General features: G+C 48.8%; 2 protein-coding genes and 3 pseudogenes across 2 annotated transcripts; 4 read left to right on the top strand and 1 right to left on the bottom strand.

Moving 5' to 3' along the window:
- Window positions 1-19,012: 19,012 nt before the first annotated feature.
- Window positions 19,013-22,449, top strand: LOC136517691 (acetylornithine aminotransferase, mitochondrial-like). The gene is made up of 3 exons (XM_066511322.1): window positions 19,013-19,552; window positions 20,691-21,125; window positions 21,503-22,449. The coding sequence occupies exons 1-3, from the start codon at window positions 19,034-19,036 to the stop codon at window positions 22,037-22,039; spliced, it is 1,491 nt and encodes a 496-aa protein (XP_066367419.1). The 5' UTR covers window positions 19,013-19,033; the 3' UTR covers window positions 22,040-22,449.
- Window positions 22,450-25,073: 2,624 nt separating this feature from the next.
- On the bottom strand, window positions 25,074-26,585 carry LOC136515307 (endoglucanase 14-like; annotated as a pseudogene).
- Window positions 26,586-27,973: 1,388 nt separating this feature from the next.
- On the top strand, window positions 27,974-28,722 carry LOC136515306 (uncharacterized; annotated as a pseudogene).
- A 37-nt stretch (window positions 28,723-28,759) lies between these two features.
- LOC136515305 (DELLA protein DWARF8-like) lies at window positions 28,760-29,295 on the top strand (annotated as a pseudogene).
- A 2,977-nt stretch (window positions 29,296-32,272) lies between these two features.
- On the top strand, window positions 32,273-34,079 carry LOC136515304 (S-type anion channel SLAH2-like). Its single transcript, XM_066508938.1, has 3 exons — window positions 32,273-32,285; window positions 32,434-32,651; window positions 32,748-34,079. Exons 1-3 carry the CDS (start codon window positions 32,273-32,275, stop codon window positions 34,077-34,079), a joined length of 1,563 nt encoding a protein of 520 aa, XP_066365035.1.
- Window positions 34,080-71,267: the final 37,188 nt, after the last annotated feature.

The following is a 71,267-nucleotide window of genomic DNA, read 5'->3' as shown; positions in this document are numbered from 1 at the left end:
GAGGAGGACAAGGTTGAAGAGATTGAACGTGAGGAATCTCAACCCCAAGCTGTCCAAATCCTCCACAAACACGGCGACGAGGTGGTGGTTGTTGAGGAGGAGGACACCACCAGGGAGCTAAGGAGACTGGAGTCCGCCCTTGCCAGAGTGATGAAACAAATCAAGGCTAGTACTACATCTAGAGTGCTCATTTTTAACGTTGGAGATCGGAGTTCGTCATTATCCTTGTGCGTAGGGGATAACTTGGACTGTCGAGCAGCGCCACCAGCTGATCAAGATGATGGAGCCCCTCACCGAGGAGAATGAAAAGCTCAAGGAGGCGATGAACCTTATGGAGAAGAACATCCAGCGAGCTCAGCTTGAGCGAGACCTTGCTGAGTCCAACGCGCGAGACCTGGAATACCAGAAGGGCATCCTGTCCGAGCAGCTGGCGACCGAGTCCGAGCAGCGGCGGGGCAAGTCCGAGCAGCTGGCCACTGTCTTCGAGCAGCTGATGGGTGCTTCCGAGCAGTTGAAGACCAAGTCCGAGCAGCTGTGGAAAGTCTCTGAGCAGAAGGAAGGTATGGCGAATTGGCAAAATTGCTTGGTGTTGTTGAAGTATTATTGTTCCTGACGACCGTTGTGCTTGTAGAGCAAGATGCAGAGCTCGGCCAGCTGCACCAAAACATCGAGCAACTCCGAGAGGAGAAGACAAAGGAGTCAGGGCGAGTGAAGAAATTGGTCGAGGAGCTGAAGGGTGAGTACTTCCTGGTCAGAGTTACTGTTGAAGTAGTTTCCTTGCTTGATGGAACCTTGTAATGCTTGCAGACTACTGTCGGAGGGTCAAGGCACAGTTTGATGTGCTGGAGCAGGAGGTTAGGACCCAAAGGAACAAATTCGACACCGTAGTCACCGGAGTAAAACCGGTGCTCGACTGCGTCGACCTGGTGGTGGCTCCTCAGCCCAACGGCAGGCCGCCGTGTTTGGACACCATCATCGAGAGGTGCAAGGCGGCGTGGGAGCACTTCAAGAGATTCAACCACAACGCCATTGTTACCGTCGTTACTCACGCCCTTGCGGTGGTCCGGTCCCACTGCCTAGCCGTTGACCTTCAGGCGATAGGGGCCAGATTCGCTAGAGGGATGGGCGAGGCAGAGCACTAGCAGCTGGAGGATGAGGTGGAAGACGCGGCGAAGAAGCTGGTCAGCGACATTGACCTGTTCAGCGAGACGGACGATGATGGTGAAGCCCGATAATCTGCTCGGAGAACATGCTGTAATAACTAAATAGAGTAGTTAAAATGTGCAAGGGCGTAGACAGACATTTATGTATATGTATAAATGTTGACATGTGCATGTGTATGCAGTTTGCTAGTATTGCGGTGAAAAAAATCATTGTAGTATTAACCCTAACGCAATTATACGTAGTATAAGTAGCGTCCGAGCAGTTAGTTTGTTACTAAAATCTTTGGCCTTGGCTAGCCCATAGTCCATAACGTCGAGCGTGGAGCCCGTGCACGTGTAGGAGGAACAGGCGTGACCAAGGAATCATAGCCGACCACCTATAACGCAGAGCGCGGAGCCCATAGCACGTGTAGAGAGAGATCGGAGACTGGGTCTTCTCCATAGAGCACAGAACAGAACATGTGCTGCTCGGTGGTCGGCGAAATATTTTGAAGATACGGAGAAACGCGCGCGGAGTGTTTATGGCGATCACATGTTGGAGATATGGAGAAACGTGGCGGATTGTTTATGGCGATCACATGTTGGAGATATGGAGAAACGTGGCGGAGTGTTTATGGCAATCACATATTGGAGTTCGTTAAGGAGCAGCTTAGAGCTCGGTGACCGTAAGTGGAGATTAGATCGTAATGGAGAAATAATGGAGACAAATTATGGTGACCGAAACTTTATTCATCATGGAGTGGAGAATACATATCTGGAGCGTTTCAAGGATAGAAACGTATAAGGTGCTCGATGTGCCATGAGTTGGGGATATTGATTCCGTCCAAGTCACATAGCCGATAAGACCCTGGTCGGGTAACCTCTTTGACGACGTAAGGCCCTTCCTAGGGGGAGGAGAGCTTGTGCATCTCTTCGGTTTTTTGCTTTCTACGGAGAACGAGGTTGCCGACAGCAAATGAACGACCTTTGATGTTGCGGTTGTAGTATCTCCGCAAGCCTTCTATGTATTTGGCTGTGCGGACATAGGTGATTAGGCGTTCTTCCTTGGCCCTGTCGACGTCCTCTGTCCGAACAGCTATGACTTGCTCTTCATCATAATTTTCCACCCTAGGTGCTCGGAAGGCAACGTTCGCTGGTAGTACAGCTTCTGAGCCGTAGACCAAGAAATATGGAGACACACCGGTGCTGTGACTAGCTTGAGTGCACAGTCCCTAGACCACAGCTAGTAGCTCTTTGAGCCATCTGCCTGGATGCTTTTCTTCTTTCTAATATAGCCTCCTTTTCATGCCGTTCGCCCGTTCGACCTGGTCGTTGGCTCTGGGATGGGCAACAGAGACGTATTTAACGGAGATGCATCAGTCTTCGCCAAAATCCCAAAAATGATTACTAGTGAATGTGGTTCTGAGGTCGGTGGTGATGCTGTTCGGGAGACCGAATCTGTGGATGCTATCTTTGAAGAGCTCGACTGCTTTCTTTGTAGTGGCCAAGACAAACGGTTTATACTCGATCCACTTGGAGAACTTGTCGATGGCGACGTACATATACCAAAAACCACCTGGCGCTGGCTTGAAAGGCCCGATCATGTCCAGTCCCCAGCATGCAAAAGGCCAGGAAGCTAGGATGGTCTGCAGTTCTTGTGCCGGCACATGTATTTGCTTGGTGAAAAATTGGCACCCTTCACAACGTCGGACGAGGTCTTCTGCGTCGGAGATGGCCGTGGGCCACTAAAAACCAGCTTGGAAAGCTTTACCGACCAGGTTTCTCGAGGCCACGTGGTTGCCGCAGGAACTAGAGTGAATTTCGAGAAGTAGCTTCACTCCCTCTTCTTGGGTGATGCATTTCTACAGTATCCCTTCCTTGGTACTTTTCCTCATCAAGTTGCCGTCCACCAGCATGTAATGCTTGCTTCAACGGATTAGGCATTTAGTTTTAGTCTTGTCGGCGGGTACTTCGACGCTGGTGAGGTACTTGATGAATAGTTCCCTCCAATCGGTGGCCAACGAAGGTACCGTAAGTACCAGCTACTCGGCGGGGGGAATTTCCTCAACTTCCTTATCTTCCTTAATGGATGGTGCCAAAAGATCTTGAATGAAGACCCCCAGTGGAATCATGGTGTGAGAGGAGCCTAACTTGGATAGGTGGTCGGCGAGCTGATTTTGATGTCGTACCACGTGGTGGTACACGATACCGTAGAATTTTCCCTCAAGCTTCCTGATTTTGGCGCAATATGCATCCATCTTTTCACTGGAGCAGGACCAGTCTTTATTGAGCTGGTTGATAACCAGCGCGGAGTCCCCGTATACCATGAGGCATTTGACGCCGAGCTCAATGGCTATACGGAGTCCGTGGAGACACGCTTTGTATTCGGCGGCGTTGTTGGAGGCCGAAAAATGTATTTGGAGAACATATCGGAGCTTATCCTTGGTCGTCGTAATGAACAGAATGCCCACACCAGCACCGTTGATGTTGAGGGGGCTATCAAAGTACATCACCCAGTGCTCGGGGCAAGTAGTGGCGATGGGCTCTTGGATCTCAGTCCACTCAGCGACGAAATCAGCGAGCGCCTGAGACTTGATGGTAGGCCTGCTTCTAAATTCGATGGAGTAAGTGTCAAGCTCGACAACCCACTTGATGATATGGCCGTTGGCCTCTTTGTTGCGGAGAATGTACCCCAGAGGGAACTCAGTGACCACGGCAATCTTGTAATACTCGAAGTAGTGGCGGAGCTTGCGCGACGTAATCAGAATAGCGTATAGCAGCTTTTGGACCTGAGGATAATGAGTTTTGGGCTCATTAAGGACCTCGCTGATGAAGTAGACTAGACATTGCACCTTATAGGCATGTCGGGCCTCCTCGCGTTCGACGACGATAGCTGTGCTGACGACGCAAGAAGTGGCGGCGATGTAGATTAGTAGAGTATCGTCTGGTCGAGGCGCCGTCATGATCGGAGGCTTTATTAAAAACAACTTGAGCTGCTCGAAAGCTGTATCTGCCTCCTCTGACTAGGAAAAGCGCTTAGAGGCCTTGAGGACTTTGAAGAACGGTAGTCCCTTTTCACCGAGGCGCGATATAAAGCGGCTGAGAGTAGCCATGCAACCTGTAAGCTTCTGAATGTCCTTGACGCATGTTGGCCGTTTCATGTTGGTGATGGCAGAGACCTTGTCGGGGTTGGGTTAGGTGCCACGTGTGCTGACGATGTAGCCCAGGAGTATACCGGACGGAACTCCAAAGATGCACTTTGAACGGTTCAGCTTCCATCGGTACCTTTTTAGGTTGGTGAACGTTTCTTCAAGGTCGGCGATGAGATTATCAGCGGTCTTGGACTTGACGACCACATCATCGATGTAAGCTTCGACGTTGCGGCCGATCTGTTGATCGAGGCACAACTAGATTGCCCTTTGATAGGTCGCCCTGGCGTTCTTGAGCCCGAAGGACATGGTGGTATAGCAGTATGCACCGAAAGACATGATGAACGACGTCTTGATCTGGTCTTCTTCCTTGAGGGAAATCTGGTGATAGCCGGAGTAACAGTCGAGGAAGGAGAGCAGGTCGTAGCCGGCGGTGGAGTCTACAACCTTGTCTATCCAAAGCAGACCGAAGGGGTCTTTAGGGCAGTGTTTGTTAAGATTAGTGTAATCAACGCACATTCTCCATTCTTTATTCTTTTTTTTTGAACGAGAACAAGGTTTGCTAACCACTTCTTTTATGAATCCGGCAGCTAGGAGCTGTTTTATTTCTACCCTAATAGCCTCCTTCTTGTCTCGTGCGAATCATCAGAGTTTCTGCTTGATTGGTTTGGCAGTCGGCGAGACATTCAAGGAGTGCTCGATCTTCTCCCGTGGTACCCCCAGCATGTCTGTAGGTTTCCAAGGAAACACGTCGGCATTGGCATGTAGGAAGGAGATGAGCGCGTTTTCCTATTTGGGGTCGAGGTGAGCCCCAATCTTCACGATCTTGGAGGGGTCGTTGAGGCCGAGGCCGACCTCCTTGGTTTCCTTGAACTTGGTGGAGGCGCGAGGAGGCTCCAGCGATGGGATCTCTAGGTCGTTGGTGGGCACCATCTTGGCGTCAGTGACCACACTGGCCATCTAGATGGACATGTCGGTGGCTTCGGCGAGGGCGAGACTCTCGATCTCGCAGGCGTAGGCGATGGAGAGGTTGGCCCACAAGGCCAGGACTCCTAGAGGCGAAGGCATCTTTAGCACTAGATAAGCGTAGTGTGGTACAGCCATGAACTTGGCCAGAGCTGGCCGACCAAGTATGGCGTGATAGGCGGTGTTGAAGTCAGCAACGTAGAAGTTGATGTGCTCAACGTGGTAGTTGCTTGCCGTGCCGAACTATACTGGTAGGGTGATCTCTCCAAGCGGTTTGGATGCCTTGCCAGGTACCACACCCTAGAAGGAGGAGTCTGAGGGTGTGAGATCTGTTATCTCGAGGCCCAGCTCCTTTAGGGCTCCGGCGAAGAGGAGGTTCAGAGAGCTCCCACCGTCGACGAGCACTTTTCTTAAAAGCACCTTCTGGATGGTTGTGTTAAGGATGAGGGGAAAACGCCCTGTATAAGGGATATTCGCCCACTGGTTGGCCCTGCTAAAGGTGATGGGGACCTTGGACCAAGGGCGATAGCTGGGGTTGGTGGCGGCGTCTTCTACGTTGACGGCGAGCACCCAGCGGGCGGCGAGCTTCCATTCTCTTCTGCTCTCGGTGGAGGCGAGGCCCCCAAAGATGGTGGCGACCACCTTATCGTGATCCTAGAAGGCGTTGTTATTGCCCCCAGGTGGTCGGCGGCCTCCAACGCCGTCGTTGTTGTCATCGTCTGGCTTTTTGGCCTAGAATTCCTTAGCCAAGCCGAGGCAATCCTTAATCTTATGCTTGGCGTTCTTCTAGAGAGGGCACAGGCCATCGAGGATCTTCTTGTACTACTCATCATAGTTGCGCTTGGCTCAAGGCTCGTCAACAACGGCGATAATATGGTCTGGTCAGCGGCGACGATATTGACTAGACTTGGAGCCTTCCAGCCGATCATGGCCACTGTCCCGATGGTGACTGTGGTCGTCGTAGTGGCGGTCGTTGTGGCGTCGGTTGTCGGGGCGATTGTCGCTGCGGCGAGTTGGGCGATGAATGCCCGCATCCTCATTGAAGTGCACTTCAGCTTCTTCGATGTCGGCATACTGGTTGGTGGTCGTAATCATCTCGCCAATCCCTGTGGGTGGCTTGCGGTTGAACTTGGAATGGATATCGAGGTGATGGAGTCCTCGGACGAAGGCGATGATGACCTCGGCTTCTATGATGTTAGGAATAGAATTCCTCATCTCGAAAAAGCATCTGATGTAGCTACGGAGGAGCTCGGATGGCTTCTGGTAGATGCGGTTCAGATCATGCTTGGTGCCCGGCCGAGTGCACGTAGCCATGTAGTTGTCGGTGAAGACCTTTTTTAGCTCTTCCCAGGATCCGATGGAGTCCGGGGCAAGGCTTGTGAACCAGTTCATGGCGGTTGGCATAAGCATGACGGGAAGATAATTCGCCACACACTGGTATCTCCTCTGGCGGTGTGGACAGCAGTGGCATAAGCCTGTAGCCACTGTGTGGGGTTCATCCTCCCCTCATAGGGTTCGACCCCAGTGATTTTGAACCCACGGTGCCACTAGAGTGTTCAGAGCGCCCTTGTGAACGCTGGGGGCCCTTTGGGGTTGTCGGCGCTGTAAGGAAAATGGACCCTTGGCCCATTTACTTTGGATTTTGGTGTTTGATGACCAACACAACCAAATTGGACTAATGAATTTGCAAGTGATTGTTTTGTAGTTCAATAGGATGCTAGACATGACTTGAACGAAGGCGACGTGATGATCCAACGATCAACACCATAAGCAAGACCCTAGGAGTACAAGAGAAGACCCAGGATATCAAGCAAAGTCCAAGCACGAAGATAGGAACCAAGCCGTACGCAAGATCATGAAGAAACGAGCTCACAGAGGTGACCAGACGCTAGAGGAAAGTGACCGGACGCTCTGATCAAGAAGCTCGGCAACAGGCGCGCCTGGACGCTGGACCGGACGCTGGAGGCAAAATTGACCGGACGCAGGACAGCAGCATCCGATCGAGTACAGAAAGGTTCCAGAGCGACGATACTGCGACCGGACGCGTCCGATGGAAAATGACAGGACGTTGGCCGCGTCCGATCAGTTGATCGCGGCACCAACGGTCGGGACGACCGGACACGTCCGGTCAGGACGTGATCAACGTCTGGTCAATAGCAGAAAAGCGGGATTTCGTCCCCAACGGCTACTTTCTCAGTGGGGCTTATAAATACAACCCCCAACCGGCTAGATGACTAGTGTGGAGCAGAGGAAACATATCTAGGGTGTGGATACACCATTTTAGTGATCTCCACTTGCATAGTGCTTAGTGTTTCATTAGGTGATTATCGTAGGTGCTTTGTGAAGTGCTTAGATTGATTAGACCACCACTTATGCGCTTGCTCTAGGTTTAGGCCTAGTGTTTAGTGAGGTTTTCATATCTCTTATCACTCGGTGCTTGTGCACACCATTGTTGTACATCGGAGGGGCTTGTAGTCTTGCAAGATCACACCAACCATGTTTGTGGTGTGGCCGCCACCGTGTACCGGAGGGAACAAGGCCCGCGGCGTTTTGGCCAGAAGCTTGATAGTGAAGACGGCGGGGAGCATCCAGGAGAGGCTTACCAGAAAGCATGTCAGAGACCCACTTGCGTGTGGGGAAGGCCCGAGGCTATCCATGGAGTTACCCGACCGGGAGCTTAGCCCTTGCGAGGGATTCCTTGCGAGGGGCTCCAACGAGGACTCGGGGGAAGCTTGCGCGCTTCTCGATACTTCGGTAAAAATACCGGAGTCGTCGATGGGAGTTTGCATATCTCTACCTTGCTCTTTAGCTTCCGCATTTTCATTGATTGTATTACTCCTTTTGCGGTAGAGATAGCAACACACTAGCAAAACCGTAGTTGGACAATTAGATAGTTTATCTATTGCATAGGTTTTGCTAGGGTTAGAAAAAGAGGCCATAGTTTAGAGTAAGAATTTTAAGTTGCCTAATTCACCCCCCCTCTTAGGCATCATGGTCCCTTACAATTGGTATTAGGATAGGTTGGCTCAATTTGGACCTTTGGCTTAACCGCCGTTGAGCCGACGCTATTGAGAGTGGTTGGGATGAATACATCTAGGCCTCCGCACTTTGACGGCACTAACTTCCCCTATTATAAAGCTAGAATGGCTTGCTATCTTGAGGCGGTTGATTTGTGAGTTTGGAGAGTCACTCGTGATGGGATGAAACCCATTAAAATCCTGATAAACCCACGAAGAGTGAAGAAAAGGAAATTTATTTCAATGCTAGAGCTAAAATTGCTTGTTTGAGTCATTTAGTATGGATGTGTTTAACCAAGTATTCACTTTAAATACGGCACATGAAATTTGGTTAAAACTTTAAGAGCTCCATGACAGCACATCAAATGTCCGTGAGCAAAAACATTGTCTAGCTAAACAAAATTATGATTCCTTTACAATGAATAATGATGAGCTTGTTCGTGATATGTATTCTCGTTTGAATCTAATTATCAATGAGCTCCATTCAATAGGACTAACAAAGCTAGATGATGCAGACATCGTGAGGAAGATCATCTCTGTGCTACCATAAAAGAAATATGCAAGCATCATCACCATCCTTCACAACATGGAGGACTTGAGCACCATGACCCCGGGCATAGTCATTGGCAAGATAGTGGCATTTGAAATGTCATGTAAGATGGGTCAAGAAGAAGCCTCTTCATCAAGCAAAGGCAAAGCTCTCGCATGTAGCGAGAAAAAGAAGATGAAGGGCAAGCAAGTTGAGACAAGCTCAAGCTCCTCAAGTGAAGATGAAGAAGAAGATGAGGATGATGATGATGATGAATCAAGTGATGATGATCAATCTTCCTCCTCCACCTCCGACCTTGATGAAGAATCAATCAAACTTATCAACAAGGTGGAGAAGATGATCCAAAGGCTAAATGTCAAGGGTGTGCCCATCCAAATCCAAGATCTCATTTTCACCAATCAAAGAAATGAGCAAAGAAAGAGAGGATGCCATGGATGTGGCGAGTTGGGGCACTTTGTGGAAGTTTGTCCAAACAAGCCCACACCCAAGACAAAGAAGAAGGCATGCAAGAACCAAGCCCTCACATCAATAAGGTCATGGGATGATTCTTCAAGTGAAGAAGAACACCATCACAAGAGTCGAGAGCGCAAGCACTCATCATCAAGCTCTTCTCGTATGTGCCTTATGGCATGAGGTAACGAAAGCTCATCCTCTAGTGAGAGTGATAGTGATGATGAAATGCCTTCTTATGATGAAATTGTGCAACAAAATCTTAATTATGCTAAAGTTTGCACTAGTCAACAAAAGAAGGTCGAAAAATTAAAAGAAAAGCTAGATAGTTCACAAGAAGCATACAAAACTTTGCTTGAACAATATGAGAACTTTGCTAATCTCAATATTGAACTATCTACTAAAATTGAGCAACTTGAAGCTAGTGCAACAACAAATGCATGCACAATCAATGATAAGCAACTTGTAAAGAAAAATAAAAAATTAAAAGAAAAGTTAGCTAGCTCACAAGATGCTTATAAAAGTTTGCTTGCTAAAATGGAAACCATGTGCAAACATTGTGATGAGCTAAGCAATAAAGTTGCTAATCTTGAAGCCGTTAGTACAACCCCCACCAAGGCATCTAAAAAGAAAAGTTCTATCTTTAACATGTCTAAAAAGGATGCCTCTACTTCTTGTAATGATTTATTTTTAGACTCATCTTTATGCAACCAAGTTTGTGTTGAGAAAGTTGTTGTAGATACATGCACACAAGAGGTTGCAAAGGAGAATGAGCAACTCAAGCAAGAAGTAGCTCGTCTCACCAAGGACTTAACTCAAGTGAAAGGCAAGGCGAAGCAAGCCCAACTTCATCAAGATAACACCGTCAAGGGAGTGAAGAAGCTTGATGAAGGACAAACCGTGGTTTGCTACGTGTGCCACAAGGAAGGGCACAAGTCCTATGAGTGCAAGGTGAAGAATGGGGGAGGAGCGAAGAAGAAAGAGAAAAAGGAAACAAGCAAGCTCTCCAACACCTACACCAACAAGGTGGACAAGAAGGCCTCCACACCTTATCTCTTGAAGAAGAAGAAAAATGACAAGGTGGTGGCCATCAAGGTGAACAAGCAAGCCATAAATGGGGTCAAACGCTTTTGGGTGCCAAAGGAAATCATTTTCAACATGAAGAGCACCAAGAAGGTTTGGATCCCGAAAGGGAAGTGAGAAGTCCGATGGACATCAAGGAATTTGGAGGCTTGGCAAAGTATGGATGCATTTCATGGGGTGCATCATGATGGTCAAAATCATTGCCAAGTGGGTTAGTGAATACTATGGACCCAAATTCCTCTTCCCGTGTTAGGTAACTAGATTCAATTTCTTTCAAGTAGTATCAATTTGTATTTCCTATAAGTGGTATTTCTTACAAATTGGTATCTTTAAGCATCTAGTTACTTTTCATGCCTATGTTTGTATTTGCATGCTTGTATCTTTTGTCATGCATACACTAGGTATATCTTATGGTAGGCTTGCTCGGTTTCATTCTTAACCCTTGGAGCAAACCTACATGGTTTAAAATTGTTTAGGAGCACGGCACATAGCTTGACTTACAATTGTTCATCTAATATGTGCCAAAGTTCAAATTGTAGATAATTTCTCCCAAATATCATCTTCGAAAATGATTCTCACATTAATGTGATGTCATCTTTCAAGTGGTATTATTGATTCTAAAATCAATGTGCATGTCTTCTACAAGTATTCCACACTTGTGTGCACAAATTTAGAGGGAGGTTACTCTACAAGTTGGATGCTTTGAGACTAACACCTTTTTCAAGCCTATCATGTGTGTAGTAGTCTCATTGCAAGGAAAATAGAGTCACTGGAGTTAAGCATCTTACTTCAAATATCCACCACCTATTGCAAGTGGTGGAAATCAAATTGGTTTCCATATGTGGTATTTCTAAACCGATATCATCATGTTGATTTCATTTTGATATTTATATGCTTTCTCCATGCATTATATAGATTAAATTCCCTTGAGCAATAATTTACCAAATATGCAGATGCCTTGCTTTCTACCATATGTATGCATATATTTAGGGGGAGCTTAATCTATATAATGTGAGAGTCAAATTTTGTGACCTATTCCACTCTATACACAAAGGATCACAAAGTTTGACCCCCTTGTGCTACTAATGTCTTCCTTTTTGGTGTTTAATTCCAAAGGGGGAGAATTTAGAGGACCAAAAGCAAGCGTTAATTTGTAGGGCCATAAGCTAGATAATTTACAAGTGGTAATGGTCCGAGAAAGGGAGGATAGTGGATTATGGATTAGTCTATGTAATGAGGAGAATTTGTAGGAAGCAAGGCTTAAACCCATAATGCCACATGGGGACATTTTGCAAGGGCAAGATAAGTTTTCAAGTGGTATCTTTTAGTCTTACAAGTAGTATCCTTTAGCATAATATGATCTTGCCCCTTGCATTGCATCCTAGCAAGTAGATAGTTTTTAAATTCCAAATTTTTATTATTTGCTTGTTTTGGTCGTGTTGTCATCAATCACCAAAAAGGGGGAGATTGTAAGAAAAATGGACCCTTGGCCCATTTACTTTGGATTTTGGTGTTTGATGACCAACACAACCAAATTAGACTAATGAATTTGTAAGTGATTGTTTTGTAGTTCAATAGGATGCTAGACGTGACTTGAACGAAGACGACGTGATGATCCAACGATCAACACCATAAGCAAGATCCTAGGAGCACAAGAGAAGACCCAAGATATCAAGCAAAGTCCAAGCATGAAGATAGGAACCAAGCCGTACGCAAGATCGCGAAGAAACGAGCTCACAGAGCCGCAACCCCTGGAGTTTTCCGAGCAGCCTCTGATAGATCTGGATCAGAGGGTGGTCGGCGCTAAACCAGAGTGTCCAGAGCCGATTCAACGATGGAGAGACAATCGGCGAGCTTCTGACCAACCTAATCGATAGATGCGATCAGATCGTCATTGTTGATCTACCTTCTCTGGTAGCGAGAAAGCGGGCGGCGAGTTGTCAATGAAGGTGACCTCGGAGGTGGTTCTGAGATCGGATCTGCAGTCGCAGGTGTAGGGGTGATCGGCGCAGAATCGATCTGTACCGGCTCGATGAGCTCTCTGACTCCGTCAGCAACAACAGGAAGAGTGGAACAAACGGATGGCCACATGTGGGAAGTTTATTTATTTTTTTTGAGTGAGTGTGTCCGAACGGATGGGCATCCTCGTCCTATCATTATCGATAGTATATAGTTTCTTAATAATTTCACTAAATAAGGATTATGGCCATTAAATAAAAACATAATGAAATCCGAGTGCTGGTACGTGCCCTCGCTTGCTCCGTAGGTCCGACCAGTGGTACAGCTAAAAAAATAAATAATCTCTAACAATTCTCATTATACAAAATATTTCTCTAAAAAAGGTCTTTTATTCAAAATTTTCCTTTATACCTCACGGACAAGCTTAGGTGGCCTCTCAGAGTGACCGAGCGGTGGCTCTGCCACTCGATGCGTCCCATTTTTTTCCTTTTTATTATTAGGTAAATTTACAATCCTGTTGCTTCTTTGACGCCCATTGGAAGTCGGTGATAATAAAGACGTGTAGCTTAACTTGCGACGCACGCGCACGAATCTTGCATTGCAAAACTTAAGAATGCAGAATATCTTCAATTCTCATCAACCCAACATGAATGCACATGACAATTTAAGCTAAAGTATACAAGCAACTCTGCAAAGTCCTAATCAAGAAAATGACCATTCGATTTTCCGCAAAGTGGGGACAAAAGCAGCTGATCAGAGGTAGCCTCTCGTGCTCGCCAAGCATTATTCCACAATTTCTTATTCTGCGCGCGCAGTTAGGCCATGGCTTTCATCAGCGATGATGTAACGCTCCTCCTAGCAATTGTAAATAAATGAATATATATATATAATAGAGTAGAATTGTTAGTTGTTTATGCCGCTGTTTGTTTGCCTTGGAAGGACTCCCATGCCCATGGTGGTGTTGAGAGGCGAGCTGTTTTCTAGCTAGCTGGTTTGAAATACGTAGTTGATGATGAAACTAGACATTGCAATTTGCCCTATTCGCTTGGCTTATAAGCCATACTTTTTAGCCAATGAACAGTATTTTTCTTTCACAACAAATCAGCCATCAGTACTTGCAGCCATGGCTTATCAGCCAAGCGAACAGGGCATGTGTGGGCTTCTGGCATTTGCATTGCTAGGTCAGGTTGTGCTTGGGTTAGGTTAGTGGGATTAACATTGGGAAAATTAAAAGGTATCCATCAGTTGTGAACTTGGCGCTTTCATAGCAAACTATACTTACCAAGAAATTCGCTATGTGCACCCCAAAACCGTATTATAAAGTACACAAGCACGAGTTTGATAGAGCCAAGGATCCCAATCGTCAACTAAAGAAATCCGGTGGCTGAAAAAATGTACAGTTGTTTCTTTCATCAAGAGTCCAAACAGTTATTCTGAAGTTGGTACATGCAAATCAGTATGGGTTTATCAGAGGGAGGACCATACAAGATTGCCTAGCTTGGGCATTTTAATTTCTACACATTTGCTATCACTCAAAAAAGGAAATTGTTATTCTTAAACTAGATTTTGAAAAGGCCTTTGATAAGGTGGAACATGAAGTCATCTTGCAGGTGCTAAAATATAAAGGCTTCTCTGATAAATGGGTAAATTGGGTTAGAAGCATTTTATGCTCAGGAGATTCTTCAGTTCTGCTGAATGGAACACCAGGCAAACCTTTCACATGCAGAAGAGGGGTGAGACAGGGGGATCCCTTATCCCCTTTGCTTTTTGTCCTAGCAGTTGATCTGCTACAATCCATACTGAACAAAGCTTGGAATATTGGTGTGTTGAAAATCCTATCAGTGATGCTTTTGGGGGTGACTTCCCAATAGTCCAGTATGCAGATGATACACTGCTTATCCTCCCTGCTGATGGTAGAATTCTTTTCAATCTAAAGGGACTGCTTAGATCCTTCTCTGACTCCACAGGATTACATGTCAATTTCAATAAATCATTCCTGGTGCCAATTAATATCTCAGAAAATAAAACAGTTCATCTAGCAAATACCTTTGGTTGTGCAGTTGGATCAATGCCATTTACTTATCTGGGCTTACCTTTGGGCACCACAAAGCCAACACTGCAAGATTTCTCACCAATGATGACAAGAATTGAAAATAGGCTATTTGTTGTTAGCAATTTTTTATCTTACCATGGTAGATTGATTTTGGTCAACTCAGTAACGACAGCATTGCCAACTTTCTACATGTGCACTTTGTAGCTCCCCCCTCAGATCATCAAGCAAATTGACAGCTACAGAAAGAAATGCCTATGGAGTGGAGGTGAGAAAATAGAAAAGGTAACCGTCTTGCTGCTTGGGAGACAGCTTGTAGACCAAAGAAAGAAGGTGGACTTGGCATAATTGATCTAAAAACCCAGAACACTGCTCTATTCTTAAAATATCTGGATAAGTTCTACAATTCAGCTGATCTCCCCTAGGTCACCCTAACTTGGACCAAACTTTATGGCAATTCTCAAACTCCACCTCAAGCAAGGAGCCCAACTGGATCCTTTTGGTGGAAGAACATTCTAAAACTCTTTGACAAGTTCAGATACATTTCTATCTGCATACCAAAGAAAGGACACACAGTTCTATTTTGGCTAGAAGATTGGTCTGGCATGCTCTGAAAGTAAGGTTTACCCAGCTCTTCTCCTTTGACAAAAGGCCTAAGTCCTCTCTTCTGCACCTTAGAAATCAGGAGATAGACAGAATTTCCAGCCTTCCTCTCTCTAGCCAAGCAGTTTCTCAGCTCAGTGACCTGCAAAATACACTACAAAATAGTAACTTGGAATAAGATATAAATGATATATGGAAATACCATTGAGGGTGATTTTTTCAGTTCTAGCAGAGCCTATAAAAAATTTAGAGGTACAGTGGAAGCTTCTCCTCTTTTCAAATGGCTATGGACTTCAAGCAATTTAGGGAAGCACAAATTCTTCTTCTGGCGGTTGTTGAGAGATAGACTAAACACTAGAAATATTTTGAGAAGGAAAACAGAATTTTGGATGATTACAATTGTGTACTTTGCAATAGTTGCTGTGAAGAAACTCTTTTTCATCTTTTCTTCAGCTGCCCCTTCAGCCAGGATTGTTGGAACTCCATGCATATCTATTGGAATGACAATCTAGATCCCCTGGATATGATTATTGAAGCCAGAACATTGTTTGGTCACTGCATCTTTAGAGAGCTCATGATTACAGCTTGTTGGATCATATGGAGGACTAGGAATGCCATCATCTTTGATCATTGAAATTGCAGCTTGTCAAACTGGAAGAGAATGTTCAAGGAGAAGCTTAGCCTGGTGTGTATCAAGGCTAAACCGGAGAAGAGGGCACAACTTATGCTATGGCGAGACAGTTACTCCTAATGCTCTCCTTTTTTCTTTTGGGCCTAGTTGCCTTGTATTTCTAGATGTAGTTAGTTGTTTTAGTTTTCTCCTTTCCCCTCTCTGTTCCCTCTCCTTTCCCTCCTGTACTTTTTGTATCTCTGCTGTTTTTGCCTCTTTGTTAATGAAAAAGAAAAATATAGGTAGGGGATCCCCTGTTGATTCCTCAAAAAAAAAGTTTGAAACATGTTCGTCACTTGTGATCCGAGACGGCTGCGTGCGTGACTGCTACCAACCGCGCCACCTTGCACATTGCACCTACTCTATCTTCTTGACACCAATATGCACAAAGGCCTAGTATTTTCTCATCCCAAAGCTTCTCCAGCACATCTTGCAATTGCAGAACTTCAGCAAAGGCCCCCACTTCGCTAAGGGCCTGTTTAAAAGGTCTTGTTCCTGTAATTTTCCTATGAAATGAACTGATTTCTATAAAATTTCTATGTAAATCATGTGAAATTTCTGCGTTCCAAACAGGTCGATGAATCTCTTGCACTCCTGCTCCACCTAATCAGGGTCTAGATGGTAAATCCTGAGGCCCTATAGTAAACTCTAAAATAGAGTATGCCTTCATAAAATTGAAGAATAAATTTCCTGGTTCACTTGTTTTGTTGGCTTCCAATTTAGACACTGATTCCTTGACATCATATGAATGCCTGAACAGAAATAAATTGAACGCCTGAATGGATAAGACATTACTCTGTAGTCATCAGCACAATAAAAAATGAAAATAAAGTAAACCTCATTACCTAAATATTTGATGCCAGACTAAGGTTAACCTCACGAGTCACAACCCTATGATGTATGTCGATGGACAAGGACGTCTGGTCATCCCTCCACATTCCGCACCTATCAAAGTTCGGTATAATGATGAATATATCGACACCTATAGGCTAGGGACAAGATGTACTCCTAGTGGGAGTGGCAAGATCAAGGCTTTAGAGGGTTCGACAACTTCATCCTCTTCTTCATTGAGGTTAGGCTTAAATGGCTCTACCTGTTCGAATTTGGTGTGTTCTTCTTTGAGATGTTATGTATCATGTGTTGGTAGCGTGGTATCATCCTAAGGGGTTGGAGCACTTGATTTCTCCCCTGTAGCCATGTATTCAGAGTTTTTCTCGGTCGAGCCTTCTGTGGCTCTAGTAAAATTACATATTTTAAAATGGGCGCTAGAGAATATAAGTGATAAAAATGAGTATCACCTAGTACCAATCTGCCGTTGTCTTTTTTGCTGGGCCCCTTTAGCTTGGAAAATACGTGTGGTTGCTTATGTCTGCCGTTCTTATGCTATTATTGAGAACTTATCTTCTTGTCACTTTTATAAGTGTTATTCTCTCCATCCTAAAGTATAATTCGTTCTGTTGTGCATCTAGATATATATAATAGGGAGAATTATGTATTTGGCACTGAAACAAATCAGTCTTCTGCATTTGGCACTAAAAAATTTGAACTTTCTTATTTGGCACCAAGTTGAAATTTCCTTCCCTAGATAGCACTACCGTCCATTTGGGCCAGTAACGGCGTCAAGTGGCTGGTAAAATGACATGAATGCCCTTCTTTGTAGCAGAAATACATGATGCCAAATAGAGAAATAATAGACGGACAGGTTGTCAAATAAGAAAATTATAAATATCATGAAACCAATCATCTTAAAAGGCATATCAATAAGATATACATCAACAACAGAACTTAATAAGAAATGGAACTGCAATGAGCTATAGATATAGCAGTACAGGTGTACTACTAACCAGAAGTACTATATAGAAAGTATGATGTAATTGCTAATTCCCTTCAAAACATGATTTCAATTGACACTTACTAGTTATCATTCCCAACCACCATAATGGCTCATACAGATATGAGAAACCTCCAGAAGCTGCAGTGCATCAGCATAACAAAGGAAATCAGAATTATCCACAGGATATACATAGAAGCCCAAAAGACAAATATATCATTAAGCAAGCATTAAGAGTTATGTTCATGTGAAGCTCAGCTTGAACAACAGTATATAGTATCAATAGTTTGTCCTAATTAAATAGCTTTTATGATACCTCAATAAAACAAAGCTTAGAAGAGGCACAACCTGCACGCCTTCCATTATCCCCAGCCTTCTTCAATCCAACTTTCTTGATCACAAAGCTAGAACCAATGAATGCACTAGATGACATGGCCAAAGCTAAGCCCCTCACATTGTCTAAAGACGCCACCATGTCTGGAAGAGATTTTTTCTGTCAAGTACTATAAAAGAACCAATTCCTACAATCATCTTTGTAGCAGAAATACGGTGATGTTACCCCCAAAACCTTTCCTTCCTCTTGTCATCAGCAATTCATCGAACAGATGCTGGGCGTTGCACAGATCGAGCACAAAGGGAGAGTGAGGTCGCGGCGGGTGCTGTTCGTGCCATCAGGCGAATCTGGCGAGGAGGCCGAGCACCTCGAAGCGCGGGCGGCGGCTCCGGCGGCTTGCCATCCATCTGCGCGCGCGACACCAGTGGAGCAGGAGTCCGAGGGAGAGGATCAGTGCGGCGAGGACGGACGGCCACATCCGCGCCGGAGCATCGTGCTCGCGCCCACGCGGCAACGGCGGATGAGGAGATGGGGCCGAGCACCGGGGAGAGGAGGGGAGAGCGCCATGGGGCCGCGCATGACTGGGTGATGGAGAGGGCCGCGCCGCCTCCGCCACGCCGCGGGCAGGCCGGAGCGTCGGCCCCGCCGCCGCGACCGCGCCACGACCTGGCTCCGCCGGGTGAGGTCGCCCCACCAGAGGGCACGCGCAGCTGGTGCTGGGCGCCGCCGGCCGCAACATCCTTTGCTCCATCATCCTCTCCTCCTTCCATCAATATAGGGTTAGATGTTTTTTCTCGGGGAAGAAGCTCACGGACGCTCGGCCGCACGGGAAGTCCAGGGAGAATTTGGATGCGTGAGTATCAGAGGGTACGTTGGTCACACTAAGGAAAAACTGACACGGTCAAAATAGTCAACTAACAGCTGAATGGATGAAATGGACGGTACTGTCATATATGGAAGAAAATTTTAACTAGGTGTCAGATAAGAAAGTTCAAATTTTTAAGTGTTAAATACGAAAGACTGATTTGTTTCGGTGCCAAGTACATAATTCTCTCTATATAATATATACCTAGAAAATTTAAAACAATTTATAATTTAAAACAAAAGTAGTTTTTTTATAAAGTTATTAAGTAGTCACATAACCATAGTTTGCAACGTGCTTTGTCCTGACCAGGCCTGTCTCTTCTCTCCTCCGGCTGACTTACCAACCGCGCCGGCGCGCCCCGTGTATGCACACGCACTCGGCTACTCCCCCTACTCCCAAACGCAACGAGACGCTCGCGTCCCGCACGCCGCCGCCCCAACTCCAATCCTTGCTATCCGCCATGACCTCGCTCCAGTCCTTCCTCGCCGCCAAGCCGGTCGCCGCCGGCTGGGCCGCGGGCGCGCGGTCCGCCGCTCCGCAGTCCCGCCGCGCGCGCGCCTCGGCCTGCCTCGCGGCGCCGCCGCCGCCGCCGACCACCGCGGCCTCCGTGGGGCCGGCGCGGCGGGAGCTGTCGGCCGCGAGCCGGGCCGTCGTGGAGGACGAGGCGCGGTACCTCGTCGGCACCTACAAGCGGTCCCGCGTCGTCTTCGAGTACGGGCGCGGGTGCAAGCTCTACGACACCGACGGGCGCGAGTACCTCGACATGTCCTCCGGCATCGCCGTCACGGCGCTCGGCCACGCGGATCCTGACGTGTGCGCCACCATCACGGAGCAGAGCAGTAAAATCGTCCACGTCAGCAACGTCTTCTACACTACACCCCAGGTGGGTGCCCCCCCAGTCCTCCCCCTTCCCTCTCCCCGCGCAGGGCCGTCCCTGCACATGTGCAGCATGAGCGACGGCGCAGGGCCTCCAAATCTCGTAGGCCTCCAAATATAGAGTACTTAAACAGATCAGCACAGCTGAAGCTTCGGCTTTTGGCCCATTAGCTAGCAAGCCTATTACGGTAGCTTGCACAGCAACAGTTTGGCCCAATAAAAAATGATTTGTTGGCCGGCCGCTGGACAGTGGGCATCATTTTGTTTTGCCAATCCCAATTCGCAACAGTTAGGTCTCGGTCTCCTCGTCCCCCTACCGCCGCCATCGCCCTGATGTCGTATCGGCTGCCGGCCGTGTATCACGAGCGATCGACATCGAGCGTGAGGAACTGACGGCAACCTAAACCTGCAGCGACTAGCGAGGCACTGAGGCCCTGAAGGTAATATTAATCATTTATTTTTTTCAATTCATTCAGACTGTAATGAGTAGTAGTGGGTCGATCTCTCTAAATTTTGTTCTTTTGATCTTTTCATCTAGACACCTACTGGAATTGTGTTCAAAGATTGAAGCCATGTCTTCTGCAAATCGTTCTAGAAAATTTGAATCGGGTTGGCAAAAGCGTAAGAAAAAACAAAGAATAGAGAAATTAGTCCAGTCTCAGGAAGGAGCTATGGATAGGTTCATTACAAAACAGTCACAAGTGTCATCTGATAATCCGACACCTGACCAAGGCCAAGCTATTGAAGACTTATTTGCATTCTACAATGACACAAGAAAGGCTTAATGACTTGGCTATAATAGCACTTGAAGGCGAAATGTTGGAGAAGATTGATTATGAGCATATCATTGAAGACTTCATTTCAAAGAACACTACAAGAATGATGCTATTCAAGTAAAGATTATGCAACATAGGTACCATTCTTGATATATTTTATTGCAATGTACTACGTACTACATCATATCATACATTTAACTCTGTTTTTTCTAGGCTAGTAGGCCACATTTTTTAGCTTGGTACAGGGCCTTGAATTTTCCCGGGACGGCCCTGCCCCGCGCTCGCTCACCATGTGTTCGACGCATTGCTCCGTCCGGCCTATTTTCTCCGTTTGCTTCACCTGCTGAAGCTGCTCGCTGTCGCACGCAGATGGAGCTCGCCAAGCGGCTCGTGAAGGTGTCGTTCGCGGACCGCGCCTTCTTCGCCAGCACTGGCACGGAGGCCAACGAGGCGGCCATCAAATTCTCCCGCAAGTTCCAGCGGGTCGCCCACCCAGACAGTGACGATCCGCCCATGGAGTTCTTAGCGTTCAGCAGCAGCTTCCACGGCCGGACTATGGGCGCCGTCGCGCTCACCAGCAAGTCGCAGTACCGGGAGCCCTTTGCACCCGTCATGCCCGGAGTGACCTTCGTAGATTACGGAGATCTGGAGGCGGCCAAGAAGTTCATACAGTCTGGCAGGGTCGCTGCTGTCTTCGTCGAGCCCGTGCAGGGTGAGGGTGGTATTCACAGTGCCACCCAGGAGTTCTTGCAGGGGCTGCGGGATGCCTGTGACGAGGTGGGAGCCCTCTTGGTCTTTGATGAGGTATGCTGTACTCTGCCACAACTCTGTTCTGTTCATATTGAGAACACCATGACACTGCTAGTAATTCATGTTTGGTTGACAAAGTTCGAAACATGCACAATTTAGTTGCTGCTATGCATTCCATTCCCGACTTTAGGCATAATGCATATACAAGAGTTAACAGTTGACAACATATACAAGAGTAACAGTTAACAGGGATATGAAACTATGAGAGTCTGCATTTCTGGTCTTATCCGAGTTAACATGTTACTCTGTTCCACATTCATATTGCCAATTCAGCAATATATCATGATTACATTCCATAGTTTTCAGGCTGCATCAATCTGTGAAGTGGGCAGCCATCAGATGTAATGTTAGCATATGGTTTCTAAACGCAGCTGCAATGTGGTTTCGGGCGCACGGGTTACCTCTGGGCCCATGAGGCATTTGGAGTCGAACCAGACATAATGACCTTAGCAAAGCCATTGGCCAATGGTATTCCCATTGGTGTCGTCTTGGTCAAGGAGAAGGTTGCTGCAGCCATAAACTATGGCGACCATGGTACAACATTCGGCGGCGGCCCCCTTGCCTGCCAGACTTCGATAACCGTGTTTGACAAAATCATGAAACCTGGTTTCTTGGCTGAGGTGTCCAAGAAAGGGGAGAACTTCAAGCAGCTTCTCCGCACCAAGCTGAGCGGAAACCTGCACGTAAAGGAGGTCCGTGGGGTTGGGCTTCTTGTTGGCATCGAGCTAGATGTACCAGCTGGTCCTTTGGTGGACGCATGCTTGGATGCAGGCGTCATAGTGCTGACCGCCGGCAAAGGCAATGTTGTGAGGCTCGTGCCACCACTCATCATCTCAGAGAAGGAGCTGGCGCATGCCGCGGATGTTATCAGGGACTGTCTGCCGGCGCTTGATGTCGCCACTGCTTAATGTAGCCACAGGTCTTTTATCAGTTGTTGCTAGGGTGATCCAACCTTTTGGGAGGTTCAGGTAATATATATGGTGGTATAAGTCCGCACATGAAAACCTGCTCCGAAATTTGGAATCGAATAATTTCGTGTCGGACCAATATTGTTTTTAGAGTAAGCTGTTTACTAGATGTAACTATTGTCAATTTGCATGTTGCTGTTCATGTTGCTGTTCTGGGAGTAAGAGAATTATTCGACATGTTGCATGTGCTCTTTTGGGAGTGAGAGCACATCTTTGCTTTTTGAGTACTTGTCTTAGCTCAACTCTTTGCTAGAGGGTGGAGCATGTCTCTGCAAAAACCTTGTAATATAAGGGTAGTCTCAATGTTGTAGTGTCTTATATAGCAAATAAAGTGTAGAAGGTAGTCTCAATGCTGAGTAGAGATAGAGAACTGGTTTCTTCGTGAGGAAATTATTTCAGCGTGATGATGTCCATGGTCGAGGATACACGCACTTTTAGCGTGATGATGTCCAAGGTTGAGGATGCTCGCACTCGAGTATCGTGGTTTTTTTTTCTGACGCCCCCACGCACAGGCACATCAGCACTCACGGGCTTATGGTTGTGATGAAGAGTTTAGGGCAGCCACTGGGGAACGGGAACATGGCCACGTACCCATGTTCAACGTTCCGGAAACGCTTCCATTCCCATGTTATAAAATAACACCCCCAAGCTTTCGTTTCATGTTTTCGTTCCCTCAGAAGAACATGGCTGCTAAGTGCTTAGCCCTTTCGTGGGAAGCTAGAGCTATCGTGTTTGTCTGAGCTGGGCATTGGGCAAAAGATGACCTATATGGATGAAAATGGGATAAATCTTTTTTTTTTCTCGAATACGCAAAAAATTTGCGTATCATTGTATTAAGGATAAGAGTTTAAAGAAACATACAACGCGCTTCTATCGAGCGTCGAAGGAGGTCGACCTAACACAGCCGAAGTTAGACCATCCTATCAAAAGACCTCATGTTTCGATATTACATAAAAGGAACACAACCAATATGGATGCAACTTTGTGGCCTAGGTGGCCTTGCGTCTTCGCGGCTGCCTGGACGGTGCCTTTCCAACGGCCGGGAAGAGCTCGTCCAGCGCCTCGACTTCGGACGCAGTCAGGTTGCCGTCGAAGAGCCTGTCAAAGGCCTCCAACTCCGAAGCGGATGGCGCAGATGGATCCCTGGTGTAGCCCATACGCTACATGATTAGCACCTCACCTCGCTTGGAAGCTGGCACTCGGGAGAGTCTCTGAGCCGCCAACCGCCTGCTCCGCCACGGCAGTACCCGCTTAGCAGGAGGCTGTTTGGGAGGCTCGCGAATCAGCGGAGAGTCCCTCTTACGCGTGACATTGTTGATGAAGCTGTCGAGGCGTCGTTTGGCGGAGTCGTCATTGTCCACAGCCTGGTGGGTAACCCCTGGTGGTGAACGGGAAGGGCCATCCACCATGAGGTCGACCGCGTGTGTCTTCGGTGAGTCCACTGCCCACTGAATGGGGCGTGGGGTGGTGTCCGCAGCACACAGGAGGCTACCGCATCCTCCAGCTGGGGGGGCCGCCACTGCCGGTGCCTCATCCGGAAGCTGGTGGGGTCGCCGAAGTTGACGGGAGGTGCTCAAGGGAAGGTCACGCGACGATCTGACTGCCGACGAGCGAGGCTGCGAACTCCTCAACCATCGGGTCCTTTGAGATGTCGCGATCCTGCGTGGCGCCCGGGTACAACGTGAGCGTCAACGGGTCGGGTTCAACCATGCCCGTCGCGTTGGTCAGCCCACCGTGCCTTGCCTCAGTTCCAGCAGCGGCCGAGGTGAAGTCCGATGCCGTTTGGGCGGCACCTGTCGACCGCCCGTGACTGTCGGTGGCGACACTCGTTGCCGCAGCGGTGTCGTCCCCCTTCAGTCGGCGCCGACGTCTCCGACGCCTCCGCCGTCTGCGCCCACCGCTGCCGCGCATGGTCGCACCTGGCACAGCAGCAGCTGCACCCGGCACAGCCCCAGCCGCGCTCGACGTGTCACCCTGAGTATGCGGCCGGTTGCCCAAGATACGCTTCCGGACAGGGCGTCGTTGCCGCCCTTCTAGGGCACCAACTGTGCCGGAGCCGGAAGGAGGCACCTTCCGCCGCTGCTTACAGTCCCGCGCGAGGTGTCGGAACCCCTTGCATCGGAGGTAGCGTGGAGGCAGCTTGCAGGTTGCCACCCTGTGCGCGGTGGAGAGACGGTTAAAGCACTTCCCGCGTAGATCCGCCCGATAGGGGGTAGGGGGCCGTTGGTTCGCCAATGCAGTGCGGGCGGGGCGTGCCCCTCCGGCGCCGCTTAACGACCCCTGCGACAAGACCTCACGCCAGCCGTCGGCGTCCGGAGAATATTGTCCATCCCAAAGGAGTTCAAATACTATATAAAAGTGGATAATCAATATGAGAATCTAGTAGACATTTAATATCGGTACTGTATTCGGTGTATTCAATACTACCTGTATCTGAATTCAAAAAGAAACAATTACCCATATCCATAATGTCTCTGTGATCCAATTTCATCCTTAATAACACCTACAATGGACGCTATTGATAGCTTGGTTATATTTGGTGTCATTGTGTTCCTTTGTTTTGCTCAATGTTGTAGTCATCTTGTCGTAGCTGTGTCGTGTTGGGGTGGTGGTTGACACCTGTATCAACATGTATGTCGGTTTTTTATAACTAATTTTCCTTTTTTTTTTTTCGAAAGATCCGTTGTCGGCTTTGATTAATAAGTGATAACTAATTTTCCTCAAAGATGCTCTTCTTCTAATAGAACTTCAGTAAAGTTCTTGTTGTCCTTCCGAAAAGAAAAAAGATCAGGGGAACTCAGGTTTCTATTTGGATTTTTGGAGTGATAGACTGGGGGGCCAATGGCCCACGAAAAAACAGATTTTGAAACTGAGAGCAAGTGATTTTATTGGATACCCTTTGTGATCAATTTACAAGATGGTCTGAGAGTAAGAAATCACAATTATTCAGCATATCTATGTCGCCGAATAATAATCCTCTAAATGCAAGCAACCTCTCCTGCTAAAAAAGGTGGAGAGCCATGTCTCACTCTCAGTTCTGCTGCGAAAGCCTCGCAAGCACTCCGACAATGGGCGCGACGGTGACGGTGGACGGCTCGGTCTGCTGGTAATTCCGCCGGGAATCGTCGTACCGGTCGCTGCCATCAGGCCCTCCGACGATGGCGCCGACGATGACGTTGGGGTTGGGCGCGTCCCTGCTGTAGTAGCCGAACCCTCCCTTGCAGGTGATCTTGCCGGGGCTGGACTTGATGGACGGCACCGACGCGCCGCGGTGGTGCACCTGCTCCGGGAACCTGGTGCCGTACCCGACCATGTAGCTCATCCTCTCCGGGTTGGCGCCGAGGATGTAGTCCGCCTGGGACCGCGCGAACGCGAGCAGCTGCGACGGCGGCAGCGTCGCCCCGCCGCACCGGAGCGAGGCGCCCGCGCCCGCGGCTGCCTGCAGGTGGTCGGAGTGCGCGGCGAGCACGAACGCCGCGGAGGTGACGTACTGCAGGTTGTTCCAGGGCTCCAGCCACAGCACGCCGCCGGGGCTCAGCCTCCCGTCGTTGCTGTTGTGCTCCAGCACGCCGCAGAGGAACTCCTCCAGGTGGTTCTTCATCGCCGCCGCGTTGCCGGCGTCCGGCAGCTTCCCTTGGAGGATGAGCTGCAATTGCAAGCAAGATGAATTAATGGCGGATTATTTGTCGCGGTTGTTAAGTAGTATCGCATCGCTATAGGTGCGCGGCTCGATCGCTTGCCTTGGCGACGAGTGCCTGGGCACCGACGAACTTGTTGTCCCATGAGAACGAGGTCTGCGCCCCGCCGACGTTGCCATCGCCGGCGATGAAGGCCTTGTAGTCCTCACCACCGGTGGCGATGAAGAGCCAGACTGCAGCCCAGATCAGCTCGTCCTGTCCCATTGATCGATCATTGATCCCAACAAGAACATTGCATTGCATCATTCCATTGTATGACATGAACAATTTTCAGAAATAATGTTTGGATCAAAACCTCATCGCCGCTGCTCGGATAGAATTTTGCAGCCCCCGGCACGCTGTTCTGGTAGAGGCCACGGTGGTTCTTGGCGAAACGGAACAGCTACAACCACAAATCATCAGATTCAGATATAATAATGGCCAACAATGCACACTGTAGCCGGGGTCGAGTGGTCGGACCCGGGGCGGGAGGCGTCGACGCTGTAGGACGTGCGGGGCGTGTCCATGTCTTCGGGCCGCTGCCAGCACGAGTGGTCGAAGTCGCCGTCGCCGACCTGCACGTACAGCGTCTCGTCGGCCGCATGCGCCCGGGCCAGGTAGTCGGCGCCCCAGCGCACGGCGGGCAGCGCGTTCCGGAGCTCCCCCGCGGCCGCCAGCGGGCGCTCGTGCTCCAGCACGCTCCACGCCAGCATCGTCACGGTGAACGCCAGCGGCAGGCCGAACTTCACGTTGTCGCCGGAGTCGTAGTACCCGCCGGTGAGGTCCACCTGCGTCGCGTCATCATGCATGCCATGTCAGCTTCTAGCAAATGCCAAATGCAGGTGAAACACGTGGCTGCTTGCAAGTACAAATGTGTAGCAGCAACGACGACGGTGCTTGTGCTTACGCCGTGGTCGCGGCCGCCGCACCGGAGCGTGGATCGATTTCTTGGTATTGCTAATTGCTTGCTATGGTGGGTAAGTATTTATAGGCAGATGAACAGAGAGTAGAAATGGCCTCATGGAAAGAATAGAAAGAATTAACACCACGAATTTGAATAATAAATCCAACATAAAATAGACTGCATTTACTCTTGGATGATTTCGTGGCGTTCATATAGGATGTCTGCGCGGCAACGGCAATGTGCCTCCCGAATTTGCTCGCCGAATCATTCTGAGAAATACACGTGTATATACACGGCAGTTACTTTGTGGTGAATCTGAAATCAGGGCATGTTGGAGGCAGGGTGACTTTGCATTGATGGTGTTATATAGAGTAAGGATATCCTTTTAAATTCAGGGATAGCCAAATCAGAAATACTATTCAAGCAGTAGCAATTAAGGATGTGATTTTTTCCTCTCCCTGTTTTGGATTTTAATTTAGATTTGGAGGACACGAGATATGTATGTAATATAATCGCCATTGATTGCGTCATGGAGATTGGAGTAGGAGGTTTGGACCCATAGAGGATTTGGTTCCATTTCTTTCTTTCTTTATTTCTTCTTTGCGTTTTAATTATCTGCCGTCATGGCAATTTGCAGTGGTTAATCCCTGCGGCATTAGCTGCTTATAATTATTACACCCATCCAAACTTGCCATGTTCGGCTGGCTGAATTTTGGCCGAAACTGGCTGAAAAACACTGTTCTGGCTGAATTGTTGTGCGAGAAAAATACTATTCCGGCTAAAAAAAGAAGCCGAACAAGCCAGATATGGAGCAAGCCAAACAGGGCAAGTTTGGATGGGTCTCCCTTGAGTAAGCCGGATATGGAGAAAAACACTATCCCATTATCTCATTATTTTCCCCTCTTTTTACCATTCGGTCTCTCTTGAGTATCTGCTATACAATAATTAATTGAAGGATTAAGTCTATTTTTAGTCCCTCAACTATTGTGTTGATCTAATTTTAACCCTCAACTATAAAACCGTCTAGTACCGGTACCCCAATTGTCAAAATTGTTCACTTTTAGCACCTGGGCGGGAGCAATGCTGTTTTGACCGACGTTGAGCGGTTTTGATGAGCCAACAGCCAGTAGGAAAGTGCCAGACAAGCAATGCCACTGCACCAGGCAGCGGCAACGCAGCGCATCCACTCATCATCGACTCATCGTCCAAACACCCCCGGCCGCGGGCGGCTGAGCTCCCTCCACTGTCCTGCCCCCCCCCCCCCCCCGCACAACACAAGCAACAGCAACCCCGATGGCCGCCACTGTCGCCGCCGCGTCCTCCGCCACAACCTGCTTCCTCTCCACGCTCCCGCCGCCATGCCGCCCGCGTCATTTCCTCAAGCACCTTGCGCGCGCCGCGGCCACCAAGCCCGTGCCCCGCCTCCGCCTCCTCGCTCGCCCTCCCCTCGCCGTGGCCGTGGGCGCGGCTACGGCGGCTCCGTGAGCTAGTCCCCGCCGAGGCCACGGGGCGGCTGCTGTCGTCGGCCGCGGGCTCCCTCATCGTGGAGCTCGCCTCCGCGTCGCTGGTCCTTGGCGACGCCGGCGCGACATCCGCGTTCGTGGTCTCCACGCCCTGGAAGCTGCAGGCGGACGAGCTCGCCACCGTGCGCCTCTTCCGGGAGAACACGCCCTCCGTCGTCTACATCACTAACCTCGCCGTCAGGTGGGCCTCCCCGTCCCCGTCCCAAGGCTCGTCCGCCATGGACGCGGCAGCTTGCTCGTGCTTGCCCAACAGCAGCACGTGTCTCGATCGCACGCGCTCACCGACCATGGCGCGACTGCCTGCTCGTTCGGTGGCCCCCGCTCATGAGCCCGACGGGGTCATGGGGCCTTCACCGCCGAGCATCGAGGCGTGGGAGTTGCCACGGGCCGGCGAGCCCAGCAGCGGTAGCGGCTCGGGCGCAAAGCAGTGGGGAGCGTGCTCGCCCGCCTGGCAGCAGTGCAGCAGCTGCGCTCGCTGGCCATGGCAGTGGCAGCAGCAACACGGCAGCGCACGAGTAATTATTAGCTGGTTGTCTAGGCCTGTAGCTCAGAGATCATGAAGCACGAGTACTAAGACGCCGGGCGGGAGCGGCGGCGACAAGGGCTCCTCCAAGGACAAGATGATGGTGGTGGCGGCGGGGGTAGGGGAGCAGGAGGAGGAGGAGATGGACGAGATGCTGGCCACGCTCGGGTACAAGGTGCGTTCGTCGGATATGGCGGACGTCGCACAGAAGCTGGAGCAGCTTGAGATGGCCATGGGGATGGGCGGCGTTGGCGGCGCCGCGCTACCGCTGATGACGCTTCATCTCCCACCTCGCCACGGACACCGTGCACTACAATCCCTCCGACCTGTCGTCCTGGGTCGAGAGCATGCTGTCCAAGCACAACGCGCCCCCGCCGCCGCTCTCGCCCGCGACGCCGCTGGCCCCAAGGCTCGCGTCCACCTCATCCACCGTCACAAGTGGCGGCGGCGCCGGTGTTGGCTACTTTGATCTCCCGCCCGCCGTCGACTCATCCAGCAGCACCTATGCCCTGAAGCAGCTCCACGGACTCGACACGGGAGCCCAAGCGGATGCGGACTGGCGGCGGTAGCACGTCATCTTCCTCTTCCTCATCGTCATCCATGGATGGCGGCCGCACTAGGAGCTCCGTGGTCGAAGCTGCCCCACCCGCGACGCAAGCGTCCGCGGCGGCAGCACAGGAGGGAGGTGATGAGTGGGTGACGTGTGAGCCCCATATGTCACTGAGATGGAGGTTGGCATCCTACGTGGCGGTCAACACCAGCGTGGCGTGGTCAAACCCGCTCCACGTAGGACAAAATAGCCCTGCCCGCGCCCAGATGCTAAACGTGAACGGTTTTGATAGTTGTGGTATCACCGCTAGATGGTTTTGTAGTTGAGGGTTAAAATTAGATGAACCCTATAGTTGATGGGCTAAAAGTGGACTTAATCCGTAATTGAAGCCATTTTCTCTCACAACAATATATCCACCATCTATCTATCTCGTATTCTTTCGGTTCTAAATTATAGTTGACTTTAATTTTGTCTAAACGAAACTTCCACTATAGTTTATAGAACGAATATATCAACATCTACAACATTAAATTAGTTCTATTAAATCCACATATTACTAAATATGTCTTAATAAGTATTTATTAGAACTTCTACAAACTAATATATTTTTCTGTAAATTTGTCCTAAATCAAAGCAGTTTAACTTAGGATAAATTACTGGGCAATGCTAAAGTAGAGAGAATCTGTATACTATCCTACATATTATAGTTCTTTTTTTACTATAGGCTAAAAAAACAATTTAGTGAGCAAACCCTTTTCCTGCTAATCTTCATAGGCTAGATATGATATTGTTCTATTCTATATACTATCCTACAAATTATAGTTCTTTTTTTTACTATGGGCTAAAAAGGCAATTTTAGTGAGCAAACCCTGATCGCAAAATTAAAAACAACTTCGAGTACAAGCCTTTTTTGGTAACTTACAAAGCTTCTACAGTATCTGAGGTTTCTTTCGGGAAATCAAAATTTTAGAACTTCTTTTGATATATTTGATTATTTTTAGGGAACTGCTCCAATCCTCCTCGTCTATAAAATTTGCACACATCTGAAAGCAACCTATCTCTATTTATTAATCATTTTCATAATTAATTCTAACCTGGGTCCCGAGTGGGCTCGGTCTGTCCATGCCTGGGGCCCCTGTTACCAGCCCAGAAACTCAGGTGGACTCCCCTCCCTCAGATTCCTCGTGAGCCCGTCGCTACATTTTCCGGCCACGCCGCCGCCGCTCGCCTCATTCGCCTAACGGTCGCCCTCACGCTCTCGTCGCTCCCATATCCCTCCCGCCTTGTCCTCCCCCACGGCTCCATTCGTTGATAGGTTAGGTGATCCAAATGAGCAATCTTGCCTAGCAGTACGTGACTATGCTCCAATTGGTGAGGGCGGGTTGCGGCGTCCGGGATGCTCACGTGCTAGGCGGAGATCACGATCATCGACTCCCTTTTGGGTTTCTGGGCTGGGCACAGGGCTCGGCATGGACGGTCCTTAGCCCACTAGGGCCCAGATTATAATTTAATTACGAAAATGATTAATAAATAGAGATGGGCTGCTCTGAGATGTGTGCAATTTTATAGGAGTATTGGAGCAGTTCCCTTATTTTTATGGGGTGTCAATCTTTATTTTTGTCCATATTTTAGAAAGATATTTGAAGTGTGGTGTGAGGTGAAGTAGTAGGAGGGGACTGAGAAGATGGTGAGATTATACTAAGCATCCCAGTACCAGTACACAAGGAAGACAGGCTCTAATGATGGTAAGAGGGTGAGGCAAGTTGTACTTCAATCACATGCTCTGCAAGTGCTTTGATGTGGGAGATGGGGATATTTGCTCATAACTAATAAATGTGTATGCACTTCAGGCGTCAGGAGTTTGTAATGTAGCCTACTGTATAGCAGCTTGGTAGCTGATTCCATCAGGGGATTATCCTATTATTTCAAAGTATTCTCATTTGTATAGATGGGTGTGGTTTCCAATTTGGCACAGGTAACTAAGTAGTTGAATTTTCAATTCAAAAAAGCCAAAATTTTAATGCCAATTAGAATTCCTCCTTTACGAATGAGTTTTCTTTTGATATCCACGTGTATGTCGCACGTGCATGTTTACTAGTTTAAATAAATCATCACAATATAAATAATACTCCACATCCTAACTTCACCTTGGTGTGATTGTGAAACCAACCCCACCACTTGTAATATGCCAGCAATAGCATCTCAAACCTCAATTGAAGTGCATCCAAAATGCGATCTCAGTTTAGACTTTAGACGATACAAGGAGGAGGCAGTGAGATGTCTTCAACGAACTCTAACCTTTAGTGGAAGCCCAAACAACCAAAGGGGTTTTTAGCCTCTCTACTGGCACCTCAAGGGAAGAGAAGAAAGGCACCGTAGGGGTGCGCGGGTGGGTAGGAATGAGGACGATCGCCGCCGCCATGTTCTCTGGTGAGGACACGACGTGGCATTGCCACATCACCTATCATATAGGGCATGCGCCTGTTTTGGATATGAATGATAGCCAAACCAAGTTCATGGAGCTAAAAATGCAAACCGATAGTTTGGAGACCTAAATGACATCTACGGTCAAGTTCAAGGATCATCCTTAAATTTTACTCTTTTTTTATGCTTGTATGCCTATATACTATAATGGCACACGACACTATAAATATATGCTCCGAGCGGACGAAAGCCTTTTCTCATTTTATTTAGTTTCTTCCCAATCCTATTCTAGATAGACATGAACATTTGCGGCTTTTAGTTGTACATTGATGGAGATAGATGTTGTCTTGGTTGGCGTCGGTTTTAGGCGGCGAGCTGCGGCTCGAGAACTCCGGCGACCACCATTACCGCCGTCGTTGTATCCGGTTACAATTCCAGTACTAAAGTTGACCTCCTAGCATCTAGAAGTGTTATAATAGAGAAAAGAAGAGATGTAGATGTAGATAGAAGACAAGAGATAGATATTTAGTTGTAGATAGAGAACTAGAGATAGAGATTTTCCAGATATGCACATGGCTGCATCAGGTAGAAGTAGAACCCCCTCTAACCAAGTAGAACTACAACTTCTCCAGTTCTCCCCTGTAATCTCGACGCTTTGGCACTGCGGCGCATCCACTACTCACTAGCGAGCTGAGCTACACATTGTAGCAGTCACGCAAGCCATTCTGATCAGCCGCCATTGCCAAAAGCAAGAGCACCCGGATTGCGGGAATGGACGGCGCTTCTCCCGTGGCCAGGAAGGAGGCGGACGTGGCGGTGACGGTGAGTGCGCAGGCGGCGGCGCACGTGCAGGAGACCGACATTCCGTACTCCATCGCATGTAGCGTGCCGTCGTCGCCGTCTGGGCTTCACCTCGGCGCGTGCGCGTCCATCGTGCGCATGGCGACAGAAGTCAGTCTCGACACGCACCACCACGGGGCCACCGCGGAGGCGCCACAGCTGCTCAGTCAGACGGGGCGGCACCCGACGCTGACGATCAGCACCGAGGAGCCGTGGCGGGACCGCCGGTTCGATCACTTGAAGACCTTCTCCAGCGGCAGCCGCGTCGAGCGCCAGGTCTCCACCCTTCACCCTCCGGCAGAGATCGAAGTCGCAGACTCGAAGATCTCCGAGGAGGAGGAGGAGGAGGAGGAGGAGACCGGCGACGGCGACGGCGACAGCGAGAACGAGGTCCCCAGCGTCGACCGATATTTCTCCGCCCTGCAAGGACCGGAGCTGGAGACGCTGAGAGCGACGGAGGTGTCGACGCTGCCCGACGGCGAGACGTGGCCGTTCCTGCTACGGTTCCCGGTGAGCGCGTTCGGGATGTGCCTGGGCGTCAGCAGCCAGGCGATGCTGTGGAAGTCGCTGCAGTCGGAGCCGTCCATGGCGTTCCTCCACGTGAGCCCGGCCGTGAACCAGGCGCTCTGGTGGGTCTCGGTGGCGCTCACGGCCTTCGTCTCCTCCGTCTACCTGCTCAAGGCGGTGTTCTACTTCGAGGTCGTCCGCCGCGAATTCTGCAACCCCATCCGCGTCAACTTCTTCTTCGCGCCGTGGGTCGCCTGCCTCTTCCTCGTCAATGGCCTGCCGCGGCCGGTGGCGGCGATCCACGACAGCCACGTCGTCTGGTACGTGCTCATGACCCCAATCTTGCTGCTGGACCTCAAGATCTACGGCCAGTGGATGTCCGGCGGCGGGCGCCGGCTGTCCAAGGTGGCGAACCCGACGAGCCACCTGGCCATCGTCGGCAACTTGGTCGGCGCGCTGCTGGGAGCCCTGGTAGGACTCCACGAGGCGCCCCTCTTCTTCTTCGCCGTCGGGCTGGCGCACGACGTCGTGCTGTTCGTGACGCTGTACCAGTGGCTCGACACCAACGATGTGCGGCTCCCCAAGGAGCTCCACCCGGTGTTCTTCCTCTTCGTCGCCGTGCCCAGCGTCGCCTCCATGGCATGGGCCAGGCTCTGCGGCGAGTTCGGCTTTGGCGCCAAGATCCCCTACTTCATCTCCCTCTTCCTCTTCGTGTCGCTGGTGGTCCGCATCAACCTGTTCTTCAGAGGAGTCAGGTTCTCGCTGGCGTGGTGGGCGTACACGTTCCCGATGACGAGCGTGGCCATCGCGACCACCATGTATGCGTCGTCGGTGAACAGCTTGGTCAGCCGGGCGCTGGCGATCGGGCTCGCCGGGATCGCGTCGGTGACGCTCACCGGTGTGCTGGTGACAACCATGTACCACGCCTTTGTGCGCAAGGACCTGTTTCCCAACGATGTGTCCATTGCCATCATGCAGCGGCTCAACGAGCCCAAGCACGCAGTGGCTCAATTGGCCCGTTGCATCCTTTGAGCTGAGTTTGTACTCTCGTAGCCAGATTGATTTTTTTTTTATTTCTACGATAAATTTCAAGCGCTTATATATATATATATATATATATATATATATATATATATATATATATATATATATATATATATATATATATATATATATATATATGGAGAGTATATTCAGTAGCCAGCTGCAAAATAAGTTGTAGCCACCTCCATTTACCATAATTTTATATACTAATTTACGATAATGTTAATACATATTTATGATAGTTGAGTTACTATAACACATGGGGATATTTACCACAACATTATAGTAAACCACTTAGCAAGGAGCTACTATAATCTCATAAATTAATATAGTAATTATCGTAACTTAAAGTAGCTACAGAATAAGTTATTTTGTAGCCAGCTACAGAGTAGTATATATATATATATATATATATATATATATATATATATATATATATATATATATATATATATATATATGTACCAATTTAATAACATGAATATACATTTACGATACTCGTGTTATTCCAACTTACGATCATTACCATGCTAATTTACGAGATTACAGTAAGTCGTTACTAAGTGATTTACTATAACATTATCGTAAATATCACCGTGAGTTGTAGTAATACGAGTATCGTAAATGCATATTCATGTTATCGTAAATTGGTACAAATATTATCGTAAATCAAAGTGGCTATAGAATAAGTTATTCTATGGTCAGCTGCAGAATAGCCTTTTATATATATAACTTGTGGAACCATCCTGCGTCCTGATTTATTTATTTATGTACTCAACGAGCCAGGGCTTCATAGGGAAACATTTATTAATTGCATGCTGCGTTAATCCCATTGCAAGACATTTCACATACAAGGCAATTTGTTATACTTTCTATCTATATGTACCGTAACTTTGCATCTCTGGGCATTTGGCCCGCGCACTACGGGCCGGCCCAAGCATGACACTAAATAGCACGGTCCAGGAACGGCCCGACGGTCTTTGTGCCAGTGCCTGGCATGGCCCGGCCTTAGTGCCGGGCCTGGGCCACCATTCTGGCCCGTAGTGCCAGCCCGGGCACAGCACGTTATATGGGCCGGCCCAGTAGCGGCACGGCTTGTCACCGTTGGATCTCTGGCCTCGCTCCCATCGGACCGTTGGATCCGGCCGTTGGAATAGGGGGTATAAAACCGTCTGTCCCGGCCGGCCGGTGAAAGGTCCTTGTGTGGTTTTGGTAATTGAGTGACAACCTAGGTGGACTAATTATGTTTATGTGAGATACATATGTGATTAGTCTACAGGTACATATGTGTGAGCAACATATGCCATGAAGGTGAAAATGGCTTAGAGATGTTGCAAAGCTCACACATGTGATGATGAAGGAGCTCATTGCACATGAGACATGACATTGAGTCATGTGATCAAGGTGGAGAAGATTAAGACAAGACTTGGCTTGATGGACAAGTTGGAGGCTTTGGAGCAATGGACCGCGTGGCGGTGAAGCTTGAGCAAGACTTGGCGCCGATGAACGAAGGCAACGGTGGAAAGTAAGTGAAGTCAAGATCGATGAACCAATATGATCACGTGATGATATGAAGTGTATCATATCATTGTTGATCATGTTGGTGCATGTGTTGCATCAACATTGGAGGAGATGGAATGAAATGCGCAAGGCAAAGGTATAACCTAGGGCATTTCATTTCACCGGTCATAGATGTGTAGAGAAGTTAATGACCGGGTTTATGATAGATGGTTATACTATCAAGAGGAGCAAACTTGTTTGCATATCAGTCATCTAAGTGCCACTCGAGTGATCTAACTTTGCATCATCGCTAGGATTGAGTGGCGTGGCAAGTTGAGTGGCTAATCCTTTGGGAAATGATTGTGAAAATGCTAACACACTTACACATGGATGGTGTACACTTGGTGGTGTTGGCACATTTACAAAGGAGATGAAGTTGGAGTTGATGTGGATCAACTCGGCGATGGAACGGAGGTGAGAAGGGTTTGAAACTCCACCGGCAGAGTGTCCGCCCGTAGAGTGCGGACAGTGCGACGGTGCCACCGGCGCACTAGACAGAAAAGATAGGGTCTCATAAAGTGCACCGGACGCTGGTCACGTGGTGACCGGACGCTGGGTTCCAGCGTCCGGTCAGTGATGGCAGACAGCGTGCAGGCGTCGGTCATCGACCGGACGCTCGCGCTGGAAGTGACCGGACGCTGACTGTGTGCATTCGGTCAGGGTGACATGTGATGACGCAGTCCGAGCAAAGAAGCTAGAAGTGACCGGACACTGGTGCTGCGTCCGATCGCTACCGACCGGACGCGTCCGGTCATGTCCGGTACCTTACTAGAAACGACCGGACGCTGGGGTTGCTGCGTCCGGTCAGTTCAAACTGCAACGTCCGGTCATCAGATGACCATTGAGATCGGATGAACAGCGTTTGTAGAAGGGGACACGTGGCGTGCATCGCACGACCGGACGCTGAGGCCCAGCATCCGGTCGATCGGACCGAAGCGTCTGGTCGTCCCGACTTTTGCCCAGTGAAGGGGTAACGGCTCTATTTGTTTGTGGGGTTATAAATAGGTGCTGTGGTCGGCCTTTGGCCGTTAGCTTAGACAAGCTGAGCACACTAGAGTCTTGGTGGCTTGTGTAGTGGTGCTTGGGAGCCCTCCATCTCACATATACTTGATAGTGATCATTCGATTGTGTGAGAGTGCGATTCTAGTGCGATTGCATCTTGAGGTTGCATCGAGTGGCACTAGGTGATCGAGTTGCAAGCCGGTGGTGCTTGTTACTCTTGGAGGTTGCCACCTCCTAGATGGCTTGGTGGTGGTCTCCGTTGAAGCCCGCAAGAAGCTTGTGCGGTGCTCCGGAGAAGAGCTTTGTAAGGGGCATTGTGCTCGCCCCGTGGGAGCCGCGAAGAGCAACTCTAGTTGAGCGTGTCATTGAGCTACCCTCACTTTCGGGGTAGGTTCTTGTGGTGCCCGACGTGCGGGCTTGGTGGGTGATGCCAATTAGCCACCGAACCACTAAGTGAGTGGTCGACACAACGGGGACGTAGCGTGTTGGCAAGCACGTGAACCTCGGGAGAAAAATCATCGTGTCAACCTTGTTCTTCCCGTTGGTTTGCATCCTCGTTACACAAGCTTGTAATTACTTTCATATACATTGTGCTTGTGTAGTTGCTCTTGTAACTAGTTAGCTTGTGTAGCTTACTAGTTACCTTCTTGCTTGTGTAGCATAGAAGTAGCTCCCTTGCGTGGCTAATTAGGTTTGTGTAACCTTGTTAGTCACTTTGCTTAGTTTGTGTAGCTAAGTATTTGCGCTCTCTAATTTGGTATTGGTTGCCTTGTTATTGAGCATGGCTAGTGAGCTTAGTTGGCTTTGTGCTTTTGCTTACTAGCATGTGTAGGTGCTCTCTTGTTGCTTAAAGTACTAGTGGCATAGGTTTGTGTGACCTTGCTCCTAGAATTGGTTAGGTGAGCTCTAGCTAGCCCGACACCTTTGTTGCTTGATTAGTATCTTTGGAAGGTGCTAGAGAACATAGATAGAGGGGTGTAGTCTTGGCTAGACCGATCGTTTTAATTCCGCACTTGTTTCGGTTAGCCGACGTGATTAATTTTAGAAAAGACTATTCACCCCCCCTCTAGTCCGCCATCTCGACCCTACAAGTGGTATCAGAGCTAGGTCTCTCATTTGTGGTCTTCACCGACCCGAGAGGATGGCGTCTAGTGGGCTAGATGTTTGTGAGACACACATTTTTATGGGACAAACTTTGCACTTTGGAAAAATCACATGCTTGATCATTTTCATGCAAATGGGACCTAAGTTTTGGTGGATTATCACTAGTGGTCTCACTCATGTCTTGGACCATAGAAATCTCACCAAAGCTCAAAGAGTTCTCTATAAACTTGATGCACATGCTTGTTGTTTTCTAATGGATGCATTGAGTTTTAATTTGATGAAACAAGTAAACTACACGGGAACCGCTCGTGAGATATGGGAGTCCATCAAGGACACCTTCGGTGATTCCTCCACATGGGATGATGGCAAATTCAAGAAGGAGGATGAGCCTAAGAAGGAGGCGCATGAGTGTGTCGAGCATGATTACAATTTGGTGATTGTGAAAGATTGCTCCACCTCGTGGTCAAGTGATGATGATGATGATCGATTCACTACAAGTTCACTTGACAAGGTTGATGATGGTGCCACAAGTGTTGCACATGAAGATTCTACCTCAAGCACACTTGGTGGTGATCTTGACGATGTTGGTTCATGCTCAAGCCATGATGATGATGCTACTACAAGCTCTCCTACTACACCACATTGTTTCATGTCACAAGGTGACACCAAGGTATCAAATGATAATGTGGTTGATCATGTTGATTCATATGATGAGCTTGTTAGTAGACTTGCTAGCATGACCATGTCTTTACAAAATGAGAAAGCTAAAACATTGAAATTGGAAAATAAAAACTCATTTCTAAAGAATTCTTGTGAAGAACATAAGAAATTACTTGATACTTTTAAATCTTCACATGATGAGCTAAAATTGAATCATGAGACACTTCTTGCATCTCATGATGAATTATTAGAACAACATGCCTCTCTCATTAAATTGTTTACAAAGAAACTTAAAAATAATGAGAGCTCATCACATGGGTCAATTCATCAATCACATATTGTTGCTAACCCTTGTGATGTAGGCAAGAAGCATGTATCCACCTCTTGTGATGATTTATTAGATATGCTATATTCTTCGCATATAGATACTTGTTCTACTTCCATGTCTTGTGAGACTAACATTTTGAAAGAGAACATTGAGCTCAAAAGTGAAGTGAAGAAATTGAGCAACAAGTTAGAGAGGTGCTACAACTCAAAAGTCACCTTTGAGCACATATTGAAGACTCAAAGAAACTATGGTGACAAGTGTGGCCTTGGCTTCAAGAAGAAGATGACAAAGGGCGAAAGAAAGAGAGAAAGTAAGATGAAGAAGCAAGAACAAGAGAAGCTCTCTCATTTCATGTGCTTCAAGTGCCATGAAGTGGGACATTTTGCAAATGGTTGCCCCAATGAAGAAAAGCTCAAGTTGAAGAAAGAAGAAGAGAGGCTAAGGCATGTGAAGTGCTTCAAGTGCCGCATTGGGGTCATCTTACCTCAATATGCCCAACCAAGCAATTGGTGAAGCAACAAGTGAAGCCTCAACCAAAGCCACAAGTTGAGCAAGAGAAGACACCCCAAGAGCAAATCAAGATCAACCATGAAGATGGTGGTGATTTGATGATAAAGAAAAAGAAAACAAGAAGGGGTGGAAAGGCAAGGCATCCAATGCAAACTCAAGATGCCAAGATGATGAGCAAGAATGAAGATGAGAAGAAAGATTATGCTCACATCAAGTGCTTCAAGTGTGGAAGTGTGGGACACTTTACCTCTAAGTGTCCTACCAAGCTTGAGAAGAAGGCTCAAGCAATCCATGAGAGGCAAGGCAATGAGAAGCACCACATGAGCAAAGAAGAGAAGGCTCAACCAAAGAGAAAGTGCTACTCATGCCGGGAAAGGGGACACATGGCACATTCATGTCCCCTAGGTGACATTTCTAAGCATATTTCAATTGTTGATAATAATGTGCTTAGAAAGGATGGTAATGGTACCTCTATGGTTGCTATTGCAAAATATCCCGCTATTCATACTAAGGCTATGCCTAAGTATGTTGCTCCTAACTTAAGAGGACCCAAACTAGTTTGGGTACCATCAAAAAGTGGATGATTGTTTGTAGGAACCATCGGCATTGGAGGCTTGGTTCAAATGATATTCATCTTGTTGATCATGTAGTTGATCCAAGTATTGCTAAGTGATGATCATTATCCCAATGCCATGACAAATTGAGTGAAGTCCAAATGTGCTATCAACATACAAGTGCTAAAATTCAAGTTGTTGGTGACTCTTTGGAGATATTTGATGACTTGCAAATAATTGAGTTGAAGCTTTCCAGTTGGATAATCATGAGCTAACCAAGGTATATCTCTTGTTGATCATTTTATTTGGGTGCATATGAGTTGATTGAATTGGATAAATATGCAATGTTGCTTGCTATGAGATGATTGAATGGATAATTGTTTAGTAGTCAAGTTTGAATTGATTTGTGTTGGATTAATTCATGAGATGACTTTTATTAAGTGATTTGAATGGATATATGTCTTATGGAATTCAAACAAGTTAGTTTCAAGTTTGATTCATACATGATGAAGTATAGCTCAATTGTTGAAATCTGTCCTATAATTGAGAATCTGAGCTAGCTGTGATCTTAGCCATGTTTGAGTAATCAACACTTATTGGATTGGCATAAAAATTGGTGTACATGCTCTAGACTTATGGTATAAGATGCTGTACAATTTTCATGAGAATTGGATAAGAAATGCTTTGGTTTTGGAGTGGATCTTGTCAGCTATAGTGCAGCTGTTTTCAGCATGTAGCAGTGGTGGAAGAATTGAAATCTAGTAGCAATCTAGAAGTCAAATGAAGCTAAAATTTTTACAGCTGCTAGGTAACTTAGTATTGCACACCTCCACAAAATTTAGTGGTATTTGGATTTGTACTTTGGGAGATATGCTTATTTATTTGAAGGGTACAAAATCTGTCAGAAAAGTGACAAATGTTGAATTGATCTAGAGTCACTTTGATTGAAAGGTCCTCAAGTTGGAAACATGTTTACAAGTGTTTGAGGTACCTAAGTTTGGTTTTGAGATGATCTTGGAGCATGACAAGCAAAGAGTACAAGGCTATTTGATTGTGGAGCACACATTCGGTACTCAAATTAAAAGATCAAGATCAAACTCAAGATGAAGTTGAAGTTTAAGTTCTAGTGACTATTGGAAATCATTTGGTAGAAAGAAAATGACTTAAACAAGAAGAAAGAAAAGGACTTAAAGAAGGAATCAAGGTTACTCACCAAGTTAAGTCCATCACTTGGATCAATCAATCAAGTCATTTCAAGTGAGTATCAAGAATGATTCTTGGAGAGAGGTCACTTCTCCCTAGTGTTGGGGCTTGCCGCCTATGTGTAGGTGAACCAAGTGTGGTACTTGGAAGGCTAACATGGAAGTGGTGATCCGAGGAACATTTGAGATGCTTAGTTGAAGCAATCAAAAGGGATGATCAAGAAAAGCAAGCAACACCCAAAAGAGAGCTAGTCATGATATTTCAAGTGGTATTCTCAAATTGATATTCTCATGCAAGCAAAGATCAAAAGATAAAGCAAGCCAACCACAACAAGAAAGTGCACTTGATCATAAGTGGTATTCATTTCATATGGGTGAAGAATGAAATTCAACATGGTATATATTGGTCTTCACCAAGCTTATAATTGGACTTCACATTGCTATTGGAATAATGAATTGGAATCTATGTGACTATCCTCTACTCCAACATAGCAAAGGTATCATTGTAATATGCATGATCATTTCATCCCTTACTAGTATGCTGTTAGTGCATATAGTACATGCTTCATAGGATCATGCATAACAAATGAAATGCTTAAATTCATAGCCTACCACTATTGTTTGAATGATTACTTGATCTAGTGGTTAGTACATGAATTTGTTCATGAGCTAGTGAACCCAAGTACTTGACTCTAATTTGGATTGCTAACAAGTGACAAGTGCATCCGATCATGTCCGGTACCTTACTGGAAACGACCGGACGCTGGGGTTGCTGCGTCCGGTCAGTTCAAGCTGAAGCGTCCGATCGTCAGATGACCGTTGAGATCAAATGAACAGTGTTTGAAGAAGGGGACACATGGCATGCATCGCACGACCAGACGATGAGGTCCAGCGTCCGGTCGTCCCGACTTTTGCCCAGTGAAGGGGTAACAACTCTATTTGTTCGTGGGGTTATAAATAGGAGCTGTGGTCGACCTTTGGTCGTTAGCTTAGACAAGCTGAGCACACTAGAGCCTTGGTGGCTTGTGTAGTGGTGCTTGGGAGCCCTCTATCTCACATATACTTGATAGTGATCATTCGATTGTGTGAGAGAGCAATTCTAGTGCGATTGCATCTTGAGGTTGCATCGAGTGGCACTAGGTGATCGAGTTGCAAGCCGGTGGTGCTTGTTACTCTTGGAGGTTGCCACCTCCTAGATGGCTTGGTGGTGGTCTCCGTTGAAGCCCGCAAGAAGCTTGTGCGGTGCTCCAGAGAAGAGCTTTGTGAGGGGCATTGTGCTCGCCCCGCGGGAGCCGCGAAGAGCAACTCTAGTTGAGCGTGTCATTGAGCTACCCTCACTTTCGGGGTAGGTTCTTGCAGTGCCCGACGTGCGGGCTTGGTGGGTGATGCCAATTAGCTGCCGAACCACCAAGTGAGCGGTCGACACAACGGGGACGTAGCGTGTTGGCAAGCACGTGAACCTCGGGAGAAAAATCATCGTGTCAACCTTGTTCTTCCTGTTGGTTTGTATCCTCATTACACAAGCTTGTAATTACTTTCATATACATTGTGCTTGTGTAGTTGCTCTTGTAACTAGTTAGCTTGTGTAGCTTACTAGTTACCTTCTTGCTTGTGTAGCATAGAAGTAGCTCCCTTGCATGGCTAATTAGGTTTGTGTAACCTTGTTAGTCACTTTGCTTAGTTTGTGTAGCTAAGTATTTGCGCTCTCTAATTCGGCATTGGTTGCCTTGTTATTGAGCATTGCTAGTGAGCTTAGTTGGCTTTGTGCTTTTGCTTACTAGCATGTGTAGGAGCTCCCTTGTTGCTTAAAGTATTAGTGGCATAGGTTTATGTGACCTTGCTCCTAGAATTGGTTAGGTGAGCTCTAGCTAGCCCGGCATCTTTGTTGCTTGATTATTATCTTTGGAAGGTGCTAGAGAACATAGATAGAGGGGTGTAGTCTTGGCTAGACCGATCATTTTAATTCTGCACTTGTTTCGGTTAGCCGACGCGATTAATTTTACAAAAGACTATTCACCCCCTCTAGTCCACCATCTCGACCCTACAGCCGGCCGCATCTCGCTCCGTCGTCCTAATTCATTTGCTCTCACTCTCTCATCTCGCTCTCGGCTCTCCCCCGTAGCGCCGTCTCGCCCGCTCCTCTCTCGCCTCGCTCTCCTCTCTCGGTGAGTCGGCATAGTCGTGTCGCCGCATCGGCGGCTCGCTCTCCTCTCTCGCCTCCGACTTCCTCTCTTCTTCTCGCTCTCCGGTGGCCTCTGGAGCCACCACTGGCCGGCACTGGCACAATCCCTAACCCTAACCCTAGCTCAATCCCTAATCCTAACCCTGGATCTCGCTTGATCCGTCGTCGACCTCGCCGGATCCGTCGGTTTCCTCGCCGGATCCATCGAATCTCCGGCCTCGCTCCCATCGGACTGTTGGATCTGGCCGTTGGAATATGGGGGGTATAAAACATGTCCCAGCCGGCTGGCCACATCTCGCTCCATCGCCCTAATTCATTTGCTCTCCTCTCTCGATGAGTCGGTGACTCGCTCTCCTCTCTCGCCTCCGACTTCCTCTCTTTTTCTCGCTCTTCGGTGGCCTCTGGAGCCACCACTGGCCGGCACTGGCATAATCCCTAACCCTAACCCTTGCTCAATCCCTAACTCTAAACCTTGATATCGCTTCCTCCTCGCTGGATCCGTCGTCAACCTCGCCGGATCTGATGGTTTCCTCACTGGATTTGTCGGTTTCCTCGCCGGATCCATCCCTCGTCATCGACCTCGCCGGATTCGTGCTTGGTCAACCTCACCGGCGACTCTGGTGCTCCGACTTTGAAGGTAAGTCACCGTCAACCTAACCCTTGATCAATCCCTAACTCTAACCCTTGCTCTGTTTTGTCTGAAGCCGTTGAGGGACCGGCCCAGGCACGGCACTATCAATTCTCTGTGAACATGTAACTTTGAGTCTTTGATAAGTTATCTGATATTCTGATGATGAAGTTAAGATTGAGATGATGAAGTTATTGTGATATTGAGATGATGAAGTTATTGTCCCTGATATTCTGATCAGTTTGAGGTGTTGGGCATTTATAGTGCTAGTGTCGGCATGGGCACTACTGGGCTACCGTGCCTAGTGGCACGGCACGGCACGGTTAAGACCTGATAGTGCTGTGCCTGGGCCGGTACCTTGACACGGTGGCACTAATAGGAACGGCCTGGCTAGTCTACCGTGCCACGTAGTGCCATGCCTGGCCGTGCCCATGCTAGTGCAGTGCCGGGCAGCCCGTTTGGCCAACTATATCTTTTCTACACAAGTGAATAAACATGTATTGTAATGGAAAAAATACATAAAAAATAATGCTACGATAATATAACTACGAGGATCCCACCCCGACCATCTAGCTGGTACCACGCATCGTCCTTTCGATCAACACGACACCAACTCGGCAATCGCAAGAACCCTAAAGCCAACCACGAGCTACACTAGTGTAGCTTAACCCGCAAGATCAAGTCGTAGAGGTACACGCTACGAAACTGACCATCAAGAATCATCGAGCAAAGGAATCATACTTCATCACGTTTGGATTGTTTACAAGTAATACTAAAATAAAATAAGTGGCCAGTCAATAGTTAACATCTAGTGGAACCAACCAAAATTTCATAACCCGTATTCTAAAGTTCGCTCCCGCACCTCTTGGGGCGCCCATGCATCCCTTGCTTTGCTAAGCTGTTTACTCCACTCAAACTCGGCAACCAGTAGGAGCGAAACTTGCAACACTGGCTTCTCTCAGTGCGTGCCCATCCTGTCCCTGCAACTATAAGCTGAACCAAAGGCAACATGTGTGGAAATCAAGCACGTGACATCCACATGACAGTGTAGTGATGGACAGGGTGTGTCAGTGCAGAAAGTGTCCAACTAGTGAATATTTGTAGTTTTGCCGTACGTTGTGATCGGAGGTGGCCTAGCACTCAATGACACAGGATTTATACTGGTTCAGGCAACATGCCCTACGTCCAGTTTGGGTCGGTCAGTGACTTTATTCCTGAGCCCAGGTGCTCAAAGTTTGCAGTGGGGTTACAAACGAGAAGGAGGAAGAAGGGGTGTACAGGAGGTCCGGTCGGCTCCGGTCGGAAGGGCCAAGAGCGACAGGAGCTATGCTATGAGCTAAGTGTTCAAGCATGTGCTTGGAGTCTGAACTTGATGGTTCTGTGGTCATGAGCTAGTAAATTTGATCTGTGCTTGTTATCTTCAAGAAGGGCTCTCCCTTTGTTGGAGGGGGCGGGTCCCCTTTTATAGATAAAGGGGACGGCTTTATAAGTGAGATGGTGAGGGTACGTATGCTACCGAGCCTTGATGCCCACGCTAGCGGGTACAAGATAATGGTAGGCGCCTACAACACTGTTGATGTCACTGTAGAATGTCAGATGCATGCGGGAGGTCGTGCTGCCTTTTTCAGGGATGGTAGACGTCGATACCTGCAAATACTATTTGATGCCTAGAGGCATGTGAGGGGTCTCGCTATGTTCACCCGGTATGGTAAATCCTGGCGCCCATACCGCTATCAATGCCCAGAGGCTCGTGGGGGGCCTTACCGTATGGGAGTTTTAGCTGCCCCTACAATACTGTGGAGGGAGATGTCGGCGCCTACAATACTGTTTGTGTTGGTATCGCTGCAGAGTACTGTTCCGTGCAGGGTATGGTCCCTGGTACAGTGGTTTTGACTTACGAGCCTTGCCTTGCTTTTCTCCACACGTCTTCTGGTTCCTACCGAGCGGGCGTCCTCGGTCGGATGGCTCTAGTCGGCTCTGAGTGCGTCAGTCGGAGAAGAGCGGTGAGCAGGGTTCCTGCAAACCTAGGTCGGAGACGCGGGGTCAAAGGCGGAAGTAGTGTTTTGGGCCAGGCCTTCTGATCGTAGAGGCCGTCCGGAGGTGGCTGGAGTCGAAACGAACGCTCTAGTCGGAGAGGTGGGTTGAAGTAGCCGACGAGCGGGCACTGTTCCTCTTCGGCCAGACCTTTCGGTCGGTGACTGGGCCATCCTTCTAGCCTGTCGTTTTAGACTCTTGGGCCGAGCCTTGGTGTGGAAGCCGGTCCTCGAGGGACCCCAGGTTTTATGAACCCGACAGGAGCCCCCGAGCCCCCGGGTGATTCGGTTAGAATCGCCTAGGGGATTTTTGCCGGCGGGTGTGCGCGAGCGCACCCACGGGTGTAGCCCCCGAGCCCCGGGCGGTTTGGGTAGAACCGTCTGGGGGGTTTCCTGTGTTGTTTTGTGGGGGAGTTTTTTTTATTTTGAGATAGAGTTTTGTCGTCCAAGGCGTCGTTGTGCAGCCAAGGCGGTTTTTAGTTGTTTTGAGAGATTGAGTGAGAGGGAGCTTGTGGATCCTGGCGTCGGTGTGTGTCGTGGATCGAACGAGGGAGTCAGTCAAGGGTTTTGGATGAGACAGAGCTTCACTAATCTTGGCGTCGATGCGCGCCGTGGGATCGGGTGAGGCAGTTAGTTTTGGACGAGACAGAGCTCACTGATCCTGGTGTCGATGCGCGCCGTGGGATCAGGTGAGGCAGTTAGTTTTGGACGAGACAGGGCTCATTGATCCTGGCATTGATGCACGCCGTGGGATTAGGTGAGGCAGTTAGTTTTGGCTGAGACAGGGCTCACTGATCCTGGCGTCGATGCGCGCCGTGGAATCGGGTGAGCCGGAGTCATGGGGCCAGATCAGGGTCGCAAACCTAGGTTTTTGGAGCGCAGTCGGAAGCATAGCCGGATGGGGCAAGATCGGGGTTGCAAACCTAGGTTTTTTGGAGCATAGTCGGAAGCGTAGCCGGATGGGGCGAGATCGGGGTCACAAACCTAGGTTTTTTGGAGCGCAGTCAGAAGCGTAGCTAGATGGGGCGAGATCGGGGTCGCAAACCTAGTTTTTTTGGAGCGCAGTCGAAAGGGGCGAGTTTGGGGTCGCAGTCCTAGGCTTTTTGTCTTGAGCCCCTGAGCCCTGTTGGGCCTTAGTAGGGGTCAGTGTGAGTTGTGTGCATTACCCCATCCTCGGTTCCTCACAACCAGAGGGGCTGAGTTTTGTCGCTTGTCCCGATCGCTCAGGCTCGAGTGACACGCTCGGTGAGTTCGCTAACGGGTGTGATCGAGTGGAATCCGAGTCCGTCGTTTGTGATGGGGTCGGCGTAGCCCTCTTGTGACATTCCACTACTCCTTTACCTACATCCTAACAGATGTCTGGGTCGTTCTAGAGACCGACCCGGGTGGCCTAACGGCCTCCTCTCGATGGAGGTTCTGTGGGTTTGGCGAGAGGTTTAGGATCGAACAAGAAGGTTGAGATGACCTGGTCTGCCTGATCGGGCGAGGGCCGCACAGGGCTCATCTACGTTTTTCTACCCTGGCTATGTTGGTTGCTCATGTTGAATGAGGCAACCGCCGCTTTGTGACGTAACACAGAACGTTGTGATGCATTTTGCTGCACGTGCGATGCTTAGTTCTGGGCCCCCAGGCGGTTCAGGGCCTGAATTGTCCGGGTGGTTCGGGCGTATGGAATGAATGCGCATATGGATGTATGAAATGATTGTAAGGAAATAGCGGGGGTTGGTAGTGCTCACCTTGATGGCTTGAGTGACGGGGTTCGGAGAGCTTCAGTCAAAAATGTCCGACCGGGGCCTGCGCTCGTTGTTCATGGGTGAGCCCTTGTGTGAACAGTTTTTGTATTAATGAACACATGCTCACCTTGATGGCTTGAGTGACGGGGTTCGGAGAGCTTCAGTCGGAAATGTCCGACCGAGACCCACGCTCGTCGTTCGTGGGTGAGCCCCTATGTGAATAGTTTTTGTATTAATGAACACAACAGTCCTGTTCTCCATGATAGAATCACTATCCATTCCTTGTTTTATCCTGGCGTAGCTATTGTTTTTGTCCTTTCTTTTTCGCACCTGCCCGTTAGCTCCATAGGCTACAGCTTTTTTTAAGAGCCTGGGCATGGCCCACGGGGCTCGGCTGCTCGTAGCCGTAGGTCATGGCGGGGTGCGTTTGGTTAGGAGTGAGAACAAAGTTACGTAGGACAGCTAAAGGAAAGGAAAAGTGCTTCCATTTGGGGAAAAATTTGTTTACCACGTGACAATAAAAACAGAGGTAATATTCGGTATTATGCCCTTATGTAGCCCCCGAGCGACCTGGGCTGAAACTATTCGGGCCAGTGCGCTTTTTAGGAGTAAGTGTTGACTAAAAAGCGGTAATACCAAATTTTAGGGGGAAAACAACGTAGCTGTTCAATGTTCCAAGTGTTGGTGATAGCGTTGCCATTGTCGTCCTCCAGTCGGTAGGTGCCCGGTCAGATTACTCCAGTCACCATATAGGGTCCTTCCCATGGTGGAGAGAGTTTGTGTTTTTCCTTTATTGTTTGGGTCCTTCATAGTACGAGGTCACCGACATCGAGGATTCTCCCCCTGATCTTTATTTCATGGTACCTGCGGAGAGTTTGCTGATAGCGAGCGGAGCAGATGACAGTCGTCTCATGGGCCTCCTCGAGCAGGTCGACTGCATCTTGCTGAGCCTCCGTGGCTCGGTCACGGTCGAAAGCCTTCACTCTTGGGGAACCGTGGTCAAGGTCGGAGGGCAGCACTACCTCAGCTCCGTAAGCTAGGAAGAAAGGCGTGAACCCTGTGGATCGGTTCGGGGTCATTCTTAGGCTCTAGAGGATTGCTGGGACCTCTACCACCCATCGTCTGACGTATTTGTTGAGTCTATTGAAGATGCGTGACTTGAGTCCTTGGAGGACCATGCCATTGGCGCGCTCGACCTGATCATTGGTTCGTGAATGTCCGATCGAGGCCCAGTCGATCCTGATGCCGTATCCGTCACTAAAGTCTAGGAACTTCTTTCCGGTGAAGTTGGTTCCGTGGTCAGTGATGATACAGTTAGGAACACCGAACCGGTAGATAATGTCGAGGAAGAATTTGACCACCTCTTCTGAGCGGATGTTTGTGATGGGCTTGGCCTCTATCCACTTGGTGAATTTGTCGATTGCTACGAGTAGGTGAGTGAAACCGCCTGGGCCCTTTTTGAGGGGTCCCACCATGTCGAGGCCCCAGACCGTGAATGGCCAAGTGATGGGGATGGTTTGGAGTTCCTATGCCGATAGATGTGTTTGTCGAGCGTAGAACTGGCATCCTTCACATCTGCGGATGACCTCCTCTGCATCTCGTAGCGTGGTGGGCCAGTAAAAACCTTGACGAAAGGCTTTTTCGACCAGCAACCTTGGGGCCGCGTGATGTCCACAAATTCTAGAGTGGACCTCGAGGAGGAGCTGCTTCCCCTGGTTGGTGGGGATACACTTCATGAGTACCCCTAACAAACTCCGTTTGTAGAGTTCGTCACCGAGCGTGACAAAAGTCTTGGCGTGTCGTGCGATCCGTTGGGCTTCAGTCCTTTCGGGTGGGAGAACCTCCTCGAGGAGGTAGGCGAGTAGCGGTACTCACCGTGGAGGGGCAGCGTGTAGCCGAGCGGGCGACTGCCGCCGAGCAAGGGCTCGAGGTAGCAAAGGCCGGTCAGACGGAGACCAAGGCGGGGCTACGGACATCCCTGGCGAACACCGAGGCGGTGTTGTGAGAGTCCTTGGTGGCCCTCGAGCCAGAACGGGACGCTTTGGTGTCGGTGCAGAACGCCCTAGAGTCGGCATGGAAGGCCCTGGAGGCAGAGCAGAATGCTTGGTCGGAGGCGGACTAGGAGGTGCTCGCGCTTCGAGGTCGGGTGATGGGGACAGAGGACGCGAGTGCCCGACTGCACGAGCAGGTGGCCCGGCAGGCAGAGGATCTCTCCATCCTTGAGAACTTCCACGTCAGTACGTGCCTTTTCTGTTCTTCTTTGTTGGTTTTTTCCTTCAGCCTATTTCTGAGCTTGTTGCTCTTCTCAGAGCTAGGTCAAAAGGTGAAGATGTTGGAGTGAAACCAGGAGACGATCAAGGCGACCCTTAGCGCCCCGGGCTGAAAAGTGTTCAAGTCATGGTGCTTTTACAGCAGCATATACTGAGTAAACAATGGTAAGATTGAAGCTTAGGGAAAAAGCGACATAGCTGTTCCAAGCATTTGGAGAGAAGGGTGTCATTGTTGTCCTTCAGTCGGTAGGTGTCTGGTCGGATCACTTCATTCTTTAGTCGTTCGGATTCTTGCCCGACATGCCCCCTTTCAAGGTTGCTGCTTCTTCGCCTTTTTCTTCCTTTGGCCTACCGGCCTGCCATAGAAGGTGCTTGAGGAGCTGGCAGTCCTTGTAGAGGTGTTTTACAGGATAGTCGTGGTTGGTGCATGGGCTCTCCATGAGCTCGTGGAAGTGGCCGAAAGGGCCCTGCAGGGGCTGCGTGCCCGCATGATCAGCCATGGCGACCAACGCGGAGTTGACCGGTCGGTGGCGATTCTTTCTGTTCTTTTTTCCCCTCTGCGTGTAGGGGCCTTCGTCCTGATCCTGGTGCTTGGCCTTGCCCTTGACCTGGCCTCCGTCGGAGCACGGCGGGAGCGACATTTGTTGGGGGTTTTGGACAAAGGTCCGCGGTCCCGGGCCATCAGGGCTGGGACTCCAGTCGCTGCTGCATGTGTCTTGGTTCGGTCTGAGCCACGTGAATACAGGCGGTCGGTGTGGAGCGGTCACTAGGTCAAGACAAGGTGGCAGTGCGGCCTCCTGTGCCACACTCAGCGATTGTAGCTTTGATCGGGTGGAGCGACACATCTGCCGTGTCCTCGTTCCCCTAGCGGAGAGCGAGGACGCGAGTCGGCGTCGCGATATGGAGCACTCCGCTTGTTGAACGGCGGCGGTCTCCACTAGTGCCCAGAGGTTCCGGTGGATCGCCTGTTCATGAGGGTCATTCGGCTCGGACAGGCTACGCAGAAGCATCGCCGCGGCGGCGATGTTCTAGTTCGCCCAAGCGAAGTGCGGGGGATCATTCCCCCTATCCATGGTGTTGTGCTAGACCTAACGGGTGCGCCCCAGGGCACCGCTCGCCGGTCTATGCGCGCGGGGCGCAGTGTGGTGCACCGGGCGTACCAGCGCAGTTGGTGGCTGATGCAGCCACCGTTGTCGTAGTTCCTCCCCATGCTCAAGTGTGAGCTTGGGGGCTCTGCATGAGGGTCTGGAGAGGTGTGAGTCCATGAGGACTCCACTTCCGCTGGTGGGTGTCTCGGAGGGTCCGCCATGGTGCACTCTCGGGACGGACGGTGGCTAGGTGCCATGTCGCCGATGCTGGAGCCGTCACTCTCGCCATCTTCATCCATGAGGTCGAGGAAAATGGGGGAAGCATAGCTCACCATTCCCACGAATTTGGATGTGAGAGGGGGTGGCGTAGGCATCCTTCGGAGCCCCTAGAGTATGCGTCCATAGAAGATGCGAGGCCATAGGGGAACTGGTCGTACGACGGTTGCGTTGGGGACAACGGGGTTCCGCCGGGTAATCGGCGGAAGATGGAGAATAGTAAGTAAATAACAGCGTGTATATTACTCACAACGAGGTTTGAGCAGAGAGTTTGCTCGGAAAGAAGTGCAAATGCTGCGTCATCAAAGTCGTGCGTCCCAGAGTCGATGGAGGGTGCCCCTCCGACGGGTGCGGGACATGAGCCTCCTCACGGAGGTGTAGTACGCCGTGCCGGTCGGCGACGAAGTCCAGGCTTCCAAAGAGGATGGCCTGGGATGGCTCGAAGACGGGTGGAACCTGCATCCCAGTGGGTGAGAGTGTGGGAAACTCCAGCGAACTGAAGCGAATCATATCACCTGAGCCCGCCACGGCGAGGGTGGTGGAAAAGTGGGCCATCCAATGGCCCAAAAGTGTTGAACGTACAGCGTCTTCCCCACGGACGGCGCCAACTATCGGTGCAAAAAGTGACCAACTAGTGAATATTTGTAGTTTTGTTGTATGTTGTGATCGAAGGTGGCCTAGCACTCAATGACACATGATTTATACTAGTTCAGGCAACGTGCCCTACATCCAGTTTGGGTCGGTCAGTGACTTTATTCCTAAGCCCAGGTGCTCGAAGTTTGCAGTGGGGTTACAAACGAGAAGGAGGAAGAAGGGTGTACAGGAGGTCTGGTCGGCTCCGGTCAGAAGGGCCAAGAGCAACAGGAGCTACGCTATGAGCTAAGTGTTCAAGCGTGTGCTTGGAGTCCGAACCCTGCGGTTCTATGGTCATGAGCTAGTGAACTTGATCGGTGCTTGTTATCTTCAAGAAGGTCTCTCCCTTTGTTGGAGGGGCGCGCCCCCTTTTATAGATAAAGGGGATGACTTTACAAGTGAGAGGGTGAGGGTACGTATGCTACCGAGCCTTGTTGCCCATGCCTACCGAGCCTTGTTGCCCACGCCGACGGGTACAAGATAATGGTAGACGCCTACAACACTGTTGATGTCACTGTAGAATGTCAAATGCATGCGGGAGGTCGTGCTGCCTTTTTCAGGGATGGTAGACGTCGGTACCTGCAAATACTATTTGATGCCTAGAGGCGTGTGAGGGGTCTCACTATGTTCACCCGGTATGGTAAATCCTGGTGCCCATACCGCTATCGATGCCCAGAGGCACGTGGGGGGCCTTACCGTATGGAAGTTTTAGCGGCTCCTACAATATTGTAGAGGGAGATGTCAGCGCCTATAATATTATTTGTGTTAGGGTGGCTGTAGAGTACTATTCCGTGCAGGGTATGGTCCCTAGTATAGTGGTTTTGACTTGTGAGCCTTGCCTTTCTTTTCTCCGCACGTCTTCTGGTTCCTACCAAGCGGGCGTCCCCGGTCGGATGGCTCCAGTCGGCTCTGAGTGCGCTGGTCGGAGAAGAGCGGTGAGCAGGGTTCCTGCGAACCTGGGTTGGAGACGCGGGGTCGGAGTCAGAAGTAGTGTTTTGGGCTACCGCCTCCTGCCACACTGTGAGTTGGGCAATGCCACCCACTATAAGTCACATTGCCAACCACAATCATACTGCTAGTTTCTACTTCCTCTACTCTAAATTATGTGATGTTTTGGCTTTTCTAGATACCTAGTGTCGGTGCAGAATGTGACCAACTAGTAAATATTTATAGTTTTGCCATACGTTGTGATCGGAGGTGGCCTAGCACTGAATGACACGGGGTTTATACTGGTTCAGGCAACGTGCCCTACGTCTAGTTTGGGTCGCTCAGTGACTTTATTCTTGAGCCCAGGTGCTTGAAGTTTGCAGTGAGGTTACAAACAAGAAGGAGAAAGATGGGGTGTACAAGAGGTCCGGTCGGCTCTGGTCGGAAGGGCCAAGAGCGACAGGAGCTACGCTATGAGCTAAGTGTTCAAGCATGTGCTTGGGGTACAAACCAGGCGGTTCTATGGTTGTGAGCTGATGAACTCGATCGATGTTGGTTTTCTTCAAGAAGGGCTCTCCCCTTTGTTGGAGGGGGCGCGTCCCCTTTTATAGAAAAAGGGGATGGCTTTACAAGTGAGAGGGTGAGGGTACGTATGCTACCGAGCCTTGTTGCCCACGCCGGTGGGTACAAGATAATGGTAGGCGCCTACAACACTGTTGATGTCACTGTAGAATGTCAGATGCATGCGGGAGGTCGTGCTGCCTTTTTTAGGGATGGTAGACGTCGATACCTGCAAATACTGTTTGATGCCTAGAGGCATGTGAGGAGTCTCACTATGTTCACCCGGTATGGTAAATCCTGGCGCCCATACCTCTATCGATGCCCAGAGGCACGTGGGGGGCCTCACCGTATGGGAGTTTTAGCGGCGCCTACAATACTATAGAGGGAGATGTCCACGCCTACAATACTATTTGTGTTAGGGTGGCTGTAGAGTATTATTCCGCGTAGGGTATGGTCCTTGGTACAATGGTTTTGACTTGTGAGCCTTGCCTTGCTTTTCTCCAAACGTCTTCTGGTTCCTACCGAGTAGGCGTCCCCGGTCGGTGGCTCCAGTCGGCTCTAAGTGCTCCGGTCGGAGAAGAGCGGTGAGTAGGGTTCCTGTGATCCCCGGTCGGAGACACGGGGTCAGAGTTGGAAGTAGTGTTTTGGGCCAGTCCTTCCGATCGGAGAGGCCGTTCGGTGGTGTCTGGAGTCGAAGCGAACGCTCCGGTCGGAGAGGAGGGCCGAAGCAGCCAACGAGTGGACGCTGTTCCACTTCGGCCAGACCTTCCGGTCGGTGACATGGCCACCCTTCTGGCCTATCGTTTTAGACTCTTAGGCCGGCCCATGAGTTATGTGCTATCAGCTTGGGCCAAGCCTTGGTGTGGAAGCCGGTCCCCGAGGGATCCTGGGTTTATAAACCCGACAGGAGCCCCCGAGCCCCTAGGTGATTCGGGTAGAATCGTCTAGGGGATTTTTGTCTTGCTGGTGGGTGCGCGTGAGCGCACCCGCGGGTGTAGCCCTCTAGCCCCCGGGCGGTTCGGGCAGAACCGTCTGAGGGGTTTCCTGTGTTATCAATGGGGGAGTTTTTATTTTGAGATAGAGTTTTGTCGCCCAAGGCATCGTTGTGCAGCCGAGGCGGTTTTTTAGTTTGTTTTGAGAGATTGGGTGAGAGGGAGCTTGTGGATCCTGGCGTTGGTGCGTGCCGTGGGATCGAGCGAGGGAGTCAGTCAAGGGTTTTGGACGAGACATGGCTCACTGATCCTGGTGTCGATGCGCACCATGGGATCGGGCGAGGTAGTTAGTTTTGGTCGAGACAGAGCTCACTGATCCTGGCGTTGATGCGCGCCGTGGGATCAGGTGAGGTAGTTAGTTTTGGATGAGACAGAGCTCATTGATCCTGGCGTCGATGCGCACCATAGGATCGGGTGAGGCAGTTAGTTTTGGACAAGACAGAGCTCGGGCGTCGATGCGCACCGTGGGATCGAGCGAGGGAGTCAGTCTTGGACGAGACAAACCTCACTGATGCTGGCATCGAGGCACACCATGGGATCGAGCGAGGGAGTCAGTCTTGGACGAGACAGAGCTCACCGATGCTGGCATCGATGCACGCCATGGGATCGAGCGAGGGAGTCAGTCTTGGATGAGACAGAGCTCACTGATGCTGGCGTCAATGCGCACCGTGGGATCGAGCGAGGGAGTCAGTCTTGGATGAGACAGAGCTCACTGATGCTGGCATCGATGCGCGCCATGGGATCGAGCGAGTCAGAGTCGTGGGGCAAGATCGGGGTCGCAAACCCGGATGTTTGGAGCGCAGTCGGAAGCGTAGCCAGATGGGGTGAGATTGGGGTCGCAAACCAAGGTTTTTGGAGCGCAGTCAGAAGCGTAGCCAGATGGGGCGAGATCGGGGTCGCAAACCTTGGTTTTTGGAGCACAGTCGGAAGGGGCGAGTTCGAGGTCATAGTCCCAGGCTTTTTGTCTTGAGCCCCCGAGCCCTATTAGGCCTTAGTAGGGTTCGGTGTGAGTTGTGTGCGTTACCCCATCCTCGGTTCCTCACAACCGAAGGGGCTAAGTTTTGTCACTTGTCCTGATCGCTCGGGCTCGAGTGACGCACTCGGTGAGTTCACTAACGGGTGTGATTGAGTGGAATCCGGGTCCGTCGTCATGACGGGGTCGGCATAGCCCTCTTGTGACATTTCACTACTCCTTTACCTGCAACCCGGTAGATGCCTGGGTCATTCTGGAGACCGACCCAGGTGGCCTAACGGCCTCCCCTCGATGGAGATTCTGTGGGTTTGGCGAGAGGTTCAGGATCGAACGAGAAGGTTGAGATGACCCGGTCTGCTAGACCGGGCGAGGGCCGCACGGGGCTCATCTACGTTTTTCTCCCCTGGCTCTGTGGGTTGCTCATGTCGAATGAGGCAACCGCCGCTTCGTGACGCAACACGGAACATTGTGATGCATTTCGCTGCACGTGCGATGCTTAGTTCCTGAGCCCCCAGGCGGTTCAGGGCCCGAATCATCTGAGAGTTTCGAGCGTATGGAATGAATGTGCGTATGGATGTATGAAATGATTGTAAGGAAATAGAGGGGGTTGGTAGTGCTCACCTTGATGGCTTGAGTGATGGGGTTCGGAGAGCTTCAGTCGGAAATGTCCGACCGGGACCTGCGCTCGTCAATCGTGAGTGAGCCCTTGTGTGAACAGTTTTTGTATTAATGAACACATGCTCACCTTGATGACCTGAGTGACGGGGTTTGGAGAGCTTCAGTCAGAAATGTCCAACCGGGACCCACGCTCGTCGTTCGTGGGTGAGCCCCTGTGTGAACAGTTTTTGTATTAATGAACACATCAGTCCTGTTCTCTATGACAGGATCACTATCCGTTCCTTGTTTTTATCCTGGCGTAGCTATTGTTTTTGTCCTTTCTTTTTTGCACCTGCCCATTAGTTCCGTAGGCTGTAGCTTTTTTAAGAGCCTGGGCATGCCCCGCGAGGCTCGGCTGCTCATAGCCGTAGGTCATGGCGGGGTGCATTCGGTTAGGAGTGAGAACAAAGTTACGTAGGACAACTAAAGGAAAGGAAAAGTGCTTCCATTCGGGGAAAAATTGTTTACCACGTGACAATAAAAACAGAGGTAATATTCGGTATTATGCCCTTATGTAGCCCCTAGGCGACCTGGGCTGAAACTATTCGGGCCGGGGCACTTTTCAAGAGTAAGTGTTGACTAAAAAGCGGTAATACCAAATTTTAGGGAAAAATGACATAGCTGTTCAATGTTCCAAGTGTTGGTGATAGCGTTGCCGTTGTCGTCCTCCAGTCGGTAGGTGCCCGGTCAGATTACTTCGGTCACCATATAGGGTCCTTCCCATGGCGGAGAGAGTTTGTGTTTTTCCTTTGTTGATTGGGTCCTCCAGAGTACGAGGTCACTGACTTCGAGGATTCTCCCCTGATCTTTCTTTTGTTGTACCTGCGGAGAGTTTGCTGATAGCGAGCGGAGCGGATGATGGTCATCTCGCGGGCTTCCTCGAGCAGGTCGACTGTGTCTTGCTGAGCCTCCGCGGCTCGGTCGTGGTCAAAAGCCTTCACTCTTGGGGAGCCGTGGTCAAGGTCGGAGGGCAGCACTGCCTTGGCTCCATAAGCTAGGAAGAAAGGCATGAACCCTGTGGATCAGTTCAGGGTCGTTCTTAGGCTCCAAAGGATTGCCGTGACCTCTGCCACCCATCGTCCGACGTATTTCTTGAGTCTGTTGAAGATGCATGACTTGAGTCCGTGGAGGAACATGCCATTGGTGCGCTCGACCTGACCGTTGGTCCGTGGATGTCCGACCGAGGCCCAGTCGATCCTGATGCTGTATTCATCACTGAAGTCTAGGAACTTCCTTCCAGTGAAGTTGGTTCCGTGGTCAGTGATGATATAGTTAGGAACGCCGAACTGGTAGATAATGTCGAGGAAGAATTTGACCGCCTCTTCTGAGCGGATGTTTGTGATGGGCTTGGCCTTTATCCACTTGGTGAATTTATCGACTACTACGAGTAGGTGAGTGAAACCGCCTAGGCCCTTTTTGAGTTGTCCCACCATGTCGAGGCCCCAGACCACGAATGTCCAGGTGATGGGGATGGTTTGGAGTTCTTGTGCCGGCAGATGTGTTTGCCGAGCGTAGAACTGGCATCCTTCACATCTACAGACGACCTCCTCTGCATCTCGTAGTGCGGTCGGCCAGTAAAAACCTTGACGAAAGGCTTTTCTAACCAGCGACCTTGGGGCCACGTGATGTCCACAAATTCTAGCGTGGACCTCGAGGAGGAGCTGCTTCCCCTGGTTGGTGGGGATACACATCATGAGTACCCCTGACGGACTCTGTTTGTAGAGTTCGTCACCCAGCGCGATGAAGGTCTTGGCGCATCGAGCGATCCATCGGGCTTCAGTCCCTTTGGGTAGGAGAACATCCTCGAGGAGGTAGGTGAGTAGCGGTACTCACCGCGGAGGGGCAGCGTGTAGCCGAGCGGGCGACTGCCGCTGAGCAAGGGCTCGAGGCGGCGAAGGCCCATCAGGCGGAGACCGAGGCAAGGCTACGGACATCCCTGGCAAACACCGAGGCGGCATTGCGAGAGTCCTTGGCGGCCCTTGAGCTAGAGCGGGCCGCTTTGGTGTTGGCGCAGAAAGCCCTGGAGTTGGCACGGAAGGCCCTGGAGGCGGAGCGGAAGGCCCGGTCGGAGGCGGACCAGGAGGTGCTCGTGCTCCAAGGTCAGGTGATGGGGACGGAGGACGCAAGTGCCTGGCTACACGAGCAGGTGGCCCGGTAGGTAGAGGATCTCTCCATCCTTGAGAACTTCTGCGTCGGTACGTGCCTTTTCTGTTCTTCGTTGTTGGTTTTTTCCTTCAGCCTATTTCTGAGCTTGTCACTCTTCTCTCAGAGCTGGGTGGAAAGGTGAAGATGCTAGAGCAGAACCTGGAGACGATCAATGTGACCCTCAGCCAGAATACGGAGGAACTGGCCAAGTCCCGTGAAGAGCGACGTGCTCTCGAGGGGGATCTTGACCAGATCCGCAACGTTGCCCAGCTTGTTGTCTTGGACATCTTCAGGTCGGCGCCCAGCACTAGCGCCCCCGCAGTCCAGCTAGCGGAGGTCCCGGATGCGGTTCAGGACCTTATCAGGAGCGGGTTGTTCTACGAGGCGTTGGGGGTGCTGACATCGGTGGCGACGCACCATCCGAACCTGGACTTTGCCGCCATCTGCAACGGGTATGCTGAAGGCTTGAGCATGGAGGACATCCAGTCGATCGGGGAGGGCTTGCTACCGCACACAAGGTCGGTGGCAGAGCAAGTCTCTGCCCAGTGGGTGATGGACGTCTGCCATGAAGATATGGCCAGAATCATGCTCGGAGAAGACGCTGCCCAATCTACAGACGGCACGGAGCCTAGGTTGGATGTGAACGTCGCCCTAGCCCCGACCAAGCCGAATGTCGTGCCCCCGAGGAGTGAGCAGCTTGCGCCCCCATCGGTCCCTCCGACAGCAGATGCCACCGGGCCGGTCCAATAGCTTGCAAAATATAAGTAGTTTAGTGAAGGTAGAAGTTTAAGTTTGTGGGGGAGCCCCCGTGTAAATATTACTGTGTGCTTAATGACTACCATCGGTTTTGTTTTCTGTGATGGAATTGCTCCGTTCGGGGGATCCTGTTCCCTTTCGTTCCTCAATTTTCCCTTAGCATAATTTTGTTTTTTATTCTTTCTTTCTCGTACCTGCCCGTTTGTCCCGTAGGCCATGATCTTGGGAGCCCGGGGCGTGGCCCGTGAGGCTCGGCTGCTCGTAACCGTAGGGAAAGGCGGGGTGCGATTGGTTGGAATGTTTTTTAAAGTAAAGCTACGTAAAGCAAAACTAAGGAACAAACTATCCCGTTGGTTGGGTAGGAAGGAATTTCACCATATGTAAACAAAACAGGGAGGTAGTCATTAAGCATAATGATAGTAGTATACCCTAGTGGAGCCCCCGAGCGCCCCAGGCCGAAAAGTGTTCGGGTCGGGGTGCTTTTACAGGAGCATATACTAAGTAAACAATGGTAAGATTAAAGCTTAGGGAAAAAGCGACATAGCTGTTCTAGGTGTTCGGAGAGAAGGGCATCGTCATTGTCCTTTGGTCAGTAGCTGTCTAGTCGGATCACTTCGTTCTTCAGTCGTCCGAATCCTTGCCCACCATGCCCCCTTTCAAGGTTGCTGTTTCTTTGCCTTTTTCATCCTTCGGCCTGCCGGCCTACCGTAGAAGGTGCTTGAGGAGCTGGCAGTCCTTGTAGAGGTGTTTTATGGGGTAGTTGTGGTTGGTGCATGGGCCCTCCATGAGCTCATGGAAGTGGCCAGAAGGGCCCTGCTGGGGCTATGTGCCTGCATGATCAGCCATGGCGACCAACGCGGAGTTGGCCAGTCGGCGGCGATTCTTTCTGTTCTTTTTCCCCCTCTGCATGGAGGGGCCTTCGTCCTGATCCTGGTGCTTGGCCTTGCCCTTGCCCTGGCCTCCGTCGAAGCGCGGTGGGAGCGGCGTTTGTTGGGGGTTTTGGACAAAGGTCCACGGTCCCAGGCCATCAGGGCTGGGACTTCGGTCGCTGCTGCGTGTGTCTTGGTTCGGTCTGAGCTGCGCGAATACAGGTGGTTGGTGCAGAGCGGTCACTGGGTCAAGATGAGGTGGCAGTGCAGCCTCCTATGCCGCACTCGATGATTGTAGCGGCGATTGGGTGGAGCGACCCATCTGCCGCGTCCTCGTTCCCCTGGTGGAGAGCGAGGACATGAGTTGGTGTCACGATATGGAGCACTCCGCTTGTTGAACGACGGCAGTCTCCACTAGTGCCCGAAGGTTCCAGTGGATCGCCTGTTCATGAGGGTCGTTCGGCTCGGACAGGCTGCGTAGAAGCATTGCCGCGACGTGATGTTCTGGTTCGCCCGAGCGAAGTGCGGGGGATCGTTCCCTTGTCCATGGTGTTGTGCTGGACCTGATGGGTGCGCCCCCGGGCGCTGCTCGCCGGTCTATGCACGCGGGGCGCAGTGTGGTGCGCTGGGCGTGCCGGCGCAGTTGGTGGCTGATGCAGCCACTGTTGTTGTAGTTCCTCCCCGTGCTCAAGTGTGAGCTCAGGGGTCTCCGTGTGAGGGTCCGGAGAGGTGTGAGTCCGTGAGGACTCCGCTATGGTGCGCTCCTAGGATGAACGGTGTCTAGGTGCCATGTCGCCGATGCTAGAGCCGTCACCCTCGCCATCGTCATCCATGAGGTCGAGGAAACAGGTGGGAGCATAGCTAGCCATTCCCATGAATTCAGATGCGAGAGGGGGCGGCACTGGCATCCTTCAGAGCCCCTGGGCGTATGCGTCTGTAGAAGACGCGAGGCCGTAGGGAACTGGTCGTACGATGGTTGCGTTGGGGACAACGGGGTTCCGCCGGGTAATAGGCGGAAGATAGAGAATAGTAAGTAAATAACAGCATGTATATTACTCACAGTGGGGTTTGAGCAGAGAGTTTGCTCGGAAAGAAGCGCCGATGCTGCGTCGTCGAAGTCATGCATCCCAGAGTCGATGGAGGGCGCCCCTCCGACGGGTGCCGGGATGTGAGCCTCCTCGCAGAGGTGTAGCACGCCGAGCCGGTCGACGATGAAGTCCAGGCTTCCGAAGAGGAAGGCCTAGGATGGCTCAAAGATGGGTGGAACCCGCATCCCAGTGGGTGAGAGTGTGGGAAACTCCAGCGAGCCGAAGCGAATCGTATCGCCTGAGCCTGCCACGGTGAGGGTGGCGGAAAAATGGGCCATCCGATGACCAAAAAGTGTTGAACGCACAACGTCTACCCCACGGACAGCGCCAACTGTCGTTGCAGAATGTGACCAACTAGTAAATATTTGTAGTTTTGTCGTACGTTGTGATCGGAGGTGACCTAGCACTCAATGACACAGGGTTTATACTGGTTCATGCAACATGCCCTATGTCTAGTTTGGGTCGGTTAGTGACTTTATTCCTAAGCCTAGGTGCTCGAAGTTTGCAGTGGGGTTACAAACGAGAAGGAGAAAGATGGGGTGTACAAGAGGTCCGGTCGGCTCTGGTCGGAAGGGCCAAGAGCGACAGGAGCTACGCTATGAGCTAAGTGTTTAAGCATGTGCTTGGGGTACGAACCCGGCGGTTCTGTGGTTGTGAGCTGATGAACTCGATCGATCCTACTGACCAGACGTAGGGCTCAGCGTCTAGTCGCCCGATGGTGGCCACATGTCATCCTGCGTACAACAGGAGTCGTCTGATCTCAATGGCCATGACATGACCGGATGCTCTATCATAAGTGACCGGACGCTGAACCCTCAGCGTTCGGTCATTTCCAGTAAGCTCCCAAAGACTGAAAAACTTGACCGGACGCGTCCGGTGGTACTTGACCAGACACAGCCAGCATCCGGTCGGTTACCCTGACTTCTGTGCATCTACATCAGCTCTGACCAGACGCACGCTACCAACGTCCGGTAGTCAGAGGCCTAGCGTTCGGTCATATGACCGACGCCAGGTCATCACTGCTACGCCTGACTAGACGCGCCGGTCCCCTTGAGACCAGTGTTCGGTCAGTTGAAAAACAGCGAGACTGACCCTCTATCATCTCTATCTCCTTCACCCTTGCTCAAATGTGCCAACCACCAAGTGTATTACCTTGTGCACATGTGTTAGCATATTTTCACAAATATTTTCAAGGGTGTTAGCACTCCACTAGATCCTAAATGCATATGCAATGAATTAGAGCATCTAGTGACACTTTGATAACCGTATTTTGATATGAGTTTCACTCCTCTTAATATTACGGCTATCTATCCTAAATGTGATCACACTCACTAAGTGTCTTGATCACTTAAACAAAATGGCTCCTACTTTTTATACCTTTGCCTTGAGCCTTTTGTTTTTCTCTTTCTTCTTTTCCAAGTTCAAGCCTTTAATCATAACCATGCCATCACCATTGTCATGATCTTCGTCATTGCTTCATCACTTGGAATAGTGCTACCTATCTCATGATCACTTTGATAAACTAGGTTAGCACTTAGGGTTTCATCAATTAGCCAAAACCAAACTAGAGCTTTCAATCTCCCCCTTTTTGGTAATTGATGACAACCCTTATACAAAGATATGAAATAAGATTCAATTGAATTCATGTTGCTTGCCCAAGCATATTTACCATGTGTAAAGGATATGGACAAGTTTCATGAGCTCCATATGGTAGCAATTGCGCCCCCTACATATGTGCTAAGAGTTTGGATTGTAGCTTTGCACATATGCTTAGATGGGAAATATAGGAGACAATTTCTACCAAATGATGCTAAGGTATAAGAGATGGACCTTTGAAGCGTGATACCAATCGGAGTGCACCATTATACCATCCTTAGCACCATTTGTAACTAGACATACATAAAAACTAGAATACCCCATGAGATCAAAATTACAAGTAAGGGTCTAGTTTCCATATGATGAACATAAGTCTAGTTACTTTAGCTAGATACCACTTGATAGCTAGATACCACTTGTAAAATCATGGGAATGAAATCATTAGATGACCTATGCATACTAGATTTTCATTTCATCATGCAAATTTATAATTAGCATACACCACAACAAGCATGGATGTTGAAATTTAGAACTTGTGTCATGCAAGCAAACATATGAAATGCACATTCAAATGCACCATGCAAGTTCATGAGCTTGCTCCCCCTACTTGTGTGCTCAAGATTTTAATTGATCCCCTTCCTTTGTCATATCTTATCTCTCTACACTATTTTTCCCCTATCACTTATCTTTGTTTCTGTCCCCCTTTGTCATCAATGACCACAAAGGCTTAAAGTAGAGAGAGGTTCAAATTATAGATAGGTTGGGGTGAAACCATGTGAAATGAGGATCATTTTTCAATTTGGTTCAATCTAGATTACTCGCAAAAGATATTTAACTTGGTTTGATCCAAGGACAAGCTTCTTCACACCTCCAAATAAGGGTTATCTTGTACCATATTGAGTTAAACACGTATAGCTCATTTTATAGATCAAACACTAGGTTTACAAGCCCACAAACATGTCATATGCTACCACTAGATCATTTCAAGCATACAAGCAATAGTGGTACCATACAAGCATCAAATTCATTTGATTTTCATGAATGAGCCTATTCAAATGTGAAATATGTCTAGATACACTAATCATGTCCTTAGCAAGGATGTATGTCATGTCAATCAATTTATACCTTGTGTTGCTCGAAGGAGAGGCATGTCATATAATGGGGCTGCATCAACACATATTGGTGAAGTCAAGTATATTCAATTCATTCCTTAGCTTACAAAACCTCTTCTCATCAAGTGGCTTGGTGAATATGTCGGCAAGTTGATCTTCGGTACCCACACTCTCTATGCAAATGTCCCCTTTTTGTTGGTGATCTCTTATGAAATGATGGCGGACATCAATATGCTTTGTTCTTGAGTGTTGAACCAGGTTGTTTGTGAGTTTGATGGCACTATCATTGTCACATAGCAATGTCACTTATTTGATCCTAATTCCAAAATCACTCAAAGTAGCCTTCATCCAAAGTAATTGAGCACAACAACTACCGGCCGAAATGTACTCCGCTTCGGCGGTTGAAAGTGCTACACTATTTTGCTTCTTTGATGACCAAGATACAAGTGATCTTCCCAATAGTTGACATATGCCCGATGTGCTCTTTCTCTCAACTTTGCATCCCGCATAATCGGAGTCCGAATATCCAATCAACTCAAATCTTGCTCCTTTGGGATACCATAATCCAACACGTTGTGTATGCTTCAAGTACCTCAATATCCTTTTTGTTGCCTTCAAATGACTTTCTCTTGGTGAGGCTTGAAATCTAGCACACATGCATACACTAAACATCACATCCGGTCTTGATGTGGTCACATAGAGTAGGCTTCCAATCATAGACCGATATATCTTTTGATACTCCATGTTGCCACTTGCATCACTATTCAAGCTTCCACTTATCCCCATTGGTGTACTAATAGCTTTACTATCATCTATTCCAAACTTCTTGAGCATGTCCTTGATACACTTGTCTTGACTCACAAATGTGCCATTCTTCATTTGCTTAATTTGAAGACCAAGGAAGTAGCTAAGTTCTCCTATCATGGACATCTCAAACTCACTGGCCATCATCTTGCCAAACTCCTCACAAAAATCTTGATTGGTTGACCCAAAAATGATATCATCAACATAGATTTGCATTACAAATAAGTCATTTCCAAGCTTCTTGGTGAAGAGAGTGGTGTCAACCTTTCCCATCTTGAATCCCTTAGAGAGTAGGAAATCCCTCAATCTCTCATACCATGCTCTTGGTGCTTGTTTCAACCCATACAAAGCCTTTCTCAATTTGTAAACATGGTTGGGTTTCTTTTCATCTTCAAAATCGGGAGGTTGCTCAACATATACAAGCTCATTGATGTACCCATTGAGAAATGCACTCTTCACATCCATTTGGTACAACTTGATGTTATGGGCACAAGCATAGGCTAGCAAGATCCTAATTGCTTCCAATCTTGCAACCGGGGCATATGTTTCTCCAAAGTGAAGACCTTCAACTTGAGTGTAACCTTGAGCCACTAATCTTGCTTTGTTCCTTATTACTATCCCATCTTGATCTTGCTTGTTCCAAAAGACCCACTTGGTTCCAATCACATTATGATCCTTAGGCCTCTCAACTAACTCCCATACTTGGTTTCTTGTGAAGTTGTTTAGCTCTTCATGCATAGCGTTGACCCAATCAACATCCTTCAAAGCTTCATCTATCTTCTTAGGTTCAATGGATGACACAAATGAGAAATGCTCACAAAATGAAGCCAATCTTGATCTAGTTTGCACACCTCTTGAAATATCACCAATAATGGTGTCCAATGGATGATCTCTTGCAACATTGGTTGGTTGAAGCACTTGCACTTGATTGCTAGCATTTGATTGATCACTTGGTTGAGATGATGAACTAGCCACTTGTTGATCTTGCTCATTGCCATCACTAGTGCTTGCTTGGTTTTGATCATGAGAACCACTAGCTTGCATATTTGAGTTAGAGAGCACTTGATTCTTGTCATCTTCAATATCAATCACCTCTCTAGGCCTTAACTCACCAATGTCCATATTTCTCATTGCCTTGATCAATTGAGTGCCTTTCACATCATCTAGATTCCCATCTTCCTCTTGGGAACCATTTGTTTCATCAAACTCCACATCATGAACCTCCTCAAGAGTACCAGTAGCCAAATTCCAAACTCTATAAGCCTTGCTAGTAGTGGAGTAACCAAGCAAGAAACCTTCATCACATTTCTTTTCAAACTTGCTCAATCTAGTGCCTTTCTTCAATATGTAGCATTTACAACCAAATACCCAAAAGTATGCTATGTTTGGCTTTCTTCTATTCAATAGCTCATAAGGTGTCTTCTCCATCATGGGGTGACAATAGAGTCAGTTGCTATAGTAGCAAGCCGTGTTGATTGCTTCGGCCCAAAATGAATGACTTACATTGTACTCACTCAACATTGATCTTATCATATCAATTAAGGTTCTATTCTTTCTTTCAACTAGCCCATTTGATTGAGTATACTTGGCCGAGAATTGATGTCTAATTCCAAATTCATCACATAACTCATCAATTCTAGTGTTCTTGAACTCACTTCCATTGTCACTTCTTACTTTCTTTATGGTTGTTTCAAATTCATTGTGAATACCCTTGACAAAAGATTTGAATGTTGCAAACACATCACTCTTGTCAACAAGAAAGAAGACCGATGTATATCTAGTGAAATCATCCACAATCACAAATCCATATTTGTTTCCACCAATGCTTGTGTATGTGGTTGGTCCAAACAAGTCCATGTGCATCAACTCAAATGCCTTAGATGTGCTCATCATACTCTTCTTAGGATGTGTGTTACCAACTTGCTTTCCGGCTTGACATGCACTACATAGCTTATCTTTCTCAAAAGTGACATCTTTCAAGCCTCTAACTAAGTCATGCTTGATTAACTTGTTCAATTGTTTCATTCCAACATGACCAAGCCTTCTATGCCATAACCAACCCATGCTAGACTTAGTGATCAAACATGTTGTCAATTGAGCTTCTCTAGCATTGAAATCAACTAAGTATAGATTCTCATATCTAAATCCTTTGAATATCAAGTTAGATCCATCTACACTTATGATCTCTACATCATCCACACCAAATATGCACTTGAAACCAAGATCACACAATTGAGCTACCGACAAAAGGTTGAAGTTCAAGCTCTCTACTAGTAGCACATTGGAAATGCTCAAGTCATTGGATATTGCAATCTTACCAAGCCCTTTGACCTTGCCTTTTCCATTGTCACCAAATGTGATACTATCAAACCCATTGCTCATGTTTTCATTGATTGAATTGAACATTTTTGGATCACCGGTCATATGTTGTGTGCACCCACTATCAAGCACCCAATGCCTTCCTCCGGCTTTATAATTTACCTATAAAAGAAGATCAATTCTTTTTAGGTACCCAAACTTGCTTGGGTTCTTGTAGGTTAGTCACCAAGGTCTTTGGTACCCAAATGGCCTTCTTCTTTGGCCCCACAATTGGTGTACCAATGAACTTAGCATTCACACCGTTGGCACCCTTATAAAGCATGTAACAAGAATCAAATTTGATTGAGGATACATTAGGTAGCTTGTTCTTGTTAGTCTTGCAATTTTGCTCTATATGCCCAACTTGCTTGCATCTATTGCAAAACCGATCATTGCCCTTCACAAAGCTAGCTTTGGGAGTGACAAAGGCCGCCTTGCCTTTCTTGGGGGTATAGCCTAATCCCTCTTTGTTGAGAGAAAACCTTTGGCTACCCAAGCACTTTAGCAAGCAGGCTTCTCCACCATAGGCATTGCCTAAGGCACGAGTGAGCTCATTCACCTCCTTCTTAAGGGTCTTATTTTCCACCGTTAGTGAGGTTTCACAAGTGAGACCATCACTCAAAGGTGAAGTAGAAGTGATATTGCTACAAGAAGTATTAGTGGGAGCAACAAAAATAGATTCATTAATAAGATCACATGTTAGTCCCACATCACATGATATGATCATTTGCTCCTTCTTGGCTTCCTCCACTTTGACTTGCTCAATGAGAGAGGAGTGAGCCTTTTCAAGCTTAAAGTGAGCTTTGCCAAGCTTCTCATGGGCTTCCATTAGCCTCTCATGAGTAGCATTGAGCTCATCAAAGGATTGCTCAAGAAATTTTACTTTCTTGCGCAATTCTTTGCACTCCTTTCTCTTCATCTCATTGCAAGCGTGCACTTGCTCACACATGTCCAAGAGCTCCTCCTTGGTGTACTCCTCATCCTCATCATCATTATCATTCCTACAAGAGTCACTTTCACATTCATCATCATCACTCTCATCATATTTTACCTTGGTAGGCTTTGCCATGAGGCATGTTGATGGAGTGTCGAAGATGGAGAGCTTCTTGTTGATGGCGATGCTTGCTAGAGCTCTCTTGATAGATTTCTTGTCATCATCACTAGAGCTATCACCATCCGAGGAACCATCACTATCCCAAGTGACTATATAGCCTCCACCCTTCTTCTTCTTTTGGAAGATCAATCTCTTCTCCTTCGTCTCTTTCTTTTCATTTTTATCTTTCTTGTGCTTCTTCTTCTCATCTTCATCATTATCACTATTGTAGGGACAATTTGCTACAACATGATCGGGGCTCTTGCAATTATAGCATCTTCTCACATACTCTTTGCCCTTGGTGTGATCTCTTCTCTTTCTTGCACCATAGCCCTTCTTCTTCATGAATTTGCCCATCTTGCGCACAAATAGAGTCATGGCTTCATCATCAATGTCACTAAGATCATCATCATCACTTGATTCTTTCTTGGACTTGCCCTTGTTCTTGGATGATGATGAGCTAGCCTTAAATGCTACACTCTTCTTCTTCTTGTCCTCTTCTTCCTTCTTGTCCTCCTTGTCATCCCCTTCCCTTTCCACACGGTATGTTTCTTGGGTCATGACATCGCCTAGCAATCTCAACATCTCAAATCTTGGAGGTAAGCACATCAAGAATCGATGAGAGACATCGTCATCCTTGATCTTCTCTCCCAATGCCTTCAAGTCATTGACAATGACTTGCAATCGATGGAACATCTCCGGAATGCTCTCATCATCCTTCATCTTGAAACTTGTCAACTTGTCCTTGAGGATGTACAACTTGGCACTCTTCACTGCCGGTGTGCCCTCATATGTTTCCTCTAATCTCCTCCACACCTCATTTGCTCTTTCACAATCTTTGATTTGCTCAAACACCTTGGAATCAATAGCATTGTATATGGTGTTGAGAGCCATTGTGTTATATTGCTTGTTGATCTTGTCTTGGTTGGTGGGATCATCAGGATCGATGATAGCATAGTCATTCTCGGTCACTTCCCATACTTGATCATTTATTGAACCAAGATACATTCTCATCTTTCTCTTCCAATAACCATAGGATGTGCCATCAAAGAATGGTGGTTTGCCCCCCACATGGTTGAACACAACTTGAGCCATAATTTGACACCGAGGTTGTTAAGCCTTCAATCAAACGGTGACCATGGCTCCGATACCACTTGAAAGGTCCTAGTATGGCTAGAGGGGGGGTGAATAGCCTATTTAAAAATCTACAAATCAACTAGAGCAATTTGATTAGTATGACAAATAGCGAAATGCAAACTTGCTCTAGCTCTATAAGGGTTGCAAGCCACCTATCCAACAATTCTAGTTGCAATGATTACTAGGCACACAACTTGCAAAGTTACTACTCACTAAGAGCTCCCAATCTTGCTACTCTAAAGAGCTCCACTAGATGAACTTAAAACAACAAAGCAAGCTCTCAATTCTAATTACACTAAAGAGCTTGTCACAACTAGTTTGCAAGAATATAAATGAGTGAGTAGAGTGATTATACCGCCGTGTAGAGGAATGAACCAATCACAAGATGAAGATTACGCCAATCACCGGGAGAATGCAAATGACAAGAGACAATCGATTTTCTCCCGAGGTTCACGTGCTTGCCAACACGCTACGTCCCCGTTGTGTCGACCAACACTTGGTGGTTCGGCGGCTAAGAGGTGTTTCACAAACCTCGTCCACATAATTGGACACCGCAAGAACCTACTCACAAGTGAGGTAACTCAATGACATGAGCAATTCACTAGAGTTACCTTTCGGCACTCCGTCGGGGAAGGTACAACTCCCCTCACAATCACCGAAGGCGGCCACGAACAATCACCAACTCGTGCCGATCCTCCACCGCTGCACCAAGCCGTCTAGGTGGTGGCAACCACCAAGAGTAACAAAGCGAAATCCGCAGCGCAACATGAATACCAAGTGCCTCTAGATGCAATCACTCAAGCAATGCACTTGGATTCTCTCCCAATCTCACAAAGATGATGGATCAATGATGGAGATGAGTGGGAGTGCTTTGGCTAAGCTCACAAGATTGCTATGTCAATGAAAATGTGCAAGAGAGTGAGCTAGAGCCGGCCATGGGGCTTAAATAGAAGCCCCCCATGAAATAGAGCCGTTGTACCCCTTCACTAGGCACTGATCGGGGTGACCGGACGCTCTAGTCCTACTGACCAGACGCAGGGCTCAGCGTCCGGTCGCCCGATGGCGGCCACGTGTCATCCTACGTACAATAGGAGTCGTCTAATCTCAACGGTTGTCGATGTTTGACCTCCGATAGCCTGCCACGGGGTTACCCGTGGCAGTATGTTCGGGCTTCAGCGTATGCAGAACTCGACGGTTAATGCAAGAGACAGTCGATTTATCCTGGTTCAGGCCCTCGATCGTGGATCGAGTAATAGCCCTACGTCCAGCCGGCGTTAGCCTTTACGTTGGATTGATCGTTAAGTGTTGTGTTGTGTACAATTGGTCTCTTCAACTCCCGATCCAAGGAGCCCTGCCCTCCTTTATATAGTCAGGAGGCCAGAGTCCTAGTTGGTTTGCAACGAGAGTTCCTAATAGGATTACAGAATAGTGCTACTACTAAGATTACAGGGGGGAGAATCCTAGTTAGACTAGTACTTCTCCCTTCCTTGCGGGGTATCCTGTGGGTCCTGCACCGACAAGCCCCCGAGCACTTCATGGTTGAGTTCTGGAAGCCTCGTCTTGTTCCTTCAAGTCTTGTCGAGCAGGAACAAGCTTCGTCCGAGTGCTTTCTTGAGCGAAACCGTGTAGCGCTTCGTGAGATCTTCGCATGGTGTGTACCTTTTTGAAGAAAAAAGTACTCCCATTTGGATGTAGCCCCCGAGCCTCTTGCTGTTTGTCACAAGGAGCTTGAGGGTCTTTTCTTGAAATCGCCTTGATTCTTCGTCGAAAGGCTCCCGAGCATATACCTGGTTTCTTTGTTTAAAAAGATCTCAGATTGAGCTATGTCCGGGTTCTTTTTATCAAAAAGAGCTCGGATATAGCTATATCCGGGTTCTTTTTAGCTTATGGCCTTGAAGTCGTCTGTCTTGAAGAAGTCTCCTGAGTGACGTGCGCTTTTTTGAAAAAAGGGCACTCACCGAGTGTAGCCCCCGAGCCTCTTGCTATTTGGAACAAAAAGTTGGAGGGTCTTGAATCTGAGTTGTTCGAAAGGACTGTATACCTCTCCTTTTGTAGCCCTCGAGCATATATCTGGGTTGTTTTGTTCAGGAAGAACTCCGATGCAGAGCCTTGGCGTGTTCTCTGGTAGTCTGCTATTGTCAGATGTAGTTGTATGGTGGTGGTTGAGTGTAAGTGCCTTTTGTTCATGGGTTGTACTGTGTTGGTATATTCTTCTGAATATGCTCGTCTTCAAGTACTGTTCCCTCTCGCCTGAGTCTTTCATTATTGAGCCCTGTCTTTTCACTGTGTCCTTTGTTAGGCTTGTTTCATTGGTACTCCTAGTCCATGTACACCACTCCTTCGAT

Source organism: Miscanthus floridulus, chromosome 17 (assembly GCF_019320115.1).
Source record: "Miscanthus floridulus cultivar M001 chromosome 17, ASM1932011v1, whole genome shotgun sequence".
NCBI classification, from domain to species: domain Eukaryota; kingdom Viridiplantae; phylum Streptophyta; class Magnoliopsida; order Poales; family Poaceae; genus Miscanthus; species Miscanthus floridulus.
Note: the sequence above shows the minus strand (reverse complement) of the source record. Positions and strands in the feature narration are given on the sequence as shown.

Bases quoted from the DNA above. Each gene is read 5' to 3' on its own strand.
- LOC136517691 (XM_066511322.1), top strand. From the start codon at position 19,034: ATGCACACGCACTCGGCTACTCCCCCTACTCCCAAACGCAACGAGACG. The intron at 19,553-20,690 runs GTGGGTGCCCCC...TGTCGCACGCAG, and splicing joins TCTTCTACACTACACCCCAG to ATGGAGCTCGCCAAGCGGCT. The intron at 21,126-21,502 runs GTATGCTGTACT...TTCTAAACGCAG, and splicing joins CCCTCTTGGTCTTTGATGAG to CTGCAATGTGGTTTCGGGCG.
- LOC136515304 (XM_066508938.1), top strand. The intron at 32,652-32,747 runs GTCAGTCTCGAC...ATCAGCACCGAG, and splicing joins TCGTGCGCATGGCGACAGAA to GAGCCGTGGCGGGACCGCCG.